We start from the raw sequence: 72,089 nt of genomic DNA, 5'->3' as shown, positions 1-72,089 counted from the left end.
GATCAACTTAGCTCTTCCTTCCTTCATTTTCCTATCATCATTGTGCTTCTCTAAGATGTCCTGAATACTATGGATGGAGCTGACTAAGGACATTTCTAGATTGTATTCAAGAAGTACCCTTTAGAAAAATTGTACAACATTAATGACTATGGAGCAATCTATTAGAGTCATTGAGTCAGATAGGGAGGATTAAAGATTAGCCTTATTTGGCACGTGTACAGTGAAATGTGTCATTCGCATCAAGGATGTACCAGCAACCCAGAAGTTGAAGAGGCATAGAAACAATCTCTTCATCCCACTGAGCCCATAGATCCATGACTGCATGGAAACTGGCCTTTTGCCTCAACGTATCCATGCTGGCCATGGTGATGGTTCCAGGCTAGCCCTATTTACTCGTGTTTGGCCCATATGTCCCTAAACTCCTCCTATCCATATTTATCTGGTATGGGGGTGGGGGGTGGGCTACTGCACAAAATCAAAATAAGTTGCAAAGAGTTTTAAACTTAGTCAGCTGCTTCATGGACACTAATATAGCCTCCATAGTATCCAAGGCATCTTCAAGGAATGAACCAATCCGATTCCTAAATGGACTTTGAACACATGAACACCACCTCACTTCTTTTTTACATATTATTTCTGTTTTTGCACTATTTCTAATTTAATTATTTAATATGCATATATATACTTACTGTAATTGATTTACTTATTTATTTTTTTCTATATTATCATGTATTGCATTGCACTGCTGCCGCTGTTAACAAATTTCACAACATATGCCAGTGATAATAAACCTGATTCTGATTCAAAAAGGCAGCATCTATTATTAAGGACCCCTACTACCCAGATCATGCCTCATTCTCATCGCTACCATTAGGTAGGAACCTGAAGGCACGCACTCAGCGATTCAGCAACAGCTCTTCCCCTCTGCCATCTAATTTCTGGTGTTGCACCCCACTACTTTTTTATTTCAATTTTACACTACTTATTTAACTATTTATTTACTGTAGTTCACAGTGTTTTCTCTATTATTATACATTCCATTGTACTGCTGCTCTAAAGACAACTAATTTCACGAGATAGGCCAGTGATATTAAACCTGATTCTTATTCTGATCCAAACATTTTTATTTAATTTCAATTATTTGTCCATCCTCTAAACCATTTTATTTAACCAACATTCCTGCTAATTTCCCTCCCCCCATGCACTTCCCCACATTCTAACTCGAATCTACCCAACAGAGATAAGTTACAGAGGGCAATTGGCCAATAAGAGGAAACCTGAGCACTCAGAGGAAACCTGCACAGTTACCTGCAAACTCCACACAGTCAGCGCCAGACATCAAGATTGCACATGCATCATTGGGCTGTGAGAAAGCAGCTCTATTATTTATGCCTCTGGCTCACCCATATTGCAAATCAAAAAATTATTTTAATTCTCCACAGAATGTTTCCAAAGTAAACAACACTCCTTCTGCCTTTGAAAGTGGAAAGCTTTGTAGATGTTCAAAGTAAATTTTATTATCAAAGTACAGAAATGTCACCATAAAACCCTGAGATTCATTTTCTTGTGGGCATACTCAGTAAATCTATAGAAGAGTAACTGAAGCAGGATCAATGAAGACTAACCGGAGTGCAGAAGACAACAAACTGTGCAAATGCAAATATAAATCAATTCCAATAAATACCGAGAACATGAGATAATGAGATAAAGACTCCTTAAAGTAAGATCATTGGTTGTAGGAACATCTCAATGATGGGGCAAGTGAGTGTAGTTATCCCCTTGTATTCAAGAGCCTGATGGTTGAGGGGCAGTAACTGTTCTTGAAGCTGGTGGTGTGAGCAGATGCATTTAGAATTTTGGAAATGATCCACAACCGTTGCCAGACAGCTTGCTTTTTAAAGTGGGTAATCAGAACAGGTAAATTATGTTATTCTAATATTATATAATGATACTGGCATTTAATAGGCTTTTAGATGGATACACAGAGATGCAGAGATTGGAGGGATATGGGAATCCTGTGTAGGTAGAAGAGATGTAATTTAATTAGACATTGTGTTCAGTATGGCCATCATAGAGCCAAAGGGTGAGTTCCTGTGCTGATCCGTTCAATGTACTATATTCTGTGTTCCTTTCTCCTACATCTCGGCATAAAAGTACTGCTGCTGGTATTTTGTTTTTAGTGAAGTGGGTGAAAGAAAAATCCCCATACCCAGTTCCTGAATTGCTTGGAAGAACTTGCTTCCCTATTGACTGCTTATTTCCTGTGTGCCAGTGTCTGCAATACTGTTATCTCTGTGCTGTGTATCAGTCCAAACCAATTTTAATTTCCTCTGAAATCCACAGTTCAGCACATTCATGAAAGATTTCTTTAATGATTGTTTGAAAGTGGTGTTCATTTCAGATGTTTACAGTCTTTATAAATTCATACCAAAGAATAATTTAAAGAAATATATATCAAAAAAGCCACTCAGTCTCCATCCAATGCTATTGTGTTAATCTGCCTCTTAGTAGCAGACTATACTTGGTAGCATGGTGGTTTACGTATAAGCGACTCGGGGTTCAATTCCCGCCACTGCCTGTAAGGAGTCTGTATGTTCTCCCTGAGAATGCATGGGTTTCTTCTGCATGCGCCAGTTTTCTTCTAGTTAGTAGGTTAATTAGTCATTGTAAATTGTCCTATGATTAGGTTAGGATTAAGTTGGGTGTTGCTGGCAGCTATTCCATGCTGTATCTCAATTAATTAAAAAAAATTAATAAGTAGATTGCACTGTAAAAAAAGATGATGCATATCATGTGCCTGGTCCAACAGTTACAAATTGCTCCATAAATCTGTACTCCCAAGTTCTTTCCAGATTGCAGAGTCCAACTGTGTTGATTACCCTCAGGCAATTTCACCCAGTGTAACTTCATCTGAAACTGCAGTTGTTTGAATTCTTAAAGGTAAGCCGTTCATTGTCCCCAGATGTTGAATATGCTGACATATAGGTACTTTGATAATCAATTTACTTTGAACTTTGAACTTTGTAGAGGGAGTGGGTTTGATGTGTCTCTCTGAATAACTTTCATGTTCTTTCTTTGTTTCGTGACTATCTGGAGAATACAAATTTCAGAGTTGCATACGGATACATGCTTTTGATCAGAATCTGGTTTATTATCACTGATATATACTGTATCAGTGACAGTACTGTGCAAAAGTCTTAAGCACCCTACATTTTTTATACGGTTTCAGAAAGTATGGTCTCCATAGAGCCCTGATCTCAACTTCTTCTAGGTTGCCTTGGATTACCTGGAGAGATAGAAGCAAGTGAGAAAGTTAGTCTGCAGAGGAACCGTGGCACGTTCGCCATAATGCTTGGAACAACCTACCAGCGATTTTTTTTATAAAACTATACGTCAGTGTACCTAAGTTTTTAAGACAAAGGGTGGTCACACCAAACATTGATTTGATTTAGTTTTTTACAGTTTACTATTCTTTACAATTTTTTTGATACTTAGAAACTTTTCATTATTTTTGAAAGCATCTTTGCTTTGCAGAATTTTTTACATGTGCCTAAGACTTGCAAAACACTGTATATCGTGAAAATTCGGTGTTTTGTGGCAGCAATACAGTGCAAAACCTAAAATATATTGTAAATTACAATAAGAAATATATATATATAAATTAAATAAGTCGTGCAAAAAGAGAGCAAAAATAGTGAGGTAGTGTTCATAGCTTCATTGTCCGATTGTCTTAGGAAGCTCTTCCTAAAATTTTCAATGTGTGTCATTCTCAGGTTTGGGAAACAACAAAAAGACAAGTTAATGATTAGGCACTAAAATGTCAAAAAAAAAAATCAAACAAAATAACTGAATATCTCAAATAAACATTATAATGCTGGAAATATTCAGCAGGTGTAAGGAAAAAGTTAAATGTGATTCCTCCTTGGTATATACAGTAAAATAAAATAGAAGTCAGTAAGACAAAATGATTTTAGTGTGGAGTGGGATTGTTTGAGGAAGCACAGGAGACCCAGTCTACAACAATGTTTTGAGAAAGTTAAGGGAGTACAAGTCTACGGCCATAACAGTGGAAATTGGTGAAAAACATGCTTTTCTGGGGAAGGCGATGCATTGTGCAAGAGCAGGTACCAAAAGCATGCAAAAGGGGTTTTCAGGGGTATAAAAGGAGAATTCTGTCCTAGGCTAGGTCACAGCTGGTGACTAGTTCTAAGATGGGCGACAGTACATCAAAGAGAGTCAGAGTATGTCAAATTGGAGTTAGATTTCAATTTAGAGAGAGAGAGAGGGGAGAAGTTGCGTGGAAGCATTCCACAGACTAGCTCATTTAGAGGGTCAGTATTATTTTGATTTCTGTACTGCTACTGCTTACTGCTGTAGAGATTTGGTTTTCCTTTTGTATTGAATTTGTGCTAGTTCTAATAGTGTTTTCTTGGAGCCTTGATAACATGTGTTGTCAACTTTTCATAGTCATAGTCATACTTTATTGATCCCGGGGGAAATTGGTTTTGTTACAGTTGCACCATAAATAATAAATAGTAATAGAACCATAAATAGTTAAATAGTAATATGTAAATTATGCCAGTAAATTATGAAATAAGTCCAGGACCAGCCTATTGGCTCAGGATGTCTGACCCTCCAAGGGAGGAGTTGTAAAGTTTGATGGCCACAGGCAGGAATGACTTCCTATGACGCTCTGTGCTGCATCTTGGTGCAATGAGTCTCTGGCTGAATGTACTCCTGTGCCCAACCAGTACATTATGTAGTGGATGGGAGACATTGACCAAGATGGCATGCAACTTAGACAGCATCCTTTGTTTGCGAATACATATGCGAAAGCCCTGAGCTGAACCAGGAAAGAACACGTAATTAATTTTAAAATAATTTTTATTTACAGCAGGTTCGGCAGCACTTATTGAAAGAGAAACAGAGCAAGTACTCCAGGCCAAAAAACTGTAATTCTGATTAGACTTTCCGTAAATGCTATCTGACCTGATGAATGTTTCTAACATTTTCTGTTTTTACCCAAAGCCAGTGTGGCTCCAGGTACCTTTGAAGATGAAGTGGAGAGGAGGGAGTTTTTCACTCAAGTACGACTGCAGTACCAGGGAAAGTTGAAACACTCACACATGCAGCCAACCTGACAGATGTTAGCTGAGTATGAATGTTGGAAGTTTTGCAGTTGGTTGAATGTTTGCCAAAAGGAGACATAGGTGGCCGTGCCATTGAGTAGGTCGACTTGCTACTGGGAGAGGGAGAAGCCTCTCAGATGGCAGTGACTTAGAGTTCAATTCATTGAGTTTAGGGAGCACAGGACACTCTGGTTCACATCCTAAAGGTTCCAGGTGTATAAGTGTTTTATTTTGTGCTGATGAATGAAATGCAGCTTCTGTGAAGAAATGGCAGATGAGACAACTGTTGCCATTGTGAAATTGAGCTTTTCGTCCCTCACTTGTACAGGTTCCTCACTGAAGTGTACTCCCACTTCCATTTTGTTGAGTCTCAGCGCTGTTTGATGGATTCCACTTGAAGATACCAGTGAAGACAGGCTTGAAGATGAATTGATTAAGCTGCATTCCTCAATGCTTTTCAATCCACTCTTCACCACTTTCTCAAAAATAGTCTGAGCTATATTTTTTGAATAATAATCAATTAGTGAATCAGCTATTGGATCTGAAAATTAGGGGCTTATTGAGCTTTGTCAGTTCTCTGAATTCCTGGTGTGTTACCTGATGTAATAAATTTTAGATGAAAGGTTGAAGATTAGGGATTAGCTTTATTTGTTACATGTATATTGAACCTTCAACACATGCAGTGAAATTCCTGGTTTGCGTCAATGACCAACAGAGCCCAAGGAAGCCGACAAGTGTTGCCATGCTTTCTATGCCAACATATAGTGCCCACAACTTGCTAACCTGTACGTCTTTAGAATGTGGGAGGAAATACATCCAGAGAAAACCCACTGGATCACAGTGAGAAGATATAAACCCCTTACAGACAGTGGTGGGAATTGAACCTGGGGCACTAGTGATGTGATACGTTACACTTACTGTGACGCAACTCTGCTGCCCGTGTCACGGAATCTCCTTGATCCAAAGCAGAACTGCATGTCCTGCTATATTCTCTAGCTATCTCTATATAGGGATCCTTTTTTTGTTCAGATACTCCCATAACTGGACTCTATTCATCTCAAGGCCCCCACTCTCTGTTTCTGAATTAATATCTGCTTCTCAGGGAATGCCAGGGTATGCAATGTGTTCAGTAGAACAATAATAAGTTGCTAGTTAAGTAATCGAGCATCTTTAGTAAATGATTGTGGAAAAGTTAGCTCAATTCTTACCATGACAGCTGTTGAATATAATCTCATTTTATTTAAAAAAATTCGAATAAAGTAATAATTCCAACAATGACCAAGTTACTTACTAGTGCGGTTGGTAAATGAGTGGTTCAATGTGTGACTCTAAATTACGTTAGTTTGGCCATTACCTGTAATCAAAGTTGGACAAGCAAGCCGCTTAGTTCAACAGTTCAATTCTATTGCAGTGCTAGCGGTCACCAATTTGGGTTGAATTCCCACCGCCCCCTGTAAGGAGTTTGTACGTTCTCCCGGTGACTGTGTGGGTTTCCTCCGGGTGCTTTGATTTCCTCTCACATTCCAAAGATGTACAGGTTAGGGTTAGTGAGCTGTGGGAATGTAATATTGATGCTGGAAGTGTGGCTGTCCAGTACAATCCTCGTTAATTCGATTTGATGCAAATGACGCATTTCAGTGCATGTTTCGATGTATGTTACAATAAAGCTAATCTTTTTTTATGTAGGGAATAGAATCTGGTCACTAGAAGATAACAGCATTAATTTTGATTGCTTGTTTGTCCTGTGAACAAATGCACTAAACACCCTGCAGTTCTCATTCTTATAGACGTTGATTTTTCATTCCCTGACTATAAGAGCTTTCCTCTTTGGCAGCGTCCATGGACTCAACTCCTCTAGCTTTTTTCCAACTGGAAATTTACCTTTTCTCACTTTGTTATATGAGCTGCTGTCTGTGACATGAAAACGTCCATCTAAATATGAGTTACTGTCATTACAAAGTTGTTAATTCATTTCTTTCCACATCACTAACAATTCTTCTATAAGAAACAAGGACAAATGGACTAGTTGGTATTAATCCAATCTTGGAATTCTAGTTCTCTCAGATTATGACATCATATGAACTGAATTATATTATTCTCTAATTCATTTCATGCTACCAATTATCATTCGCTAGAGAATGTTTTTTTTTAATTAAATCCATTGGAAGCATAGAAACATTTTTATGCTATTATGACTACCATGGCAGTTACTCTAGTGAAATATTGTCAATTTTATTAAAGAGACTACCGGGGTGAAGGTAGAAGGAGTCAATTTTCGAAAACCTAGCACATTTATTTTTCAACATAGTCCCCTCCTACATTTACACACTTAGTTCAGCGGTCGTGGAGCATACGGATCTTGGACCTCCAGAAAGTGTCCACAGCAGGGGTGATTGATAAGTTTGTGGTCTAAGGTAGAAGGAGATGAGTTATACGGCTCTTGTTACATGCACATGTAGTTCAATTCTTTGAGTGATTATGCAGAAAGTTTGAAGTTAATAACCCATCAGTGGTGATTGATAAGTTTGTGGCCTAAGGTAGAAGGAGATGAGTTATTAACTCCAAACTTTCTGCATACTCACTCAGAGTTGAACTGCTTAGGCCACGAACTCATCAATCACCCCTGCTGTGGACACTTTCTGGAGGTCCAAGATCAGTATGCTCCACGACCGTTGGACTAAGTGTGTAAATGTAGGAAGGGACTATGTTAAAAAATAAATGTGCTAGGTTTTCTAAAATCGACTCCTTCTACCTTAGACCACGAACTTATCAATCACCCCTCGTATAACAGAATACGCTTAGAAAATAGAAACTCCATGTCAGGATCACATGGCACATCAAAGGAGTTGTTCAGTTAGTCCCATTCCTCCACGCCATCAAGGCAAAGTGAATGTTTCCTTTTCAAGTACTTATCCAACTTCTGTTAAAAGATAATATTGATTTCTCCTCCACCATCCTTTTAGGGAATGGACCGCAGACTACAATGTACACTCACAGAAGAATTTCAGAATGAGAATCAGGTTTAACATCACTAGCATGTCATGAAATTTGTTGTCTTTGCGGCAGTAGTACGATGCAATACATATTAATGGGAAAAAGTGAATTACAGTTAAGTATACATATATGTTAAATAGTTAAATAAAATAAGTACTCCAAAAATAAAATTTAAAAAGTAGTGAGGTAGTGTCATGGGTTCAATGCCCATTCAGAAATCAGATGGCAGAGTGGGAGAAGCTGTTCCTGAATCACTGAGTGTGTGACCTTCTGGCTTCTGTACCTCTTTCCTGATGGTAGCAACGAGAACAAAGCATGACCTAGGTGATGGGTGTCCTCAATGATAGATGCCACCTTTTTGAGGCTTCACTCTTTAAAGATGTCCTGGATACTACAGAGGCTAGTGCCCATGATGGAACTGACTAAGTTTACATCTCTCTGCAGCTTATTTCGATCTTGCGCAGTAGCAACCCCACCCCCCATACCAGATGGTGATGCAGCTAGTAGAAAAACCTCAATTTAACCTCATCTTCACTCACTCTTTTCTCTATCACTTTGTCACCTCCTTCTTATTAGTGATTCTACAACCAACAGAAATGTTTTCTTGTCATTTACTCCAATCCAACTGCTTCTTGATTCTGAAGGCTTCTGTTAAATCTGCACTTAACCCTCGTTGTTCTTAGGAGAATATCACCAGCTTCCACATTCTTTCATGACTTGCTGTAATCAATTGGCAATAGATTCAACAACGGTGTGGTCTTTTTCAAAAATCAACCACCTCAGTACAAAGATGGAAATACGCTTCATGTTTTCTGATCTCCAGGGCTGAGTTATACTTTGTGATAAGCTGCTTTCACCAGTGAATAGGCCTGGAAAAGGGTTGCAGAGGGAGAATTAGAATTGGCCTCATCTCTCAGCTGGGGAGAATTGACATTGATTTGGTTCCAACACCAGTTCACTTACTGTTGGTTGTTACCTGTACCCCTCTGCCTGTTCTGTACAGTTCCCTGTGCTTGTCTAAAGAAGGCCTCCACTTTCTTAGATATTTGTATAGATTTGATGTGTTACCAAAAACTTTGACAGACTTCTATAGATGCATAGTGGTGAATGTCCTCACTGGTTGCATCAAAGTCACTTATGGGAACACCAATAACCAGAAATGGAAACGGCTACAGAAAATGGTGAAAACGGACCAGTCAATCGCATGCAAAACATTTCACTTTATTCATCGCAACACACACAAAATGCTGGAGGAACTCAGCAGGTCAGGCAGCATCTATCGAAAAGAGTACACAGTCGATGTTTCAGGCTGAGACTTTTTCCATAGATGCTGTTTGACCTGCTGAATTCCTCCATCATTTTGTGTGTGTTGCTTTGGATTTCTAGCATCTGCAGACTTGCTCGTGTTTGTCCTTTATTCATCAAAGACCCCCATCATTCAGGCCATATCCTCTTCTTGCTACTACCATCAGGCAGGACGTACAGAAACATTATGTCCCATACCACCCGTCGCAGGAACTATTATTATCCAACAACCATCATGAAGCCGGTGGTGCGTGGCTGTATGAGCAGCTGGTGCACATCACAAATCCTGGTTATGCGACCACTGACACCAGGCAGACAACCTCTGAAGAGTATTGATAATGGCTGAGGTCACCCATCTTGTAAGGACACTGCCCAGAAGAAGGCAATGGCAAACCAATTCGGTAGAAAAAGCTTGCCAAGAGCAATCATGGTCAAAGACCATAATCGCCCACATCATATGACATGGAACATAATAATGATGATGATGAGCATACAGGACAAATGAACATGAAATAAATATTTATTGTAACGTATCTGCCTTCTAAGATCATTGACAGTAATTTTTAGCCTTTGAGACCAAAGACTTTTTGAGGGAGCACAGTGGTCAGCACAACGCTTTACAATACCAGCGACTCGGGTGCAGTTCTCGTCGCTGCCTGTAAAGTGTTTGTACATTCTCATGACCACATGTGTTTCCTCCGGGTGCTCCAGCTTCCTCCTATGGTCCAAAGACGAACCAATTGGTAGATTAATTGATTATTGTAAATTGTCCCTTGATTAGTCTAAGGTTAAATTGGGGGATTGCTGGGCAGTGCGGCTTGAAGCTCTAGCAGGGTCTACACATTACATCTCAGTAGACAGATAGGTAAGTAGATAGACAGACAGGCAGACAGATAGACTGACAGACAGCCAGACTTTTTAGGGAGCCTGGGATATTGCATGTAGTCCTACGTTTTACATGGATCGAGCATACAAGGAGAGGTTACGATGTGTTATAGATTTAAGTAGGAAACAGACTCCTGAAAGGCTGTCAAAGGAGGTCATATAGGCAAGGCTGCCCCAGACTAGCATATCGAACATATGATTAGGGGGAAGTTGTGTCTCATTACCTACTGCAATTTTCAAATTCCAATGTGGATTCAATTATTACGGAAGTGAGCAGTCAAGATGATTTATTCAATCAAGCTAGGTATTTAAGCTTTTATTACAGTCAGCTATTTACAAGGGTGGTACTTGCACCACATTAAGACCCTTTAATGCCAAAGGATGTGTGATGGATTGCGCATTCCCGGGGCTCCTCAGAGAAAATGAATAAGTTAAGAAGGAAGCGCTTCCCAAAAATGTGTAATCAGTGACAGTCCACTCTACATTAGCCTGCATGGCATTGGATCTTGGTGTTTTACTTGACGTGTTTCAGGCTTGTGTCATCTGACAGATGATTAGCCATATCACCGTGAAGCTGTCAGGCTCCACCACAGGAATCTGGAGCATATCTTCTCCAGCATTCTCCGGGAGCTCTGTGCTTTGTTATAAAATGCCTCTTCTTGTTTAGTTTACACCAGCCATCAAAACTGCAGGCAACATCTGTTAATCTGAACTCACTTTCTATTAAGTTCTCCCCATTAAGGCACCTCTATTGAAGGTCACTGTGAGAAGGCCATTAATGCGAGTGTGAGTGAGAAAGAGTGAGAGAGGGAGAGAGAGTAAGCAAACGAGAGAGCATGAAAGAGAGAGAGCATGCCAGAGAGAGAGTTAAAGGAGAGAGAATGAAAGAGACAGAAGAGAGAATGAGCAAGCAAGAGCACGTGAGAAAAAGAGAGAGAACATGCCCGAGAGGCAGTAAAAGAAGAGAGAGAGAGAGAAAGAGAGAGTGAGAGATAGAATGAGCAAGCAGGACAGTGCAAGAAAAGAGAGAGAGAGCATGCCAGACCGAGAGACAGTAAAAGAAGAGAGAGAGAGTAAGTGTGAAAGAGAGGGAGAGAGAGAAAATTCTGAAAAAAATGCGTTAAAGAATGCGAATGTGTTAAGGGTGCTTGTTATTATTCTGGAGAATGCGAATGATATCAAGATTCCCAGCTCCCCTCAGTGGCTACTCTGCATTATTCCAAAAAGGAAGTATTGAATATGTCTGTGGTTATCCTGTTATTGAAAGAGTTCAGTAAGCTGGAAGAAGTGCTAAGAACTCTTATTGGAATATTGCCAGCACTCGAGGGCCTGTGTTATAGGGAAAGGGTGTGCAGGCTAGAGCTTCATTCTTTGGTAAGCAGGAGAATGAGGAGTGATCTTATTGAGGTGAATGCACACAGTCTTTTTCCCTCAGAAAAGGAATCCAAAACCTAGAGAGAATAGGATAGGTATGAGGGGAGAGACTTGAAAAGGACCTGAAGGATAACTTCTTCATCCAGATGGTGGTATGAGAAGAAGTGGTTGAAGCTAGTGCAATCACATTTGAAAGACATTTGCACTGGTTCATGGATAGGAAAGGTTTAGGCCAAACGCAGGCAAATTACGTTAACTTTGATAGACATCATGGTCAGCATGGATGAGATGGGCCAAAGGGCCTATTTCTATGCTGTATTACCTTATATGACTCTAAATGAAAGGACCTCATGGAACTTGTGGCAGTCCTAGATGAAGCCCCTCGGTGCATTCCTGTTAACCCAGGTCATCATAGAAGGAACACACATCAAAATTCAGCATCCTTCAATGAATTGCATGAATTTATCATTTAAGGTTAGCTCAAGGCTGAAATCTTTGAAAAAGGAAATTTCTTGCTCCATAGTTCATCAAAAATTACAAAACACTAAAGAAATGCCAATTCCTTTAAGATAAGTCATGTAAAATAATTAACCACTGTGGGTCAATTGATTTGCTTCAGCATGTGAACTGAAATTTTTGAGTCCATAGGTAATGCTAAAGTTATGTAAGATTATCGAAATTAAGATCTATTTTTATGTGGGTGATAAATAGATGAAGATCAGTCTAAGGGATATTCAGCATTCCAGCGACAATTTCACTTAACATTTTCCAAGAAAACTGGTCATTGTGATCTTTCTAAGATTCTATACTGTATATCTGTTACTATCCTATTCCAAAGATATTTACTCCAGTGAAACATCTAAACTCAACTTCTCATCATTTTTTGTTTAGAGCCATAGATGTAGTGTATATGGATTTCAGCAAGGCATTTGATAAGGTACCCCATGCCAAGCTTATTAAGAAAGTAAGGAGGGATGGGATCCAAGGGTACATTGTTTTGTGGATCCAGAACTGGTTTGCCCACAGAAGGCAAAGAGTGGTTGTAGACAGATCATATTCTGCATGGAGGTCGGTGATCAGTGGTGTGCCTCAGGGATCTGTTCTGGGACCCCCTACTCTTCATGATTTTAATAAATGACCTGGATGAGGAAGCGGAGGGATGGGTTAGTAAATTTGCTGATGACACAAAGGTTGGGGGGTGTTGTGGATAGTGTGGAGGGCTGTCAGAGTTTACAGCGGGACATTGATAGGATGCAAAACTGGGCTGACGAGTGGCAGATGGAGCTCAACCCAGATAAGTACGAGGTGGTGCATTTTGGTAGGTCAAATATGATGGCAGGATATAGTGTCAATGGTGAGACACTTGGCAGTGTGGAGGATCAGAGGCATCTTGGGGTCCGAGTCCATAGGACACTCAAAGCTGCTGTGCATATTGACAGCGTTGTAAAGAAGCGTTGAAGAGCCAAGAGGTAATGTTAGAGCTATATAGGACCCTGGTCAGGCCCCACTTGGAATTCTCTGCTCAGTTCTGGTCGCCTCACTGCAGGAAGGATGTGGAAACCATAGAAAGGGGGCAGAGGAGATTTACAATGATGTTGCCCAAATTGGGGGTGGGGGGGGCATGCGTTATGAGAAAAGATTGAGTGAACTCGGACTTTTCCCCTTGGAACGACGGAGGATGAGAGGTGACCTGATAGATGGTGTATAAGATGATGAGAGGCATTGATCATGTGGATAGTCAGAGGCTTTTTCCCAGGGCTGGAATGGCTAGCACGAGAGGGCACAGTTTTTAAGGTGCTTGGAAGTATGTACAGAGATGTTAGGGTTAAGTTTTTTATGCAGAGAGTGGTGAGTGCATGGAATGGGCTGCCGGAGACAGTGGTGGAGATGGAAACAATAGGGTCTTTTAAGAGACACCTGGATAGGTACATGGAGCTTAGAAAAATGGTGGGCTATGGGTAACCCTAGTTAATTTCCAAAGTAAGGACATGTCTGGCACAGCTTTGTGGGCTGAAGGGCCTGTATTGTGCTGTAGGTTTTCTATGATCTATGTTCTATGTTTATTTTTACCCGAATTTACAGTCATCCAATAATGTACAATCAATGCGAAATGCAGGTCAGGCAGTATCTATGGAGAGGAATAAAGAGCTGATGTTACAAGCCTTTTACCTCTTCTCCTTCCAGGGTCCACTCCCCTCTTTTATCAGATTTCTTCCTCTCCAGCCCTTTACCTTTCCCGCCTTCCTGGCTTCACCTATCACCTTCTATCTTGTCTTCCTTTCGTTCCCCCAACTTTTTATTCTGGAATTTTCCCCCTTCTTTCCACATCCTGATGAAGGGTCTTGACCGGTGAAAACCAGTGTGTCAAGAGCTTTATCCAACACCTTGTCTACCTGTGACTCCAATTTCAGGGAACCATGTACTTGTAACTGCAAGGTTCATCTGTTCTGCAGCACCTTCCCAAGGTTCTACCATTAACTGAGGAAGTCCTACCTGAGAACAGACTACTGTAGCACCCACATGGGCATGCAGTTCACCAAGGAAGGCATTAATTGAAAGGAAAAACTGGTCACCAAGCCTTCAATAGACACTGTTGTACGAGTCTGGTTATACAGAAGGTGCAGAAAAGTGTACTTTAATCTTTCGCCTCAAAAATTGATAGAAACAAACTCAATGAGTAACTTTCAAATTGGTTTTCTCTTAATAAGGACAGAACTTGCAGAGCAACTGGAACAGGAAATATATAGGACCAATTAACAGCTCCCTCAGAGAAATGAAAGAGGAACGACAGGCTGAATAGCTTTCCTGTTTTATATAATTACCTGTTTCTTGCTTGCTCATGGTTTTGCCCTGCTAGTGAAGTGATCTATAATGTTTTCTAATGCTAAAGGTTTTGTGTACATAAATTAATTGTGTGTGTGTATTTCTTGGTGACCTTTATCTGTATTAATCGGTGACGATCTTTCATTAATATCATAGTTCTGGAGCAGGCTTGTGCAGTACTAAAGACAAATCACCATCAGTATTCGCATTGGTTGATATCATAATCATGCAGTGGTGAGTGGAAAAGGTGAAAGCAAGAATAAACGTTCCAGGGCTAGTGAAGGGGAATTAGGTAAAGTTAAAACTGCCCACTCTTGACTACAGACTTTCTCTGCAAATTACATGTTTGTGGATATCAGTTTAAACAGATAAGGTTACCACACTGAAATTATCTCACTGCTTATGATGTTATTAAAGAAAGGTCACGTGGATGAGATAGTGGAAGGTCATTGATGCTCCTGAAGTTTAAGTCTATTGTGAGCCGAAGACTCCAGCCTTCAGAAAATTGCAGCAATTCTGTAAGGAGCACGCCACTGAGTAGGAAGAAAAAGTCACACTTGACAGCACATGACTTTCATGAGTGCATGAAGGGATGGACAGGCAAAAGTATTGAAGGGCTTATCAGAACTTCTCAGATTAAAGACAGATGCAAGAACATGATCACCCATGGCACATAATGATATTGTCTGGGTAGGACATTAATGTGGTAAGTAAGCCATACATCTCAGAGCAAACCACCTTCTCTCAGGGTCTCAGGTACTCCTTCCAAGTGAGGCGACACTTCACCTGCCAATCTGCTGAGGTCATCTATTGTGTCCGGTGCTCCCGATGTGGCTTCCTCCACAATGGTGATTCCCACTGTAAATTAGGGGACTGCTTTGTCGAGAACCTTTGCTCCGTCCCGCCACAAGCAGGACTTCCCAGTGGTCAAACATTTAAATTCAGATTCTCATTCCTGTTCCGTCATGTTGGCCCATGGCCTCTTTCTGTACCAAGATGAGGCCACCCTCAGGGTGAAGGAACAACACCATTTATTCATCTGGGCAACCTCCAACCTGATGGCAAGAATAACAATTTCACCTTCCGATATACAAAAAAACCTCCCCCATTCCCACTTCTTTTTTTCCCCACTCTGACCTTTTACCTTTTCTCTCCTGCTTATTATTTCCCACCATGTCCCCTCCTCTTTCCCTTTCTCCTGTGGTCCACTCTTCTCTCCTACCAGATTCCTTCTTCTCTAGCCTTGACCTTTCCCACCCACCTGACTTCACTTGTCACATTCCAGCTAGTCTCTTTTCCCTTCCACAACCTTCTTATTCTGGCATTAATCCCCTTCCTTCTCAGTCCTGAAGAAGGGTCTCAGCCTGAAACATTGACTATCTATTCATTTCCATAGATGCTGCCTGACCTGCTGAGTTTTTCCAGCATTTTGTGTCTGTAGCAATGACCGTTAGCTTTTCAAAATTTTGCCCTCTGGTCCTCCTAGACGCTTTCTCTCTACCTCATGTTTTTATTGCATCATTGCGATATCTTCAAGTAAAGACCTCCACAAGAGATTTGATAGGCCCATCGCTTCCTCTGGCAAATCCTGCAAACATGTTTTATAGGATGCCTGGCAATGGTTATTGATCTTTCAGATGTTCTATCTAGAAGTCTCTTAAATCTTTCTAATACATCTGCCTCTATCAGTGCTGGCAGTGTGTCCAGTTGTGACAAAAAAACTACTTCTGACATCCTGCTAGATGCTTTTCTCCAATCAAATTAAAAATACACCCTCACGTAGTAGTTATTTCCACCCAGGGGAAAAAGGCACAGGCTGCCATTCTCTCATAAACACAAAATAGTCTGCAGATGCTGTGATCAAAGCAACACTTTCAGTACGCTGGATGAACTCAGCAGGTCGGGCAGCATCAGTTAGAAACGATGAGTCGACGTTTCGGGCCGGAACCCTTCGTCAGGACTGAAGAATGAAAGAGGGGGAAGGATTTGAAGAATGCTTGTAGCTTCAGTTGAAAGACCAGTAACTTGAAAGACAAAGGGGTGGGGGAGGGGAAGCATTGATGTCATAGCCCTTGAAAACAATGGGTAGTAGAAGAAGGAGGCAGAATATAATATAATATGTAATATAATATAAAATATAATACTGTCTAGGTAGTCTCCAGCCCCTTGGTATAAACATAGAATTCTCCAACTTCCAGTAATTCACTCCCCCTCCCTTCCTCTATCCCTATTTCACTCTGCCCCCTCCCCCAGCTCCCTCATGGTTCCGCCTCCTTCTTCTACCACCCATTGCTTTCAAGGGCCACGACGTCAATGCTTCCTCTCCCCCACCCCTTCGTCTTTCAACTGAAGCTACAAGCATTTTTCAAATCCTTCCCCATCTTTCATTCTTCAGTCCTGACGAAGGGTTCCGGCCCGAAGCGTCGACTCATCGTTTCTAACTGATGCTGCCCGACCTGCTGAGTTCATCCAGCGTACTGAAAGCGTTGCGCCGTTCATTCTCGCTATGTCTTTCATCTAATTCACAATTCAAGATTGTTTAATGTCATTGACAGTACACAAGCATAAAAGAGAAGAAAATAATTGTTACTCCAATGCAGCCAAAAAATGACCACAATGAGGTAAAGAGCACACTATTGAAAAGAATAATAATTAATATAAATACAGAAGATAGCTTACATACATAAACCTATCGTACGACCATAAAGTGACACTCGGCACAGGAGTGAATGACAGGAAATGATAAAGTAGTGGTGGTTGGGGGCGTGGAGAGGAGGGTTTGTGGGTGGAAGTTTTGATCAGCTTTACTGCTTGGGAAAAGTAACTGTTTCTGAGTTTGGTGGTCCTCGTATGGATGCTCTGTGGCTTCCTCCCTGTTGGGAGTTGGACAAACGGTCCATAAACAAGGTGAGTTGGATCTTTCTTTTATACACCTCTGTCAAGTCACCTCTCAACTGCCTTCGCTTCAAAGAGAAGAGCCCTAGCTTGCTAAATCTTTTAAGCAGGAAATTGAAGTTCACACCAATTATCAGATCAGTCATGGATGGTGGAATGGGTTCAGGGGCCCATTGTTCTGTTCCTGCTCCCACTTCATCATCTTATACATTGTTTGCCTCCCGGTATCAACAACTGTGGCAAACATTTTTTGCGACAAACCTTTAAAAAGCTTTGAAATGTCCTATCTAAGTAATATCTTCAAAGGTAATTTAGTTAATATAATTAATAAGATTATAATGTTTCAATGCTAACTTTGGAAAACCTCCTTTTCTTCCATTCCATCTAGTGCCCTAACAAGTTCATGGATCCACTTTACCCTGAGTATTGCAGGCAATATACCTACATCCACAGAAAAGCCAATGTTCAGCAGAGGATACATTTTGTAATTTTAGAGTAAATGCCCACATAGCACCAAACCTGAGCAGATGAAATTAACAGTTCCAGGTATTTGTATCAAAGATTTAAGAGTGTCTTTATATCCAGGTCATATAACCTGGAAATGTACAAGCATTCACAAAATACAGATAGTGCAATATGTGAAACTGCACAGCATTCAGTGATTAGGTAACAGCATATGGAACAGTTCCTTAAACATGATATAGTTGGGGATAAGCTCCCACTACCTATTAAATGCTCCTAATGGCATGCGTCTCAAACAGCCTCTGACAACCAAATCCAGCTGCTGGCCTTCACGTGTGACTTAGCTGCTAAGCCCAGTAAGCCGCTTCTACTGACAGGAGAAGGGGCAAAGGTGGGTTACTTGCACCTTAAAACCAGTCGCTTCTGGCAGATGGGGCTCATCAGCCATGGTAGGCAGCTCAACCAGGAGAAGGAAAGCGCTGATCTCAAACCTCCGCTGCCTTGTGGATCTCCTCAATCCCAATCTCAGAAGGAGTATGCAGGACAACAGCCAAGACAAACTGAGGGTTCCTCAAACATGAAAGTTGGATGTTTCACTCCTGGACAAACGGTCCTGGCAAGGGACTAAAGACGTGATCAAAAGTGGGAGCACAAAGTTCCCAGTACCTAAGAAAGGCCAATAGAAAGTCTTGAAAGTCTACCATCCAGTGACCCTGACGTCACACATCATGAAGACCCTAGAGTGGCTGGTCCTGGCTCTCCTCCGACCCCTGGTCAGATCAGCCCTCGATCCCCTGCAGTTTGCCTACCAGGAGCACATTGGAGTCGACGATGCTGTCATCTACCTGCTGAACAGAGCCTTCTCCCATTTGGATAGGCAGGGTAGCACTGTGAGGATCATGTTTTTTGATTTCTCAAGTGCCTTCAATACCATACAGCCCTCTTTACTGGGGGAAATCTCTGCTCAATGGAGGATGGCACTTCCATTGTATCCTGGATAATGAACTCCCTGACTGGCAGACCACAGTTTTGGCAGCTTCGGAGCTGTAGGTCAGACATGTTTATAAGCAGCACCAGGACCCCACAGGGGACTGTATTGGTTCTCTTCCTGTTTACTCTGTATACTTCAGACTTTAGATACAACACTGAGTCATGTCATCCGCAGAAATTCTCTGATGACTCGGCAATAGTTGGGTGTATAAAGTGAGGGCAGGAGGATGAATACAGGCCCCTGGTGGAGGACTTTGTCAAATGGTCCAAGCTGGATCATCTGCAGCTCAACATCAGTATGACAAAGGAGGTGATGATGGACTTTAAGAACACCAAGCCTGCACTACTTCCTGTTACTATTGATATTGAGGATGTGGATGTAGTGAGGACCTACAAGTACCTGGGGGTGCACCTGGATGACAGACTTGAGTGGAGCACCAACACAGAGGTATGTACAAGAAAGGCCAGAGTCACCTTTACTTCCTGAGCAGACTGAGGCCTGTTGGAGTATGCAGGCCTCTCCTTCACGTGTTCTACCAGTCTGTTTTTGCCAGCACTATCTTCTATGCAGTGATGTGCTGGGACAATAGCATCAACACAGGCGATGCCAACAGGCTCAGTAAACTGATTAGAACGGATTGCTCTGTTATAGGAGTCAAACTGGACACACTGGAGGCTGTGGTAGAACAAAAGACCCTCCAGAAAATCCTGGCAATTCTGGACAATGTTTCTCACCTTCTCCCCTTGCCAGGGGAGAACTTTCAGTAATAGACTAAGATAACTCCGCTGCTCCAAAGAGCACTATATGAGGTCATTCTTATCCTCGTCTATCAGGGTCTGTCATGAGCCAACCTATATTTGGGGAAGTAATGACCCCCTCCTGTTAGACTGTTACCACCATCACTTCTTATCTGGACAGTGTAAATGTGCACCCATTGCTGTATAATATTATGGTAATTCTTGCACTGCCATCTTATCACTGTCAGCTTGGAGACCTTGTAAATCTTGTAATTCTTGACTTGTAAATCTTGTACATCTTATTTTTAAGGTAACTTATACTTTTATTCTTTCTTACTTCCCTTCTAATACTTGTATATCTGTACACTTGTAATACTACTATGACACTGTATTCCTTTGGGATCAATAAAATATCTGACTTGGTCCAACCAAGCAGAGTCCACTACCAAGAAAGCCCACCAGTGCCTTTATTTCCTGAGAAAACTAAAGAAATTTGGCCTGTCCCCTAAAACCCTCACTAAGTTTTATAGATGCACCGTAGAAAGCATTCTTCTAGGGTGCATCACAACCTAGTATGGAAGTTGTCCTGTCCAAGACCGAAAGGAGCTGCAGAAGACTGTGAACACAGCGCAGCACATCACACAAACCAACCTTCCGTCCTTGGACTCACTTTACACCGCACGCTGTCGGAGCAGTGCTGCCAGGATAATCAAGGACACGACCCATCCAGCCAACACACTTTTCATCCCTCTTCCCTCCGGGAGAAGTCTCAGGAGCTTGAAGACTCGTACGGCCAGATTTGGGAACAACTTCTTTCTATCTATGATAAGACTGCTGAACGGATCCTTACCTGGATCTGGGCCGTACCCTCCAAACATCCGGACCTGCCTCTCAGTTTTTTGCACTACCTTACTTTCCATTTTTCTATTTTCTATTTATGATTTATAATTTAAATTTTTAATATTTACTATCAATTTGTAATCCAGGGAACGGGAAGCGCAGAATCAAATATTGCTGTGATGATTGTACACTCTAGTATCAATTGTTTGGCGACAATAAAGTATAAAGTAAAAGTATATCAATCTACCTAAGGCCAAAACTGGACCACTGTCCCACACAGTCTAAGTTGTGTCTGATATCACCTAGAGGCAACACATCGATTAGGTGAGAAGAGCAGAGTCAATTGTTAGAGAAGAAAGTTGTCCAGAGCTGTCAGAACCACTTCCTGCACGTCCATAGTTAACTCCTACAACCACCGCAAAGGAAGAACCCGAGGTTGTTTCACAGCCATAAATCTCAACTGCCAAGCGAGTGATCCCCTTGTCAGGAAAGCCATTATCCCACATAAGTAAGAAAGCCTCTACAGTGATTAAATCTTTTAGCCTGAATGGGACAATCTAAAATTTACTATGCTATGGATGTTTATATGGTAGTTATATTAGATAGTATATTGTATATATAAGCATGTGGCCAAGTGGTTAAGGCATTGGACTACCGATCTGAGGGTCATGAGTTCGAGCCCCAGCTGAGGCAGCGTGTTGTGTCCTTGAACCACACTTAACCACACAGTGCTCTGCGACAACATTGGTGCCAAGCTGTATCAGCCCTTGGACAACATCGGTGTTGTGGAGAGGGGAGACTTGCAGCATGGGCAACTGCTGGTCTTCCATTCAACCTTGCCCAGGCCTGCGCCCTGGAGAGCAAAGACTTTCCAGGCCCAGATCCATGATCTCGCAAGACTAACGGATGCCTTAAATATATAGTATATGTGCAAGTTGAGATGCATTATATATTGAGTTGGAGTTTACAGCTAAGCAGGGAGGAGTGTTGAGTATTTCTAAATATTTTGTTTAATTAAGCTTCTTTGTTTGTTTAAATAATTCAATACGTACAAGTACATGAATAGCATACGTCACGGAGCCACCACATAATAAGTGGATGTCTCACTCAGAGTAAAACTAAGAACTTAACACGAGATATCCTGGCTCCATGATTTTCTTTCAAGAACATTTTATGTTTTGGAGATACAAAACATAACAGAGGCATACCCACTTATGGGAAAGACTTCTGGAGTAAAGCCCGGGGAAAAATCTGGATCTGGAGTCCTACCTTGAGCTCAACGCTGACCGGCACCTCCTGCCACACGCTGGTGCCAAACTCTATCAGTCTCTGCCATTCCTTTGGATTCATCAGCTGTGTTGAGAGAAGGAGCCGGCTACACAAGATCATAAGAGCACAAGCATAATTAGGCCAATTGGCCCATCAAGTCTACTCTGCTATTTCATCATGGCCAATCCATTTCCCTCTCAACCCCATTCTTCTGCTTTCCCCTTTAACCTTTCATGCCCTCCACCTTAAATACTGCCGGGGACCTGGCCTCCACAGGTCATTGGGCAAGTGTAGTGGTTAGCACAGCACTTTGCAGTACTGACAACCCAGGTTCAACTCTCATTGCTGCTTGTAAAGAGTTTGCACATTCTCCCCGTGTTCACCTGGGTTTACTCCTTGTGCTCTGCTTTCCTCCCATAGTCCAAAGATGTACTGGTTGGTATATTAATAGGTCATTGTAAACTATAGTGTGAGTAGGCTAGAATTAACTTGGGGAATTCCTGGGAAGCGTCGCTTGAAGGGCCAGAAGGGCCTATTTCGCACTATATCTCAATAAATAAATGGATATCATACTGCCTTGGCTTGCATACTGGCTTATGTATCATGTAGACAGCTGGGATGCAACATTCATGGTCAACCTAGACCAATGGAGGGCCACAACATTGAACAGGGAGGCTCAGCTTTAGAGCGGAAAGCAGATCTCAGTAGCAGCAAAGGCTTTCAAGCAACGATTCATTTTAGAATCCAACTGTTATCTATGATTATTATGTGCAAGCATATGCAGTACATTCCGAAAATTGCTAAGCTTAACTGGCGCAAACACGAGGAATTCTGCAGATGCTGGAAATTCAAGCTACACACATCAAAGTTGCTGGTGAACGCAGCAGGCCAGGCAGCATCTCTAGGAAGAGGTACAGTGGACGTTTCAGGCCGACACCCTTCGTCAGGACTAACTGAAGGAAGAGCTAGTAAGAGATTTCAAAGTGGGAGGGGGAGGGGGAGATCCAAAATGATAGGAGAAGACAGGAGGGGGAGGGATGGAGCCAAGAGCTGGACAGTTGATTGGCAAAAGGGATATGAGAGGATCATGGGACAGGAGGCCCAGGGAAAAGGAAAAGGGGGAGGGGGGGAAAACCCAGAGGATGGCCAAGGGGTATAGTCAGAAGGACAGAGGGTGAAAAAGGAGAGAGAAAGAAAGAATGTGTGTATATAAATAAATAACAGATGGGATACGAGGGGGAGGTGGGGCATTAGTGGAAGTTAGAGAAGTCAATGTTCATGCCATCAGGTTGGAAATACCCAGACAGAATATAAGGTGTTGTCCCTCCCCACTGATTTCCCTCCTGGCACTTATCCTTGTAAGCGGAACAAGTGCTACACATGCCCTTACACTTCCTCCCTTACCACCATTCAGGGCCCCAGATAGTTCTTCCAGGTGAGGCGACACTTCACCTGTGAGTCGGCTGGGGTGATATACTGCGTCCGGTGCTCCCGATGTGGCCTTCTATATATTGGCGAGACCCGACGCAGACTGGGAGATCGTTTCGCTGAACACCTACGCTCTGTCCGCCGGAGAAAGCAGGATCTCCCAGTGGCCACACATTTTAATTCCACATCCCATTCCCATTCTGACATGTCTATCCACGGCCTCCTCTACTGTAAAGATGAAGCCACACTCAGGTTGGAGGAACAACACCTTATATTCCGTCTGGGTAACCTCCAACCTGATGGCATGAACATTGACTTCTCTAACTTCCATTAATGCCCCACCTCCCCCTCGTACCCCATCTGTTATTGATTTATATACACACATTCTTTCTCTCTCTCTCCTTTTTCTCCCTCTGTCCTTCTGACTATACCCTTTGCCCATCCTCTGGGTTTTTCCCCCCCTTCCCCTTTTCCTTCTCCCTGGGCCTCCTGTCCCATGATCCTCTCATATCCCTTTTGCCAATCACCTGTCCAGGTCTTGGCTCCATCCCTCCCCCTCCTGTCTTCTCCTATCATTTTGGATCTCCCCCTCCCCCTTCCACTTTCAAATCTCTTACTAACTCTTCCTTCAGTTAGTCCTGACGAAGGGTCTCAGCCCAAAACATCGACTGTACCTCTTCCTAGAGATGCTGCCTGGCCTGCTGCGTTCACCAGCAACTTTGATGTGTGTAAGCTTAACTGGGTTCTGTTAGTTTTGTAGTTTAGCATTCCTGGACATCTTCCCTCCGTGCATTCTCTGTAAATGTGAATAAGTGTAACATTTTGCTGTCAATCTACTTTAAGCTATCCAGTTCACTCATTACCTCTGAACTTCCTGACCATGACCTGAGCTCCCTGCTGATTTATCAACTCTTTCATTTAAAAATTTCACCCTTGTTTTCAAATCCCCCATGATCTTGACCCTTCCTAACTCTGTAATCTTTACCAGGATTTCAAACTGTGAGATCTCTGTTTCTCTGATTTTGCCACATTTTGTCTCTCCACCATTGAGAGTCTTCAGCTAACTCAGTCCTAGGCTCTGAAATTTCCTCACTTAATCCCTTCACATCTTTTTCTTCCTTTATACACTCGATAAAACCTACTTTGAATGAACTACTAGTTGGCCTAAGTGTTACACCTCCTCCCTCCCTCCATTCAGAGCCCCAAACAGTCCTTCCAAGTGAGGTAACACTTATGCAAATCTGCTGGAGTTGTCCACTGTGTCCGGTGCTCCTGTAGCAGCCTATTCTACATGATGAGACCTGTTGTAAATTGAAGGGCCGCATCGTAGAGCATCTGTGCAGCACCCGCCACAAGCAGGACTTCCCAGTGGCCAAACATTTTAATTCCAATTCCCATTACCGTTCTTATGTGTCAGTCCGTGGCCTCCTCTTGTGCCAAGATGAGGCCACCCTCATGGTGGAGGAGCAACATCTTTATGATTTGTCAGGATACCCTCCAACCTGACATGAATATCGATTTTTTTTCTGGTAAATGCATTTCCACCACCATCCCCTTCCTTTATTCCTCACTCTGACCGTTTACTTCTTCTCATCTGCCTATCACTTCCCCCTGGGTCCCTTTCTCCTTTGGTCCACTCTCCTCTCCCATCAGATTCCTTCTTTTCCAACCCTTGACCTTTCCCACTCACATGGCTTCACCTTCCATCTAACCTCTTTCCCCTCCCCCCACCTCCTTAATCTGGCGTCTTCCCCCTTCCTTCTCAGTCCTGAAGGAGGGTCTGGGCCCGAAACTTCGACTGTTTATTCATTTCCATAGGTGCTGCCTGACCTGCTGAGTTCCTTCAGCACCTTGTGTATGTTGTGTTGGATTTCAGCATCTGCAGACTTTCTCATGTTTATGAACTATTAGTCATCTGTCCTGATATCTCTTTTTATGGCTCCATGTGCTCAGATCTCTCCTGAGAAGCATACAGAGACAATAATGTTAAATGCACTCTAAATTGTAGATTGAATTTCACACAAGTTTCACTGAGAGGTAAATGAGCAAATTAATTTAAATTCAGTTTACGTCTGTCATATATTTATTTGGAAAGTGGTTGAAAAGCTTTTTAAAGCAACACACACAAAATGCTGTAGGAACTCAACAGGCCAGGCAGCATCTATGGAAAAGAGTGAACAGTTGACATTTCGGCCTGAGACCCTGAAGGGTCAACTGTATACTGTTTTCCACAGAGGCTGCCTGGCCTGCTGAGTTCCTCCAGCATTTTGTGTGTGTTGCTTGGATTTCTAGCATCTGCAGATATTCTTGTGTTTGAAAAGCTTATTAATTTTTTAGACAATAATTATCAATCTGAGGAGAGAAGCACGTCAAATAAAACCAATGTGCAGCCAACGTTAAGTAAACCAAAAGCATTATAAGTGGGGAACTAGAGCGAATGAGATTATAGCAACGAATCTGAATACTCAAATTAATTTCCTTTGTCATTTTAATGAACAGTGTTTACTTCATACAGGTTAATAACTTAGTTAACATAATAGGCAAAGAACTGAGCCATTAAATCATTACAACAGGCAGACGTCTAATATCATGAGACAAGCTGACATTGGCAGATCCCATGAGAAATGGAAATAGGAGTTTTATAATTTGAAATTGCAAGAGAAAAGCAATAACAGCAAACATGAATTTGTAAGGATCAAGGATCAACTTTATTAGGGATCAGTTTTATTTACCATAAACATGTACAGGTAGTGGACTGTTTATTAAGTACCTCCTTGTATCTAATGAATTGTCACTGAGTTCACTGTCCACTTCTCACGGGTCCACTGAGAAGACTTACGGTCCTCTGCTACTGTGGCCCATCCAGTTCAAAGTTCAGTGTGTTGTGCACTCAGGGAAGCTCTTCTCCACACCGCTCTTATAACTCGTGGTCATTTGAGTTACTGTCACCTTCCCGTCAGCTTGAACCAAACTGACCATTCTCTGAATACTCTCAGTAACAAATTGTTTACACCCACAAAACTGCCATTCACTAGATGTTTTTTTTTGCCTTTCATACCCATACACGTGGCCAAGTGGTTAAGGCATTGGACTAGCTACCTGAAGGTCGTGAGTTCGAGCCCCGGCTGAGGGAACGTGTTGTGTCCTTGAGCAAGTACTTAATCACACATTGCTCTGCGACGACACTGGTGCCAAGCTGTATGGGTCCTAATGTCCTTCCCTTGGATAATATTGGTGTTGTGGAGAGGGGAGGTGGGCAACTGCTGGTCTTTCATACAACCTTGCCCGGGCGCAGATCCATGCTCTCACAAGACTAAAGGATGCATCTCGCAAGACTAACGGATGCTAAAGAAGAAGACTCATACCATTTTCTGTAAACTCTAGAATGTGTGATATCCAAGGAGATCAGCAGTTTCTGAGATATCTATACCATACCACCTGGTGCCAGCAATAATTTCACAATCAAAAGCAAGAGAAAATCTGCAGATGCTGGAAATCCAAGCAACTCAGGCAATGCCAGACAACATCTATGGAAAATAATACAGTCAATGTTTCGGGCCGTGACTGTTTGGAAGTCAATTAGATCACACTTCCTTCCCTTCTGATGTTTGGTCTGAACAACAACTGAACCTCTTGACCTGGGGTTCCCAGACTGGTTTCCAAGAGCTACTAGCTTAATGGTAGTGGTCCATAGCTTAAAAAAACCCCCAGCTCTTAACTACATCCGATGCTATTATCCATCCAGTTGCTGCCACACGTTTGGCTGATTAGATATTTGCATTAATGAGCAGGTGTACAGGTGTACCTAATAAAGTGGCCACTGAGTGCACATGAATTAGGAAGTTGCTGTGGTGTGTTGGTGTGATAGGCAACAAAAAACAATATTCAACAATTATGAGAACTACATAAAAAATGAAGTTAACGATTAAAGTACGCATAGGGAATGAAATGTGCATAAATACATAAAAAACACCAAGTATTTACAATGTAAACAGGCATTACAAAAATTGGTTTAAAGTGTTTAGAGTACAGTGCAGTGACAAAGGATAGAGGTGGGTGAGGCTAACTAGAATGGTTGATCAAATTAACTGCCTAGGGCAAGAACCTTGCATGATGTCATGAAGTATTTTGTTTTAATAGCCCTATAGCAATTTCCAGAAAGGAGCTTTTGGAAAATGAGGTTTGCAGGGTATTTCCTGCCCATTTCTTTGTCCTGTGCACATACAAGTCCGGTAGTGATGGTAGAGTGCAGCCAATGATCTTTTCTGCTGACCTGACAGTATGTAAATGCACAGAGATTTAACATTTCTACACTTGAATACAATACATTTGGGTGGCGGAGCTGGAGATAAGTCTCTACCAAAGTAGGTGTGAGGCGTGCCTTCCCTCTGCTAGCCTGCAGGACACCCTTGGGTGAGGTGTAGCAGCTGCTTAGCACCCCCTCCCCCAATCCAGGTCACATGAAGCCATGGGAGCCGGTGGTGGATGGTCGTATGAGCAGCTGGTGCATATCACAAGTCCTGGTTACGCGACCATTGACGCCAGGCAGACAATCTCTGAAGAGTATTGATAATGGCTGGGGTCACCCGTCTTGTAAAGACACTGCCCAGAAGGCAATGACAAACCACTTCTGTAGAAAAATTTGCCAAGGACAATCATGGTCAAAGACTATGATCGCCCACGTCACATGACACAGCACATAATGAATGAATGAAAGCTGATGAATATTTCTGAATCCAGCTATGTGTGCTTTATTCAGTGGATTTACGGTCTTATTGTCTCACACAATACAAATACACATAAACAATTGTTTGCTATCATGGCTGTAAAATTATTCTCCTTGTTCTTTTTTGTATTTTGGTCACCTTTTTTCCACAATTAATTTTCACATTGCCAATGAAAGCAACATGTGTCATCTTCTTCTATGGTAGTTGCACCCTCCTACCACTGGGGGAGCTGCTGTACCACAGCTTTTATATCCACTGGCATCACAGTATATAAGACACTGCCCAGAAAAAGGCAATGGCAAACCAGTTCTGTAGAAAAAAGTGCCCGGAATAATCATGGTCATGAGATCATGATCATCCATGTCATAGGACATGGAATATAAAGACGACAATAATACTCTACATACTTGGTGTTCACTGCTGTGTCTATATTAATTACAGTACATTTGCGATTGATTGAGGAATAATTAAGTTGCCTTTAGAGAGTAATAAGTTGCATTTATATGGCAATTTTATACGGGGAAACATTGTCATATTTCTTAATGAGATTTTAAATTAGAGAAACCGAGCCAGGAATTGAAAGGGATGAACAGAAGTTTGTTTGAAAAGGCAAAGATTTAAGTAATGTATTCAAGGTGACAGGTGAAACAGAGGTAAGAGAAAACAACATAAGACCTAAAAGCAAGAATAGGCCCCATGCCCCTTCTCTTTTTGGGATCTGCTCCCACCATCTGCTACCCGGCACTCAGCAAGCACAGCCTCCTAGTATTTACTCTATTCACTCTTTTCTGAGATTTATTGGTTTCAATGACACAAGGAATTCTGCAGATACTGGAAATCCAAAGCAACACATACAAAGTGCTGGAGAAACTCAGCAGGCCAAGCAGTACGTATAGAAAAGAGCAAACCATCGATGTTTTGGACCGAGACCCTTCATCGGGACTGGAATGAAGGGGAGAAGTCAGAATAAGAAGATGGGAGAAGAGGAGGAAGAACTACGAGGTGTCAGGTAATAGGTGGAACTGGGAAGGGGAGCAAAGTAAAGAGCTGGAAAGTTTATTGGTAAAAGAGACAAAAGACTGGAGAAGGGGGAATCTGATATGAGAGGACAATGTTGAAAGGCATGGACAGAGTGGATGTGGCAAAGTTGTTTCCCATGATGGGGGAGTCTAGTGCGAGAGGGCATGACTGAAGGATTGAAGGGTGCCCATTCAGAACAGAAATGTGAAGAAATTATTTTAGTCAGAAGGTGGTGAATCTATGGAATTTGTTGCCACGGGCAGCAGTGGAGGCCAAGTCATTGGGTGTATTTAAGGCAGAGACTGATAGGTATCTGAGTAGCCAGGGCATCAAAGGTTATGGTGAGAAGGTGGGGGAGTGGGACTAAATGGGAGAATGGATCAGTTCATGATAAAATGGCGGAGCAGACTCGATGGGCCGAATGGCTGACTTCTGCTCCTTTGTCTTACGGTCTTATGGTCTAATGGACAGAGCACCATGCAAGAAAAAGAAGGAGGAAGATCACGAGAGGTAGGTGATGGGTAGGTAAGGAGATAAGGTGAGAGAAGGAAACAGGAATTGGGGAAGAAGTGGTGGGGTGGCAATTACTGGAAGTTTGAGACACCAATGTTCATGTCCTCAGGTTGGAGGCTACCCAGACGGAATATAAGATGTTGAAAGGTATCAATGAGATCACGTTTCTCATTCTGCAAGAAAGAACAGACCAATGTTACTTAATCTTTTCACATCAGGCAACACCTCATCCCAGGATTCGGTCTGTTCAAGCTACTCTACATTAATTTATAAGCAAAGGTAATAAAGTGATCTAATTTCCATATACTTCTTCAAATTGAATCTCAACAAAGCTCTGTATAATCTTAGCCTCTAGCTCCAACACTGAGTCAAAATGCCTTCAGATGTAAACTTTTAATGCTGATGCAACTGGTCTCCATTAGCTCCCACGTACTGCAGTTGCAACACATTATCTGCCCTTATCAAATCTTGCTTAATGTATTCAATGAACTAAAGTTTCCTTTAATTTGAGTTTTAATAATTAATTCACCTACTGATAGTCTACATACCATTTAGTCTGCCCTTCGTCTGTAGAAAGCTAACACACAAATGCAGAGAGCAGGGAATGAAATATTCATGTTTATTGCCTGGAGCTCCCACAAATCACAACTATCCATGGCACATAAAAACACCTTCTTCCCACGCTGAACAAATTCCTGAATTTGCCACACTGCTGAAGCCTGCACAGTGTGATGACGGTTGCAGTCTGTCACAAGCGTGGGCTGGAGAGAGTGGGGACATGCAGGTACACAGAATGCAAGTGTAACTGGAGTGATGGTGGCAGGTGGGCAATTCTATAGGCTGCAGGAGTTTACAGACACAGCTTGGAGCAAAGTCATGAAGTTGAAGATATGGATTTTTCTATGCAGTCTCAGGTATAAAAAATGGCAGCGCATTAATGTACCGAGCCAATGTGAGACAGGAAAAAGCACGTAGGTTCTGAGGGTGAGAATGAAAAGTGGAAAGGATGACATCAGTAAGATCAAAGACAGATTTGGTAAAAGGGTTTCGGCAGGTCAAATCAGCTTCTTATTTATCATAAACATAAGAAATTCTGCAGATGCTGGAAATCGAAAGTAACACACACAAAATGCTGGAGAAACTCAGCAGGTCAGGCCGTATATATATTGAATTAAATAAACAGTTGATGTTTTGGGCCAAAGCTCTTCTTTGAGACTTTCTTTACGTTAAAGTGGGCATGAAATTTCAATGGTGATACCACTGCTGTCTTCGAGGAGTTTGTATGTTCTCCCTGAGACCGCGTGCTCCAGTTTCCTCCCACAGTCCAAAGATGTGTGGGTTAGTAGGTGAATTGGTCACAGGTGTTTAACTGGGCAGCATGGGCATGTTGGGCGGGAAATGCCTGTTACCGCGCTGTGTACCTTCGCGTACTGAACTGGCTTTCAGGTGGCATACCTTCTCACCTCACTCCCTCTCCTCTCCACATGCCACCCTCTGTGCCTTTCTGCATTCAGACAGCCAGCTTGTAGGAGGAGGACAAGAAAGGTGTGAAAGCTGCTGAGTTCCTCCAGCATTTTGTGTGTCTTCCTTCTTTTTTATCTATCTATTAACTTACTTGTGTGGATTTATGTGTCTATGTATATGTTTGCAGATATCTATAATTTGTTTTCGTTTAGTCAGACGGAACAGTAACAGGCCCTTCTGGTACAGTGAGCATACTCGAACCTATTACACCCATGTGACCAATTAACCTAATAACCCATGCGTCTTTGGAACGTGGGACGGAACCGGAGCACCCGGAGGAAACACACACACACACAGTCACGAGGAGAACGTACCAACTCTTTACTGACAGCACCAGAATCGAACCCAGGGCTGTGGTGCTGTAATAATGTTGTGCTCACCGCGACACTACCGCATCACCTCTTTTGCTGGATCTTAGAAATGTGATCAGTTGGAAACTATTGGGATTATCAATACTTCATTCCCCGATGCATCCTGAGGACTGGCTGGAATTGGGAAGTTAGGAGTCAATGATAAGGAAAAGGAGTTTATGCTGGTGACTGAAAACAATGACTTCATCCTTTCAAATCATTGGTTGATGGAATTAGACTTATCTATAATTTGTTGCTAAGAAGATAAATAGAATCAACTCAAATATGGTCAAAGAAATTGATGAAGAAGCAAAAAATCAGCTGGGGCAATGAACTGAGGAAACAATTTGCTTAAAGATAGAATAAATCTTCTGCCCAAATTTGGCAAATAGTGTGGGGTGATATTTCTGTGTTTCTGTTACACGACAGTGTTCTCCATGAAATCAAAGTTCAAAGATCAAAGCAAATTTATTATCAGCGTACATATGTGTCACAGTATACTACCCTGAGATTCATTTTCTTGTGGGCATTTACAGTAGGACAAAGAAATACAATGCGATCAATGAAACACTGCACGCAAGCAAAGATGGACAGACAACCAATGTTCAAAAGAAGACAGTGTACAAATAAATAAATGACTGCACAACAAATCACCGCTGAGCAGGGTGTGAACTGCATTGTGCTTGGATGCTGTGATCACCTTAGCATAGCGCAACGGTTAGCTCAACACTATCACAGAATGGGGCTTCGGAGTTTGGAGTTCAACCCCTGCATCCTCTGCGAGGAGTTTGTACGTCCTTCCCATGCATTGCGTGGGTTTTCTCTGGGTGCTTTGCCCATGAAATCAGCCGGAACTAGCAAAACTTGCAAGATGCAACTGTTTACCGTTCTCTGTTGCGGAAGGGAGTCCCTAATGTTCTCTTCTCAGAGGTAGGTAACTACATTTCCATCTGAGTTCAACTGAAGGGTCTTATCCAGAAACGTTGACCCTCCATTCACCCTCACAGATGCCGAGTTCCTCCAGAAGCTCGATTTTGCTTCAGATTTCCCAAGTGTGGACAGAGTCCGTGGTTTCCAAGATGGACTGAGCTATGTCAACAATTCACTGCAACTTCTTGCTGTCTTGCCATACCAAATTGTAATACACCTTATACAGAAATTCAATTTTAAACACACTTACTTTCTCTCTTTTCCATTTCTGAATTATTAAATATGTTTCTATCTCCAAAGACACCACTTGACCTGCAGAGTATTTCAGAAATACTTTTTACTCTTACTTTCAAAGTTCAAAGTAAATTTTATTGTTGAAATACATATATGTCACCATATACAACCTTGAGATTCATTTTCTTGGGTGCATACTCAACAAATATATAGATTATTAAATATAACAGAATCAGTGAAAGACTGTCCAACTAGGGTCTTCAACTGGAGTACAGAAGACAACAACACCCAGGTATAGTCATTGTGCCTTCACTGTGAGGAAGTTATATACGGACTAGGTGAGATTAGGAGTTTGGCATGGACTAGAAGGGCCGAGATGACCTGTTTCCATGCTGTAATTGCTATATAGTTAACCCTCCACCAAGCCATTAGAATCCAAAGACATGGCTACTAGATAGACTTGGTGTAGTGAGCAAATCTTTATCTTGAAGCACACTACCTTTAATTTTTACAGAATATTGAACTGACATCTCTGCCTTCACCCCTTTCTCGTCCTCCTTCTACAAATGCAGAAAGGCACAGAGATAGGAAAGTGATGAGGAGAGGGAGTGCATTGGGGGAGTCTGCCATCTGAAAGCTGAGTTTGATACTCAAAGGAGAACTTTTTTTAGATACAGCATAGTAACGGGCCCTTCTGACTCAACAAGCCTGCCCTGCCCAATTGCTCTGATGTGACCAATTAATCTACTAAATTGTTAAGCCTTTGGAATGTGGGAGGAAATCAGAGCACCTGAAAGAAACCCACATGATCTTGGGGAGAACATACAAATTTCTTAAAGACATCAGTGGAATCATCATTGAAATTTTATGTCCATTTTGCTATAAAACTTCATGAAAGGCATTCCACTGGAGTGTCAGATTGGATTTTCCTTATAGGCAGCCTTACAAATTCCTTCCAAACAGCAGCAGGAGTTGAACCTGAGTTGCTGGTGCTGTAATAGCATTACACTAACCATAATGCTATTATTATCTTTCATCATTTTCAGGATAATAAGAGGATGAACTACAATCTCAACAGCTCAGTCAACAGACGATGAAATCAGAATGGATAGGTACTTCACACACACACGAGGAATTCTGCAGATGCTGGAAATTCAAGCAACACACACCAAAGTTGCTGGTGAATGCAGCAGGCCAGGCAGCATCTCTAGGAAGAGGTACAGTCGACGTTTCGGGCCGAGACCCTTCGTCAGGACTAACTGAAAGAAGAGCTAGTAAGATTTTCGAAAATGGGATGGGGAGGGGGAGATCCAAAATGATAGGAGAAGACAGGAGGGGAGGGGATGGAGCCAAGAGCTGGACAGGTGATTGGCAAAGGGGATATGAGAGGATCATGGGACAGGAGGTCCGGGGAGAAGGATATGGGGGGGGGGGAACCCAGAGGATGGGCAAGGTTGTTCCTCCAACCTGAGTGTGGCTTCATCTTTACAGCAGAGGAGGCCATGGATAGACATATCAGAATGGGAATGGGATGTGGAATTAAAATGTATGGCCACTGGATCTCCCACTGACCACTGGAAAACAGAATCTCCCAGTTTAAATTAGACATTCTGATATGTCTTTCCACGGCCTCCTCTACTGTAAAGATGAAGCCACACTCAGGTTGGAGGAACAACACCTTATATTCCGTCTGGGTAGCCTCCAACCTGATGGCATGAACATTGACTTCTCTAACTTCCGCTAATGCCCCACCTCCTGCTCGTACCCCATCCGTTATTTATTTATATATACACATTCTTTCTCTCTCTCTCCTTTTTCTCCCTCTGTCCCTCTGACTATACCCCTTGCTCATCCTCTGAGTTCCCCCCCCCCCCCCCCCACTTTTCCTTCTCCCTCGGCCTCCTGTCCCATGATCCTCTCATATCCCTTTTGCCAATCACCTGTCCAGCTCTTGGCTCCATTCCTCCCCCTCCTGTCTTCTCCTATCATTTTGGATCTCCCCCTCCCCCTCCCACTTTCGAATCTCTTACTAACTCTTCCTTCAGTTAGTCCTGACAAAGGGTCTCGGCCCGAAACGTCGACTGTACCTCTTCCTAGAGATGCTGCCTGGCCTGCTGCATTCACCAGCAACTTTGATGTGTGTTGCATGGATAGGTACTTGTTGGCCAGCACAGACACATTGGACCAAAAGACCCACTTCCCTGCCATTAGGACACTGTGCATCAGCCCATTTACTGATAGGCCAGAATCTCCAAACTCTACTAAAGCAAGGGGGCATAATTGAAAGGTGATTGTAGGAAAATATAGGGGGCGATGTCATAGGAAGGATTTTTACACAGAGTGTAGTAGCTGCGTGGAACGGGTTGCCAGGGGCGGTGGTAGGGGCAGATATATTAAAGGCATTGAAGAGACTTATAGAATGACATCAATGAAAGAAAAATGGAAGGTTATGTGGGAGGGAGGAGTTAGATTGATCTTAGAGTAGATTAAAGGGTCGGCTCAACACTGCGGGCCAAAGGGCATGTACTGTGGTGGGGGGTTCTAAGTTCCATGTTAGACCATAAGACCATAAGACCATAAGACATAGGAGCAGAATTAGGTCATTCAGCCCATTGAGTCTGCTGTGCCATTCTGTCATGGCTGATCCCAGATCCCACTCAACTGCATATAGCTGCCTTCTCGCTGTATCAGTTGATGCCCTGACGGATCAGGAAACGATCAACTTCCGCCTTAAATATACGCACGGACTTGGCTTCCACCGCAGTCTGTGGCAGAGCATTCCACAGATTTACTACTCTCCGGCTAAAATAATTCCTCGTTATTGCAGTTCCAAAGGGTCACCCCTCAATTCTGAGGCTGTGCCCTCTAATTCTGGATACCCCCACCATAAGAAATATCCTCTCCACATCCACCATATCTAGACCTTGCAACATTCGGTAGGTTTCAATGAGATCCCCCGCATTCTTTTAAATTCCGGTGAGTACAGGCCCAAAGCTGCCAAATGGTCCTCATATGTTAACCCCTTCATTCCCAGAATCATCCTTGTGAATCTCCTCTGGACTCTCTTCAATGACAAAACATCCTTTCTGAGATATGGGACCCAAAACTGTTGACAGTACTCTACGTGCAGCCTGACTAGTGTCTTATAAGGTCTCAGCATTATCTCCTTGCTTTTCTATTCTATTCCCCTTAAAATAAATGCCAACATTGCATTTATCTTCTTTACCACAGACTCAACCTGTAACTTAGCCTTCTGGGAGTCTTGCACAAGGACTCCTAAGTCCCTCTGCACATTATGTTCTTCGACATAATTCCACGGGATCTTTAATTTATCCCTCAGATGGAAGTTTGCATTCTCATCCCAACTCTTTGCAAGGCTTCTGTATTTCTGCTGAATATGTTTTTGTTTAAGGCTTGGATATAAAATCTTGGTCTAGTTATATTGATTTTTTTTTTGCTTAGACTGACTGCACATGACAATACCGGAGAATCTGGCTCAAGGGGACAAATGAGCCTGAGGATTAGTGACATACACTACCTGCGACCAGAAACAATTTCTAGTAATAATAATTGTTTGTCATTAATGTTGTAGCCGAGTATGTCTGCTGTCCAATTCCACCTCGTCATTTCATTAGCATTTGTTACTTCGGTGAAACAATAGAGGCAACAATATCTAACTTGTAGTATTTTTGTTTTACTGGAGGTGATCTCAGCTTGTGAATGTGCACTTGTCACCGTCATCGCTGCCCTTGGGAAGGAGGCTTTCTTGAGACATGGCAGGCTTATAGAAGAAGGTATTTGCACTATGATGGTGCAATGGGTGCATAGGAACCTTATTGCCTGGAAGCTCCCCACCAAGTTTCAACATTCAAGTTTATTTTTCATGAGTATATCAAAACATACAGTGAGATGTGCCATTTGTGTTAATAACCAACACACCTGAGGGCAGCCTACAAGTCTTTTGCACACCAGTTGGTGTGATCATTCATTGATTCTATTTTATGAGTATGCCCAAAAGAAAATGAATCTCAGGTGATATGGTGATAACAAATTTACTTAGAACTTTGAAGTGTTACCATATATTCCAATGCCAACAATGGTCGTCAGAAAAACACAGAACACAACAAGTAACAAAGCAAGAATGGCAAAAGAAGCCCCACTCCTCCCTCCCACCCATGACATACACAGTCCTTCAAACCCAGATCAGGCCCCTGGCCTCCACCCTCCAGCGGACCCAGACTTGCAGATATTGGCCTTCAACCTCACTAGTAGACTCACAGAGATTCACAGATTTGGCTCCAGCCAAGGGGACTTCTGGAGTTCCGATTCGACCCTCGGGCCTTGATCGTCGGCATCGATCCCAGGATATACTGATTACCCATCACAGATGTCACACACTTGGAAATATAGGATGACAAATTTCCTTAATGAGCCAATTGGGTTCTTAGTAACAATCCAGTATTTTGGACCGTAAGACCAAAAGACCATAAGGTAAAGGAGCAGAATTAGGCCATTTGGTCGATTGAGTCTGCTCCACCATTCCATCATGACTGATTCAGTTTTCCTCTCAGCCCCTGTCTCCTGCCTTCTCCCTGTATCCCTTCATGCCCTGACCAATCAAGAATCTATTAACCTTTGCCTTAAATTATGGATCACATTATTGTTTTTCTTGAAAGGACCATATCCTAATGAACAGAACTTACTACAGAGCTATTTTAAGAGTGGTGAATGTGTTAGTTGTTTCCACCCCACTTTGTGGATTTATAGTAGACGGAGGAGGGAAAAAGAGACAATGTTCGGGCTGGGTGGGGTCTTTCATTATACTGGCTGCTTTACTGAGGCAGTGAGAAGTGCAGACAGAGTCCATGACGGGTAGATTGGTTTCCATGATGTGCTGAGCTGTATTCACAACTCTGCAGTTTTTGGCGGACCTGGTCAGACCAAGTTCAAAGTTCAATGTACATTTATAACCATCTACAACAGTTGCTATACCAAGCTACGATGCATCTATGGTGCATCCATAAAAATTGGAAAGGGTCGACGGGGAAATGCTGAATTTCTTTCATCTCCTGAGCGAGTAGAAAGGGTTATGAGCTCTCTTGCTCCTGGTGTCAAATATATGTTGTTTGGTAGATTAAGTGCTAGTGTAAATTGCCACTAGTGTAGTGGTTAGAGGTAGAATCGGGGGAAATTGATAGGAATATGAGGTATTACAAGGATTTTCTCTTTAGTAATGATGATCAGAGAGGCCCAGAGAGAACCTGTATTTACTGAAGTGACTTTATTGTCCCAACTGAAGAGAAAGTGAATTTACACAGCCAAGTACCTGTGTGCAAACCTACTAAGCTTCCCTGACCCTTCATGAGCAATCAAAGAAGAGAAAAGGTAATGTGTTCCTTGTGGTCCTGATGTAATCTCCATTTGTCTGTGGTTCTCCAAATCCACAATGGTTGGTCTCTGCAGAGTTGCTACTCCTTTGTATTTGAAGCTCTTAACTCTTATAGTGTTCCTCATCAGTTCAAATTATACAGTTCTCTCCGATTGGCTCACGATCACCTGACCTACCTGGGTCACCTTCTTATTGGTTCTGGTCCAGGGCTACAATCACCATTGTTCTATGGTCTCTGTGCTCAGTCTTGTCTCTTTGTTCTTTTCAACTCTGACTGGTTCAAACCATGTAACCCAGACACTGAGTCTAAAAGGATTACAAATTGCTTCTCCTGCAAGCCTACCACTTTACACAATAAATAGCTACTCATCTAAGAATGGTCTCAGGTTTAGCAGGTCATCAGCTGAAACTCCTTGCATCCACATCCAATTGCTCTGATTAAGTTACCTCACAGCAAGAATCAGTTCATCAAACAGTTCACAAAACTGGGGGCTGCAAGGACCATCTCACAAAATGGCTGCCTCCATTCCTGTTCACTGATTTTCATTTTTCCTGGCCAACAGAGGATTAGTGTAGAATAGGACTTGTTGGTCAGTGCATTTGTGCTGGGTCAAATAGCCTGCTTCCATGTATATATCTTTCAATGACTCCATGACCCTAATATCACACAAAATGGCTGCAGATAGCACCTTTCCAAAAATCTAAAATTCCCTACCATTTTTGGAAAACAGGCCCAGCAAATTTTGCTTGCCCTTCATTTTCTCACTGATCAATGCTTCACCCATGTTACTGTAAGATCAGTTTGACATAATACCTTAGCACGTTTGTGGTCATCGACCTGTACTGGCGAACAGGAAAGACGCACCCGTTAAAAAAAACGCAGTACTTTTCTTGTAAATTATGTATTGCCACTTCTTACCCAGGCTGCGGACTCTGCAAATTTATTTTATCATCAGTATTATCACTGTGGGGTGACTCAGTGTGTTTGTACATCCTTACTGTAATCACATTTAATCAGACTCTTTGTTGTCTGCAATCTTACAAAATGGAATAATTCCCATTCACATTTCACATGAGTCACACTGCGGTTGTTGTGTTCAATTTGCTGTCTGATCCAACAAAGAAACTGAACACTCCCGAGCTCCCACATCACACTCAAACCGCCAGCAGGGAACAGTGATGTAAGTGGCACTCTGAGGGGTCTGAGGAAGTGAGTAGGCCTCACAGCCTGAGTACCTCCCAGGTGTTCTCGCTTGCTGTTGACAGACCTTGTTTACTGCTATGGATACAGATATTTTCCCCTTAACCAGTAATTATGAGATCACATTATTACAATATTGAAGTACTTCACAATGAATGTTATTTATAGTTTCAAATTATAGCATGAACATCTCTTTCTAGAGGTCACCTCTAAGCAGAAGGCACTGAAACCCTTAAGAAGCCCATCATCTCCAGAAAACCCTGTTGTGTCTTTGGCACAATGCATCGAAGACATCTTTAAAAAAAAGGCAATGCTTCAAGAAGGTGGCGTTCATTATTAAGAACCGCCATCACCCAGGACATGCTCTCTTCTCATTACTACCATCTGGGAGGAGGTACAGGAGCCTGAAGGCACATACTGAATGTCTTAGGAAGAGCTTTCCCTCCTCCTCCATCAGAGCCTTCGACTACCCACTGCCTGGACCTGTAAATGGCCACCTTGGGCAGGCCCAGGAGCAAACCAACCAGGAGATCTATACCCCAACCATGCCCCCCCCCACCAAGTGTCCTAACCCCCCAGCACCGGGTGATGAGTGCAGCATGGTGACAGAGAGATCCTCCTGACACTGGAATAGCCTCAGTGAGCTTCTCCTGACGAACGCGAACCTGCCACATAGAGATGGAGAATACTGCAACCTGTCCAAACAATGGAACTCAAGCCCAGTCTGATTGCATCAACCAGCGGAACTCACCAGGAATCAACTCCATTTCTGGAATTGATTTTTGACAGAAGAAAATGCATTGCCAAGAAGTTTAACTGACTAATTCGCTTCTGAGAAAATAACAGTAAAACACTTCTCTCTGCTCCCACTGACCAGACCTGGAGCGTGGGCTGTTCTAATTAAGATCCTTTTCCTTTCAAAGAAACTAAGTTTTCAGAAATTAAACTTGTTTGGCAGGATCACATTTAACTTTATGGCTTCTGGATCTCATTTGCAGCTGCTGATTAAAGAAACATAAGGGGAGTTCACAAGCACTCTTTACATAATAGTTACTATCATTAAGGTACAAACGAGCTGAGAGCAAAGTGTGATACATGGGTGAGTGCATCCACCAATATGCTGGGGGTACTCAGCAGCTCAGGCAGCATCTATAGAGAGGAATAAACAGTTGGACTGAAACGTCGATGGTTTATCCCTCTCACCAAGGACTCGGCCTGAAATATCGAGTGCTTAGATGCTGCCTGGCCTGCTGAGTTACTCCTATGTGTCATAGAATCATAGAAAAGTGCGGCACGGAAACAGGCCCTTTGGCCCATCTAGTCCATGTCAAACCATTAAACTGCCAACTCGCAAATTTCTACAGACGTACCGTGGAGAGCATTCTAACCGGCTGCATCACCGTCTGGTATGGACAGCGGGGTGGGGGCGGGTGGTATTTGTGGGAAGGAACGGCTAGTGCACAGGATTGAAGTAAGCTGCAGAGAATTGTAAAGTTAGCCAGCTCCATCATGGGCACTAGCCTCTGTAGTATCTTCAAGGACCAGTGCCCCTCATTAAGGACCTCCTCCACCCACGACATGCCCTCTTCACATTGCTACCATCAGGAAGGAGGTACAGAAGCCTGAAGGCGCAAACTCAGCGATTCAGGAACAATTTCATCCCCTCTACCATTCAATTTATAAATGGACATTGAACTCACTACTTTTTTTAAATCTTGTTTTTTTTGCAATACTTATTTAATGTAACTATTTAATATATATACTGTAATTCACAGTTTTCTTGTTCTCTTTCTTATCCTGCCTTGCATTTTATAGCTGCTGTAAGGTTAACAAATTACACAACGTATGCCGATGTGGGGAGAGGGGCCCTCGGTGCCCTCTCTTTTTCTGTGGCGCTGGCAGTGGCAGGGTCAACACAGCTACATTGGCACTGCGAGGGTCAGTACAGTGCAGTGCCCTCTGTTGGATGGCACCACAACTTCCAATCAGGAGCAGGGGCGGACGCATCAATGCCACGAGGGTCGACACAGTCCAGCTCCCTCTGCACGTGTTAGTCCCCTGGCCAATGATATTAAATATGATTCTGATTCCCATCGACCTGCACTGGAATCATAGCCCTCCATAAACCTACCAGCCATGTACCTGTCCAACCTTCTCTTAAACATTGCTACTCTAGACAACGTTCAGCAGTTTTGGTAGATTAATTAGTCACTGTAAGTTGTCCCTGGTGCAAAGGTAAGTGGTCCAATCTGGGATGCATTGATGAGAATGAGCCAATTAGTGTAGGTTTGGTGTGAAAGGGGACTTGATGGTCAGCACTGATCCAATGGGCCAAAGGGCCTGTTTTCATGCTACATTAACTGTACGACTCTAAATGCAAAAACTAAATCCAAATACTGTACTGTAAGAAATATAAATCAAATCTCTCCTTCAGAACAAACTTGGAACTATTCCAAACTTGCTACGCTCTGGCCCCAACCTGTGGCTCAAGCCGCTATCTATATCCTGGAGTTATAAAATAATGGTAGCAATATAATGGATGAATTAAAATGAGATTCAATCTTCAGGGGAAAAAAGCTGTACTCTATTTAACTTTCACTTATACCATGTAGGAACCCAATCATTGGGTGTAGGTCATTTTGATTCTGTCCAATTGAAACTACATGGGGATGGACAATAGATGAATTTTCTTGAGGTTAGCACATTGTAAAGGTGTATGGGTGTCACTTAATGCACAGTTCAGGGCAGATCTGTTTTGTCGCGTAACTTTCTGATTAGTTGCATATTCTTGGAGCCATCCTGCAACACTAATAAAAAGGCGTATAAGGTTTTCTCAACAACTGTTAACTATCCCCTAGAAATCCCCTATCAAATGGGGGCTTAGATTAGTGAGAAACAAATGGCTTCAGAAAAGGAAATATCACTTACTTCACACAAGATTTCAAAAAGAAAATAAGTACAGTGGATAAATTAAAGCCCAATGATATGACCATAAGACCATAAGATATAGGAGCAGAATTACTTGGTCAGAATTGATAATTTAGAGATGCAGCACAGAATAGGCTCTTCCAGCCCTTCAAGCCACGCCACCCAGCAACACCCAAGAACTCCAACTAAACCCTAACCCTCATCATGGCATTATTACAATGACTAGTTAACCAACCTGATACGCCCCTGGACTGTGGGAGGTAACTGGAGCATCTGGAGAAAATCCATGCATTCCACGTGGAGGACGTCCAGACATCCTATAGGGGACGCTGGGATTGCACCCTCAGCTTCAGACGACTCAAGCTGTAATTGTGTTGTGCTAACTGCTATGCTACCGTGGTGCCCATATAATGCTAATTAATTGCTTTGACTTAAATTAATAAAGTCTCTCCATAAATAGATCCATGATCACTAAACTTACCACAAACCAATATTCAGCAATTTTATTTGCAGTATGACATCAGTGGCACTCTTGAAGAAAATTCACACACATATGTACAATTGTTTATGCACCCCCGCACACTTGCTTATTGCAGTCTTCATTCAAGATCTAATTTTGTTACATGAATACCTTCTGGTTTCTATAGAGGGGATGAAAATGAGTCAGAAGGGTGATTCATAAATTATGTTGCTTTTCATGAAACATGTACTTTCAGCTAAAAATAAACAATTATAGGAAATGAAGGCTATTGCAGGGACTTTTTCCACAAACATTTGTCTATCTTAAACATCCGAACAACTAGAAGCTTCTGTTGTATACTTGTCTGCCTTCTGGTGGAATGAAATGGTTGATATTGTTTTATGTTATTGTTCAAAGCCACAGATACTTCCAAACTAGACCTGACAGGACTCAGGACCAAACCCCAATCTGTACTGAGTTAACTGATAAAGTTGAGATTGCGCCAGTGAACAATGCTACCAATGGTGATGTCCAGCTGACCGTTCACACAACTACTTTTTTACCTCGTCTTCTTTAAAATCTGATTTCACTACTAAACTGCAAGTTTTTGGAGCCTGTGATTTACATTTTGTTGGTGTGCTTTGGGGACGATTGAAATCTAGAGTGGAGTGTGCATGAGTCCGTGATCAACTTCATTGCTTTTCTTCAATTCAGGCATCGAGGGTGTGAGTCCATAATTGACTGCATTGCTATTTTGACAATACTGGACTCCAAGAACTTCGGGTACGGCAGGTCTACTACATTGGAGTAGCCAGCCGGGGTGTCAAAGAGGCCGGACAGTGTGTCAGAGAAGGTGCTGGCCAGTGGGTCAGAGGAGCAGCCTGCAGTATAACTGTGGATGATTGTCTTGGACATTTCTCTTGGGATCGCAAGACCCTGTTGGACAATGATAATGTAAGATGCTACAGGCCTGTTTCCCTTGTTTGGTGGTGGGACAGGTAATGTGGAAGCTACGTGGCCTTGGTTATAGCGAGGATTAGGCCTCAAGCATGGGTTTGCTTGCTGCTGCAGTCCAGGTGAGGAAACGCCAGATGCGATGTAGCATGGCATCCGTGCTCGATTGGAATCTGTCCGCTCCTGTCGGTGCTGCCCTCTAGTGTTCAATCAGTGGAATAACAGGCCAATTTCTGGAACTGTACCATCAATTTGTGGGACATGTTGCTCAGGGTCTTGCAGTATATATGTGTTTTTTTGCATGAATATTTTTTGCTTGCTATTTTGAAGGTGCTGTATATGTTTTGCACGTTGGCCCCAGAGGAACGCTGTTTTATTCAGCTGTATCCATGTATGATAATTAAACTTGATTTAGTTTTGATTTACTCCTGTCTCTGCATGGGGAGTCTGCCAATCATCCACACCTGACTTGTGTCCTTTGCAGCGCTCATTGTGGCAGAGTCTGCCGATCCTCTACACCTGAGTTGAGTCATTGTCTGCGCTCTCCTTAACAAAGTTTGCCATTCCTTTGCACCTGGCTCCAGTCAAGCCAGTGTCCTGCCATGACATGCAAACCTGCTGAATGTCTGGCAGGTAGACTCACAGGATTATGGTAAACAAAGCAAAATAGACACAGTTCCTAAATTATCAGGCTTATCAGCCACCTTCCCCTTTGTTTGGTTTTTGGAACAAATTTTAATAATCCTCGTTTTAATTAATGAGAAGGAAATTACTCCAGACAAGAAAGTATCCTTTCCTTCATACGATAATGCAGTATGAACAAAAATCAGTACGAACTCTTGTATGAAATAAGTGATATTTCCTTGTCTGAAGTCCTGAAATTACCTACAGAATTTTTTTTTAAATGCCCTGATATAAAAATAGCATCTTTGTAACAGTGTCATGTACACTGCCCTAGTGATTAATTTATGAGGACCAGCGGTCTTAATATCAATTCCCGTGGGAACACAACAGCACTTCTTCTGCCGGTCTGAGAAGCAATTGATCAGTCATTGGTTGCTTTCTGTCCGCTTGCCAGTTTTGTATCTAGTGTATGCACCTGCTGTCCCTTTCAAAATTCAAAGTAGATTTGTTATCAAAGTGCATGTATGTCATCATATACGACACCCAGATTCATTTCCTTGTGGGCATTCACAGTAAATACAAAGAAACACGATAGGATCAATGAAAAAATGCACACAACAGGACAGATGACCAGTGTGCAAAAAGACAACAAGCTGCATAAATACAGAAGAATGAACAAAAGAATATTAAATAAATAAGCAATAAATACTGAGAACATGAGATGAAGAGTCCTTGATGGTGAGTCCCTAGGTTATGGGAACAGATCAGTGTTGAAGTTGAGTGAAGGTGAGTGAAGTTACCCCATCTGGTTCAAGAGCCTGATAGCTGAGGGATAGTAAAGGTTCCTGAAGCTGGTGGCGTGGGTCCTGAGGTTCTTGTACCTCCTTCCTGATGGCAGCAGCGAGAAGAGAGCGTGGACTAGATGCTGGGGCTCTTTGATAACGGATGACAATTTTCCGCGACAGTGCTCTGTGTAGGTGTGATCCGAGGTGGGGAGGGCTTTACCCGTGTTTGACTGGACTACATCCACTACCTTTTGTAGGCTTTTCCGTTCAAGGGCCTTGGTGTTTCCACACTTGGCCATGATGCAACCAGTTAGCGTACTCTCCACTCTGCACTTGTAACCGCATGCTCTTCAATTTTGCCAACAAGTCCATTAAATGGAGGTTCATCCAGTATCTTCCAAAAGGGAGTTGGCAAGCTCACCATCTTCAGCATTCGAGGAAGAAACATTAAGTGATAATCATCCAAAGCGGAGCATCTGGAACAAAAGTAATTGGTAATTACCATAATATGGATTAATAAATAAAATCCAGACAGATTTGTTAATTATATTTGACTAGTCTGATTGATTTCTTTGGAGAATGAGTGGTGTAGATGGTATGTTTATTACTGCACTTATGGGTTTCCAAAAGGCATTTAATACACACAGTTTATCCATATTCAAGCAATTTCCAAGTCCATGTTACCCACCATATTCATTCCCTCATTCATAAACATGGTGCCAGAGGTTTTTGTAGACCTGGGTGACTTCTTCCAGTTCATCCGCGAAACAGCTTCAGTCTCCTGGTCTCATGTCTCTTTTTTTTCCATTACAAGGTGCCTGAGGTCCTGACAGAGTCCATGATCTACAAATACACTCAAACTACGTTCCTCATGGGCAGTGGGTTCTCGCTCTTTGGAATTCGCCGAGCAGCCTGCTCTTCAGTATTTCCCGAGCAGCTTGGATGATGTCTTGCGGCATTGCAGATGACCCAATTCCTCGCCAGTGTCACGGGAGATCAAAACAGCGAGCTGGTGGGTGCTGCTGGCAGAGGCCTCTGTGCTCGAGCGATCTCTCCCTCTCTTGTGACGGTGAGAGAGAGTCTGTACGCTGCAGATTATAACACCCAAACAGCGAGCTGTTGGCCTCTCCTCTTGCTGTGGCAGGAATGATATCTCTCTCTTCCTCGTTAGTGAGAGAGAGGGCCTGTTGAGATACTGAGGTGTTAGGACATACAATCGTTTTTGATGGTCTCTGGGGCTTGCTATTGCTTCATGGTGGGTGGTGGCTGGGGGCTGATGCTGTTCCTGGAGCAAGGAAGGAGGCGGTTAACGCTTTTGCTGCTGCTTGTGCTTGGGAGGGGGGGGGAGGGAGCTTTGGGTTTTTCAGTCTTTGAGTTTTTTTCTCTCTGTTTCGTGGATGTCTGTGAAGAGTAAGAATTTCAGGCACACACACACATATACACACACACACACACACACACACACACACACACACACACACACACACACACACACACACACATATACACACACGCACACAAAATCCATCACCATTATGTCCAATATTCCGTTCCTTCTAAGCAGGGTTAGTATCCTTTGTAATCTAGCACCCCTCTGGAACTTCATAGATGGTCTTCAGTGCCAACATCAGTCCCCAGTCAACACCTGTGAAGCAAATTATCCTAACATATTATAATAATATACTGTAAGACATAAAACATTATAGATATTGAAATCTGAAACAATATTTAAGGCGCTGGAGAAAATCAACCCATCAGGCAGCATCTATGGAAGGAAATGGACAGTCAATATTTTGCGTTCAAACCCTTCATCAGAACTGAAAAGAGAGACTACGAGTGTAAAAAGGTGGGGGGGAAAGGGTTAAATGAAGAGAATCACATCTGGAAGAATCACATTGTTGTGTGGAGAAATGTATTACAATAAATTATTTGTTGCATTTCCAATGTTTAAACTGTAAGTCAAGTCAAGTTTTTTGCCTTTTAACTATATATATGTATGTAACATATATAACCATATAATGTAGGTATATAGATACGAGACAACGTTTCTCTGAACCAGGATGTAGAGCACAGTAGTACACATAAACAGATAACGCATTATAACATGAATGTAAGGATAAAATCTACAGATGAATCACACATTAATAACAAACTAATGGGCATTAATATTTAAATATTGTAAGGAACGGAACAGATTAAACAGTGACACTTTGAATACAATACGACAGGGAGTTCGGAAGCCTAATGACCTGAGGGAGGAAACTGTTTCCCATCCTGACCATTCTTGTTTTTATGCATCGGACTCTCCTGCCTGATGATGGAAAGTCAGAGGATGCTGGATGGATGGGTGGGATCCTTGATAATACTAAGGGCCCTGTGTATGCAGCGCTCCTGATAAATGTAACCACACTTGGAAAGTACATCATCGGCTAAAAAATGACTTGAAATGTTCTGAAAAAATATGTTTTATAGTTGCAGATCTTCCCTCTGATTTTACAGAGATCTGGAGGAACCTATATATCAAAAGATAATGGGGAGATTTGGCCCTCAGCCTGCTAATTCCAACTTTATCTCTCTCATCAATCTGGAGCTCAAACTAGAGCATAAAATTGAAAATGCACAGGACCACACGTTAATTGTTTATCCAAATATTTTCTGAACAGTGGGTAGAGCACTTAAAAAGAATAATTGCCTCAAAATAGCAACCACAATTATCTTCATGAACTGAAAGTTCAAACAGACTAACAGTGAACTACACGGTTTATAAATACATGCATTAGACAGCAACTACCTGTCAGTCTTGGTGTGACTCCAGTGCATTTATTTTGTCTGAAATCCCCTCTTTATTCAAATGCTGTCCATAAGAAAAGCTCATTAATTTCCTGCTGGTCTCTCTGTCTCGTTTATGACGTTGTGAAACACTGCTGACATGTACAAAGGCTTTTGCATTTGCATTAACCTGTCTAATTTGTCAGGTAATTTAAGACCATATTTGCTCAAAGATGGGAAAAAAAAGTCCTTCTCCTAATGACAGTAATCTTTAGCAATGTTGCATATCACACAGGGCTGATCAGTCGGCCTTTGAGAGTGAGCAGTTGAATGACAAATAGCTTCCTCAAAATTACCCAGAAATGACAGGTAAACATATATTTTTAATGTTTTCCCTGATAGCGCACAGTTTGGATTTGTTATTTTTTTTCATGTTCGTGTTATGCGTAATCTCTGCGAGAGACCGCTTCAAGGCAGAGGGGACAATGAAGGGAAGTTATGAAACCTTCACATTTCCTGGAATGAAATAACTGTGGCTAAGGTTTACGTGCACGTCTTAGAATATTCAAACCAGAGAAAGCAAAAGGACTTTGAAGGTCAGAGCTGTCATTTAGAAAAGAAAATGCAGAACGCAACTTGAAATTGTATCTGTCACTTGTCTCCTATCTGCCGCCTATCGACATTACCCGTGAATCCTACACAGATTGTACATCTACATCAATAATAAAGTCGGTAAAATGAAATCTGTGGGTAGCAGTATCCTGTGAGAGGACACAGCCGAGAGGAAGGCGGAGGTGGAGAAGAACGGTTTGAAGTACAACAGCTTTGTTACTTCTGGCAGCTGCCTCTCAGCCTGACTTTCTAGTGCCGTTTTATCTCAGCCACCTTAACCCTTATCCCTGCACTCAGTCAGACCCTATCTTTTGGTCATGGTCGCCACTTATGCAGCTCAATCTCTTCTTAAACGTCTCCCCTTTGCAGACTCTGAGATGTAAGTTGTTCTGTTCATTAGCTAACCTGCTGACACAGTCCTTATTTAATTAATGTAAATGAAGCATCACATTCACAAACACATCATTCATCCTTTTGGCTTAGATTGCATTAGGTGGGTGAGTCTCTAAACAGCATTTCCTTTATAGTTCTAGTTATTTTGTTTATGGTTTACAGACAAAAACTTAGCTTTAAACAAAATAGCTTTCATTAATTTCTGGTTTAGGATGGCACTATTGAAGATGGGCGATAGCTTATAGGCTGTTGATAAAGCAAGAAATACAATTAAATATTTCGTTAATAACTCTTCTTTGTCCTCAGGAAAATTCTGGTAAAAAATCACAGCAAACTATGAAGAGGTGAGCGAAGGCATGCTCTGACGGCTCCGGGCTTTGTGTCTGTGAGTTTGGTTTTGCTCCGCCATGTGATGAACTGAGGCTGAAGTTGGGAGCTTCATGTCAATGGACTCACTTTAGTTTGGAACACTTCTGCCATCTGCATAATTTGTGTTTAGTTTTCTCTCTCTGCACTTTGGGTGTTTGTTGGTCTTTTTTTTAATGGGTTCTTTCAGGTTTCTTGCTTTGTGGCTGCCTGTAAGGAGATGAATCACAAGGTATTTATACATACTTTGACAATAAATGTACCTTGAACTCTGATTAAAAAATGGAAAAGCTTTGTAACAACAATGTATGGACTCACTGTTCAGGACTCTATAACTCATGTTCTCGGTATTGATTAATTATTTATTATTTTTATTATTTGTATTTGTACAGTTTGTCCATCTTTGTGTGTAGTTGTTCATCGATTCTGTTGTATTTCTTTGCTTTATGGCCAGAACATGAATCTCGGGGTTGTATATGCTGACACATGTGCACTTTGATAATAAATTTACTTTTAACTTCGAACTTTTGAACTTCTGTTTCATGATCTCAGCTAATTACGTACATTTAAAATGTAGCCACCATTATAATGCTGGAACAGCCAATTTTGCACGCAGTGAGCTCCCACATGTAACAATGTAAAGTTAATAACACATATTGAAATTTAACCTCCTGTATATTCACTAAATACTGCCATGACAACTGTGTTTGCAAAAATTAGTTCCAGTGTTTTCAATGGAAAGAAATGTCAGGAGAGGGGTTTGGCACACCTTCTTTGAAATAAGTTATAAAGTCCTCAAATCAAACAGCATGGAACAGGTCTTTCAGCTCATCTGTTCTGTGCTGACCAAGATACTCGTCCTATTTGCCCACTTTTAGCCCTCATCCCTCTAAAACCTTTCTTATCCAAGTGTCTGTCCAAGTGTCTGTCCAATTGTCTCTAAAATGTTGTCTATGTAATATGTGCCTCAATCACTTCCTCTGTCAACTCATTCCATGTACTGATTGCCCTCGAGGTGAAAAATTTGCCCTCTAGTTCCTCTTAAACATCCCTCAACTCACCTTAAGCCTGTGTCTTCCAGTTCCTGATTCCACTTTGCTGAATATTTTGCAGATTTCTAATTGGGAGTTAGTGTGGTATGCAGCATTCGGTAAGGGCAACCAGCACACTATGTTTTGGAGCATTAACTAATTGTGCTTACCATGAAAGCAGAAGGCAATGTGCTCCAGTGAGAAAGAAGGTTGGCTGAGGAATTAGAAATGACTAAGACACTGAAGAGAATTCCCTTAAAATTCCTTATATCAATGTCCTGATAGCTTTTACATTCTTCTATTGTGTGATGGATATTCAGTTTCTAGAGCCCAAAAGGTTTATTACTAACCTCAGCTTTCCAGCACATCAGCATGATCTTTCCAAAGGGTCAGACCTGTCTGTGATGAAGTTAAATTTATAACCAATATTCTTTGCTCAGCTTCTTGTAAACAAGAATCAGTCTTAACGTAAATTGCAAGCAACAATCAGACCGAGTGAAAAGGACAGCTTTGCAAATAAACAACACTGTTTATGGAGCACAGGCTGCTAGCACACAGCATTGGGACTGGCTGCTCAATTGCAAAGTGCGGTGACCATGAGACATTCTAGATTGCATCAACTAAATGTAAAACAATGGGATTATGTCAATTGGCCTACACAAACCAGGCAACTATGGCGAGGTTATTTGCATCATTGTGATAGAGGTCGTGGAAGGTTCCAGAGCAGACTTATTTTGTCGCTGAGCACATCATAAATGAACACAGGTATGATTGATCGATAGTTGGTATATTGGTGTACTCAGAGAGCCGGCCCTCACAATATTAATTTTGGATGTCGGGGATCTATGTCCCCAGAAGCTTTTAGACCATCTGTGTAAATTTCTTTGTCCTAGCAAAGGTATCTGAAAAACGTCACATGCAAATGATATCAAATAGTAACAAAATAGTACAAACGTTATAAAGCATTGGATATTCCCCACCACTCAGGACATGCCCTCTTCTCACTGTTACCATCTGGAAGGAGGTACAGGAGCCTGAAGGCACACACTCAGCGATTCAGGAACAGTGTCTTTCCCTCTGCCATCCGATTTCTGAATGGACACTGAACCCATGAACACTACCTCACTATTCCTTTATTTCTGTTTTTTTGCATTACTTATTTTTAACTTAACTATTAATAGGTATATATCTGCTTAATTTAACCACTTTTTCTCTATATTTATTTATCATGTATTTAATTGTACTGCTGCCATAAAGTTAAGAAATTTCATGACATATGCTGGTGATATTAAACCTGATTCCGATTCTGATTGTTAGGAATGATAAGGAGGATGTCAGAAAGACAGGATGACAGAAAGAAAAAATAAAATACATTCCTCAAACTTTGATTTTTCCAATGGATGACATGTTCATCTGCAATTCGTTGGTATGCTCTTTTAGTTCTTAAAAATTGTACCTGCATTTGGAAATCCTTTGTAGTTAGTAAACCTTTAGAGATTCGGAGATCTTTTATAAATCAGAAATCCTTTGTGAGCTCTAAGTGCCTGTTAAGAACTATTGTTCTAAATTTAAACATCTATCATTAAAAATAGAACATAGAACACAGAACAGTACAATACAGGAACAGGCCACAATGTTATGCTGAACCAGATAAAGAGTAAATCAAAAAAAACCAATCCCTGCTGCCCCTACCTACACAATGTCAATATCCCTCCATCTTCCTCATATTCATCTACCTGTCTTAATGTCTCTTTAAAGCTTCTAGTGTCTGTGCTTCGATCACCATACCAGGCAGTGTATTCTAGATTTCCACCATTCTCTATCTGAAAAAACATACCCCTCACATCACCTTTGAACCTATCCCTTTTCATCTTCAATGCATGTCCTCTGGTATTAGACATTTCTACCCTGGGAAAGAGATACCTCCTGTCCACTCTATCTATGCCTCTCATAAACTGATAAACCTCTATCAGATCTCCCCTCAGCCTCCACCACTCCAGAAAAAACTGCTCAAGTTTGTTCAGCCTCTCATGATAGCACATGCCTTCTAAACTAGACAGCATCCTGGTAAACCTCTTCTGCACCCTCTCCAAAACATGAACATCCTTCCTATAGTGGGGTGACCAGAACTGTATGCAATACTTCAGATGGGGCCTAACTAAAATAATCTGTGTTCAAACTACTCTGTTAGCTGGAAGTATCTCCTCCTTGGTAGGATGGGGGTGGGGTGGGGAGGGAACAACCACTCAAATAGTGGGTATTGGCAGCTAGATCTTGCCAAAGGGACTAAACAGGGAAGTAACCCAGTCTTTGAAGAGTAGGTGGATACAATATAACCTCCCTATACTGAGTGTAGCTGGAGATAAATTTCTTGGATTGGGCTTAAAATTTTCTTTTGAGTTTAGGGTTTTGCAGACAGGGGGACCAAATACCATCACATTAAACAAGGTGTTTAATGTATCAGAAACACTTAATAGGCATCATGCAGTGTAACCAGACAAAGAAACTAGCATGTGCAGACAATATATCCTGGTTCCCTGCCTCACAGTGCGAGAGATCCTGGTCTCAATCATGACCTTGAGTGCTGTCCATGTGGAGTCTGCATGTTCTAAGCACGATTTCACAAATTTCCTCTTAGTGCTCTAGTTTCCTTCCCCATCCTAAAGATGTTTGCAGGTTAATTGGCTGATGGAAATTGTCCCAAATGTGTCAGTGAGTGGTTGAATTGTGGATGGGGGAGTTGATGAAAACACGGGGAGAGTAAAAAATAAAAGACTTAGGAACATAGTCCAGGGATAAGCAATTTTGACCAAAGAACTGGACTGAAAAGGGTGGTGTCATTGGAGAAAAGAAGGCCGAGGAGATTTGGTCATGATGAAGAATGTGACTGGTCAGATGGGAGGATCTCACATAAATGGGTTGAGGACCATGTCACAGATTTGAACTTCTAGGTTAAAGATATAAGGAATCCATGAGGGAAAAGAAGTATCTTTGACACAGAGAATGGTTATGATCCAGAAATTAATTCACATAATTTAATTGATACACAGTCAGTCAGAGTTGAAATAGCAATCAGGAAGGCATTGAAGAAACCATATTTATCTGGACCATAGGGAAAGAACTGAAGGCTGAGACTAACAAGATTAAACTGCTTGGAGCCTCCACTGGTTAAAAGGACCCATATCCTCCTTGTGTGCAGTTCTGGGATTCTGGACAGGAGGTTTCACAAGCAGAAAGTCAATATTGGAAGGTCACATGGATATTTTTCATGGTGGAAAGATCTGTCAATGTGAGGAGCACTTTCGAAAATCTATTGCAAGTGAGCACAGCAAAAAATTACATTTTTGTGAACATAAACTCCTAATATTCAAGTGTCTCTGGATGGTGAGGAAGTGTGTGCAGCACAAAGCCAAACTAACAATCAGGCTCTTGTAGTATCAGCCCTATTATCCACTGCCAGTGAATAATGGAGTACGAAATCAAATGTCATCCTTTGCTCAGTCTGGACAGCTGGAGTTCAGCTTCACACCCGTTAAGAACAGAATGAATCAGATTACACTACCACACTGGTTGTTAGGGCATTGAACTTGAGTGTCCGGGATCTAGAATAGCAGTGGACTCATTGTCAAGATTATATTTGTTACCCAGTGTAATGCAAACATGAAAGTGGCACAAAGTCAATAACTTGAAGCTGTAACAGACTCACTCTGTGTTATACAAGAGATCCTGCAGATGCTGGAAACCTTGAGCAATATACACACACAAATGCTGGAGGAACTCAGCAAACCAGGCAGCATCTACAGAATGGATAAATAGTCAATGTTTTGGGCTGAAACCCTTCATCCATGACTGAAAAAGAAGGGGGCATAAATCAGAAAAAAAAGTTGGGAGATGCTTTGCTTAGATTTGCTTTCACAGTTATTTATTATGAGTCAAAACTGTGATCGCTTCAGGTGCTTACTAACAGGATGGTTAAAGATCTTGATTGATCGAGTTTCCATCTCTCTCCAATATATCATCTTTCTACAGTCCCGTCAGAAATTATTGGACAACAAATAGAAGGGATAAGAGGCTGGAAGGTGAACCATTGTGGAGGGTCCAGAAGAGGTTCACGAGAATATTTCTGGGAATGAAAGGGTTAACAATGTGTTTGCTGGCTCTGGGCCTGTACTGGAGCATAGAATACAAAGGAGGATCTCACAGAAACCTGTCAAATATTGAAAGATCGAGATAGAGTGGATGTGGAGAGAATGTTTGCTATAGTGGGGGAGTCGAGGACCAGAGGGCCACAGCCTTAGAATAGATGGCCCACCTTTGTGATTTAGAGGGGAGGAGAAATTTTAGTCTTTCTAGTATTGTTTGACATTTGAGTACAGAAGTTGAAATGCTGCATTACTATACTGTGTTAAGCCAGATTTATTGGAACACAGGATTTCTAATTTATCCATGGACAGGTCAGTAGGAGCACTCTGTGTTCCAGCAACAAGATAGGCCAGCTGTACGTCTGCCTTGCCCCTGGTGGAAGCCTGCATTTCAACAAGCAAAACTACTAAAATATAAAATTGGAATTCCCCCGAGATATCTCAACGTCACTTAAATTATTTCAGTTTGTGCTGTTTCGACACAGGTCTCGCACGTGTTGTGCATTTAATATTTCAGTAATGTTTAAGTAATTTTGTAAATATATAGTTTGATTAAGCATTCTTGTTTGTTTAAATAATTCATTATGGGTTATATGTAAAAATATGTTAATTGCATACGTCATCATGCCACCACATAATATGTATATGTCCCACTTAAAGTAAACTCAGTTAGACCCGTATTCCTGGACTCCCATGTCTTCTTTTGAATTAATTTAATGTTCTGAAGTTACAAAACATAACAGCATGTCTTTGGAATGTAGGAGGAAACCGGAGCATCCGGAACAAACTCATGGGGTCATGGGGACAACATACAAGCTCCTTACAAACAGCAACAGGAATCGTACACCGATCTTACTGCCGGTGCTGTAAAGTGTTACACTAACAACTACACTACCGCATCGCTCCTCTGGGATCATTTTCCACTGAGTCCAATGAACAACGATTCAAAACAACAATCCTGTCTGACTTGCTTTTCGCAAATACTTGCCGACCACGGGATTGAGGGTTAATAAAATTTGAACAAAACTGTCAATTATTCTGCTAACTATTGTGGAATATTTCAATAGTTTGCAAATATAAAAGACTAATTAAAATGCTTAGAGATATAAGAATATCTTAGCGAATGATATGTTCCCAAGAGTAACCAAAAAAGATTGATCGTCATCATCATTTGATGTTTGATAAATCAAACATAACAAACAGCAGCTCTGGAAAGAAAACAACTTGCGAATATGAAGCACTTTGTTGACTTTAGTAATCAAACACAACACTTGACTAATTTGTCCAGCTCATGATCTGTATAGGGTCAACCCAAGGATGACCATGTACTGCTAAAGGAAGTGATGGATCTGATAAATCTGCCCAGTATTTGTTCCCCATGTTTAATGGGCTCCCTTGCTTAATTAGAGCCTTCCATTTGACCATGAGGGAAGTGACCTTTCTGAGTCAGATATGTTGGGTAAGTCTTATGTTGACTGCTATGCATTTCTCTGAGGTCATTCCACACATGGAATGAACCCAGATTTGGCACGTTGTTCACTGTGAGGAGTGAACTGTATGAAAAGAAATCTGTCACATTTCAAACACTTATTCCTCTAAAAGACCTTGGTGTTGGCTGAGCTGATATGGACTAGAGTATGTATAGAATTAAATGTATTGTCTGTATATGTTTAAGCACTGCAATATTCTACATATAAATGTATGTGTGCATATACTGTAGAATGTTTTCTTTACAATCTTTTAAAGGTCCCAGCTTTTTAATGCTAATGTTTAGAAATCTTCAGCTGTTCCAAAAATACCAGGCAAAGGGCAAAGCTGAGTACACAGAAAACCCTTATGCCTTCCGTGTTATAAAGTCTGCAAAAAACAACCCCATTTTGCCCCAGATCTATGCAGCAGTGCAATTCCTTTTGCAGATTAATAATTGCACATAAGGGGAAGATAATCAGCGTAGTACAAAAAGCTGCATTTTACGTATTTACAAAGATCTGCAGAGGCTGGAAATCCAAGTTACACACACAAAATGGCAGAGGAACTCAGCAGGCCAGACAGCAACTGTGGAAAAGAGTACAGCCGACCCTTCAGCAGGACTCATGAGGTCCTTAATTACAGGACTATTTACAATGACCTATTAACCTTCTAACCAGTATGTCTTTGGAACGTAGAGGGTAACTACAGCACCTGAAGGAAATCTACGTGTTCACAAGGAGAACAAACAAACTCCTTACAGACGGCATTGGAAATGAACCCCTAACTCCGACCTTCTGAGCTTTAATAGCTATTCAGCCCATTACGTCTTCTCTGCCATTCTATGCCCCTCAACCCCATTCTCCTGCTTCTCCCCATAACCTTTGACACCCTTACTAATCAAGAACCTAACAAATTTTTTTGGACTCTACGCTATTGTAGCAACCCTTTTTTTATCTTTGTAGAATGATGAAGAGTTAGCGAGTTGGATCCTTAAAGTTTAAGTTAAAATTATCTGGTTATGAGCATAGATTCCTTGTACCACACACCTTTTAGGACTTTGGGAGCACAGCAGATAGTGCTGCTGGTTCACAGCTCCGGGACCCAGGTTCAATCCCGACCTTCGCTGCAACATGGAGTTCACATGTTCTCCCTTTGACAACAACCACTTACCCAGAATGCTCGGATTTCCTCCCACTTCCTGCCAATGCGCAGGTAAGTTAATGAGTCACTGTAAGTCACCATTTGGTGCAGGTATGTGGCAAGTGATAAGTATGTGAAAGAGAGTAAATTGCATTGCCACAGGGAAAATGTGGATCTGGGGAATGGGACCGATAGGATTGCTCTGCTGGGAACTTGCAGTGACTTGTTGGGTTGAACAGTCCCTTTCCATGTCACTGGAAGTAAGGATTATTGTGTGACTAAGAGGTCAATTTAATTCACAGAGAACAGTCTGTGCAGTATTTGAAGATACACTTTACAAACAAAATGAATACAGAACATAGCACAATATAGTACAGGAACAGGTCCTTCGGCCCATAATACTGTACTGAATCAAATGGCTGACTCAACTAATTCCTTCTGTGTACACAATGTCTATATCCTTCCATTGTCCGCACATACATGTGCCCATCTAAACATATCTTAAAAATTCCTAAAGTGCCTATCTCTACCGCCACTCCAGGCAGTTCATTCCAGGCACCCACCACTCTCTGTGTAAAAAAAAACCCTGCCCCTCCTATCTCCTTTAAACTTATCCCATCTCACCTTAAATGCATTTGAAATTTCAGCCTTGGGGAAAAAGATACAGTCTGTCTATTTTATCTGTGCCCCTCATACTCTTACTCACCTCTATCAGATCTCCCCTCAGCCTCTGCCATCCCAGCGAAAAGAAGCCAAGCTTGGTCCAACCTCCAACTATAACGCATGCTGTCTAATCCAGGCAGAATCCTAGTAAACCTTCTCTCCAAAGCCTCGACATCCTTCCTATAAGGGGAACTAGAACTGTATGCAATACTCCAAATGTGGAGTAATTAATCTGAAATAGATTTTCAGTAGTTCTGAAGACAAAAGCCATTCAGCCCATTAAGTCTGCTGCTGCATTCTATCATGATTGATTTATTAACCTCTCAACCCCTTTCTCCTGCTTTCTCCCCATAACTGTTGACACCCTAATGGATCAAGAACCTATCAACCTCTGCTTTAAATATACCCAATGATTTGTCCTCCACAGTTGTCTGAGGCAATGAATTCTACTGATTCACCACCCTATGACTAATCAATTACATTGTGGAATTCAGAGTCTCCCATGATACACTCACGTGGCTTATTATTATTTTCTAGGTAATTTCATAAAGGTAATACAAATGGAATCAGTCATGTAAACCTGAAGGGCTGATTTCCCTACACAAGTAAAGACATGGCATATCCAGAATGATCAATGTGTTATGCATTCACTGAGAAGGCATGGTGGAATTTTCCATGGTCTGCTTTTTTATATAATTAGACACTACAGATTCCTGGGTGATGTAACCGGCACACTAGAAGTATAACACCTGTTTGGACCAATTTCAACAGATGTACTGTTGAGTGTATCCTGACCGGTTGCTTCGTAGTTTAATAAAGCAGCTTAAATGCACAAGAATGTTGGAAGCTGTATTGGATTCAGCCTAATAAATCATGGGTACACCAGTCCCCACCAAATTCTACAGGAGGTACTAGCTCAAGAAGACAAAGTTCAACCTTCAAAGTAAATTTGTTACCAACGTACATACATGTCCCTGAAATTCATTTTCTTGCAGGCATACTCAATAAATCCATAATAGAATAATAACCATAACAGAATCAATGAATGTTTGCTCTGGCTTGGGCGTTCAACCAGTTTGCAAAAGCCAACAAACTGTGCAAGCACAAAAAAAGCCAATAATAAAAAAATAAATAAATAATAAGTATCAAGAACATGAGATGAAGAGTCCTTGAAAGTGAGTCCGTAGGCTGTGGGAGCATTTCACTGATGGGGCAAATCGTTGAAGATTCCCTCCATCCAGCTCAGGCCACCTTCTCACAGGTACCGCTCAGCAGGAGGTACAGAAGCATGAAGTCCCACACCACCAGGTTCAAAACCATTTGCTTCCCTTAAAAGATTTGGTTCTTGAACCAACCTGCAGAGCTCTTGTCCCTCACTACCTTAGCAAAGGAACCTCAGTACAGCAACACTTTGACCACTTTAAAATGGACAAAGCTGTTCTTGTTGTGTTCTTTCTTCTAAAGGTTGCATCATTTTGTGTCTAATTAATGAAGTTTTCTTGTGCATCTGATGCGATCTGCCTTTGATGCTGCTGCAAGTAAGTACCTCCTTGCACCTGTGCATGCATGTACTGTGCATATTATAACAAATTCAACTTTGAATTTGAAATTGTCCCGTGATTAGGCTAAGTTTAAACTGGGGCATTGCTGGGCGGTGTGCCTCGAAGGGCTGGACGGGCCACTGCCACACTGTATATCAATGAATAAATAATCATTCTTTCTATTCTGTCATTTATTATTGAACATGATACATCTGATTGTTAAATAAATCACAGACAGAATTTCAACAAGGACGTGATGAACAGTCCAACCAGGTTGATTTAGAGTGCTGATTCCAGTTGGATTCAATCTGCTGCCATCTCACCTCAGCTATCGCTATCTGGTTTGGTCAAACATCCTCTCACACGATACAGAAACTGCAGCGAACTGTCAAGTCAGCAGAAAAGGCTACTAGTTGCAGTCTACCATCTCTGCAGGACCTGTGCGTGTCCGGGACATAGAAGTGGGCAGGAAAAATCATTACAGTTACTACCCACCCTGCAAAAATCCTTTTCTAAAATCTCCCTTCTGGAATGTGCTATAGGGCTATTAAAACAAAAACCTCATGCCACCTTAAAAGTTTCTGCACCCAGACAGTTAGTCTGATCCACCATTCTAGTTAGCGCCCCCCCCCCCGCTATCACCTGTCACTACTGTGCACTGTAAATACTTTCAACCACTTTTTTTATGATGTTTATATTATAAATACATGCTGGTATCTGTGTATTTATGCACATTTTATTCCATTTGCATACCTTAACCTCTAACTTTATTTTCATATAACTCTTTGTTCTTTATAATTGTTGAATGTTGATGTTTGTTACATGTCGTGCTCTGACCAACACACTCCAGTAAATTCCTAATACACGTAAATGTATACGGCGAATAAAGTTGATCCTTGACCCTTACTCAGAGCCCACAACCCCTGTATGGTGACCAGAAGGGGAAAGCAGAGGAATGGTCAAGTCACGGGACCAGCAGGGTATTCCGTCTTAGATCCAGGAACATAATTTTGAATTCCATCATGGCAGCTGGATAACTTAAGTTAAAGAAACTATGTACATCTGGATTATTTTAAAGATTAGTTAATCTAAATAACAATTACCAGGAAGCTTTTGAACTGTCTTAAAATGTCAACAGATTTAATCATGTCCCTTGGGAAACAAAATCTTCTGTCATTGCCTGATCTGAGCTATATGCGAGTCTAAAACCATCAGATGTGTTTGATTCCTGATATCAAGAGGAGTAAAGGATGGCCACTGAGAGCCACATGAGGTTATATTTCATGAATATACAAATTTAAAGAAAAATATGTTCAAGTAGGGCCGCTTGCAGAAAGCTGAGAACTAGTTCTCCACTCCTCAGCCCTCCTCACTGCCAGTGATGAGGTGTGGTGACACCGAAGTGGCAGTTAGGTGGGGTGGGCCTGCGGTTTTACCTTGGAACAGCCTGACAGGCTTTGACAGGGGCAACGCTGGGGTCGAACCTCAGCTACTCTCAAAGCTAGGGTGTGCTTTCATTATATTTCCAAACATTTAAAATGATGAAATCACTGCAAAATCAAAACTGAATTAAAATAAATAAAATACTTTAAGGTATTAGGAAGTAATTTAAAAAGTTCAAAGTAAAAAAGAAAAATTATAATTTACATATCTTAACTTTCCTTAATTCCAGTGCCAGAATCCTCGATCAAGTGAATGGTGAACGTAGACCTTGACCAGGTCACAAGGTAGATTCCCCAATGTCATGGCTGAGAGATGTCGGAATATATAGCCTACACCAATTCTGCCTGCTCTCTTTTAACTAAACGTTTTGTCATAATACCATGATATTTATTGAGAGTTCAGCTAAAAATTCTTAGATATCAAGGCAAAACAAGGACAGAAAGGAAAAATAATTCACTCACTGTATCTTTTAGAGAAAGGCTGGTCTATGTATAAATTCCCTCTGCTGGGAAAAGTGAACATTAACATTGTATGGGTTCCACATCTTGATTGACGAAATCCCACAGGATATTATGCTAAGCAGGCTTTTTGTTCACTCTTTTCCACACAGTTATGATATTCCAATGTTTTCTTTACTCCAGATGACACAGCTAATAAATAAACATTTATTATATTGTTTAAGTTAATGTCATTTAGTGTATTAAGTGATGAAACAAATGTCCTCAGGCTTCAACATGCAAAATAAAAATGGTATATTTAATCTGATGATGGTGCCACTGATGCCTCAGTTTGAACCCAAAGGAGGGCAGCTGTCTCAAAAGGATGAAATCATAGCACCTGCAGACTCGGTCCTTCAAAGGCGCATATATCATGTGTCTATTCTCTCTGTAGATCATATTTTAAAATGTCTTACTGCTCCAAAGAGCTCTCATTGTTTCCTGATAATGGAGAGTATTGTGCATTAATGATTGTTCTATATTGTAGCCTTTGGGAGATTTTCAGATTGAACATCTTAGGTTACGCAGTCTATTTATCATTTGTCCGCAGTTCACATTATAAGAGTGAAAGACATAGGAGCAGAATTAGACCATTTTGGCACATCAAGTCTGCTCAGCCATTCCATCATGGCTGATTTATTATCCCTCTCAACCCCATTCTCCTGCTTCTCCTTGTAACCTTTGACGTCCTTACTAATCCAGAACCTATCAATCTCGGCTTTAAATATACCTAATGGTTTGGCCTTCACCCTCATCTATGGCAATGAATTCCTCAGAATCACCACCCTCTGGCTAAAGAAATTCTTCCTCAATCTCTATTCTAAAGGGTCATCCTTGTAATCTGAGGCTGTGCCCTCTGGTCCTAGCCTCCCCTACTATAGATCCTCTCTCTGTCTATCTTATCTAGACCTTTCAATATCCAATGTATTTCAATGAGATCCCCCAATTAATCTTTTAACTCCAGTGAGTATAGACCCAGAGCCATCAAATGCTCCAAGTGTGGTCTGACCATTGCCTTATAAAGCCTTAGAATTACATCCTTGCTGTTATATTCTAGTTCTCTCAATATGAATGCTGATATTTGTCCTCCACTGCCCCACCCCGATGATATTGAGCCTATCCAGGCCAAAGATTTTGAAGGTGACTCTGTTATTGATCACTTCCAGGTCAGTTCAACATGATGGTGTAATGCTCACCTGCTCATCTCATTTATAGGTGACTTGGTCAAATCAGGTACAATTCTACCATTCAGTCGCTCTGAAAGAGCATAAGCCTAAATCTGACTGCTCAGTGACATTGAGTTAGTGCTGCTACCTCACAGCTCAGTGACCCTAGTTTGATCCCAGTGTTCCTCTGTGACAAAATTGGTTTCCCCACTATCCGAAGATGACCACTGTAAATTAGCCCTAGTGTGGATGTGTGGTAGGTGAATCAATGGAGTTGATAAGCACATAGAAAGAACATCATGGCAGTACAGCGATCACCGAGCCGAGCATGATGTTTTTGTCAGGCGTTGTCTATTGATGGGTTTTCATGTGGCTGCAGAGGTTGATCTAAACCTGTCTCCTTATTCACTGGCTGAGCAGCGCGGGGCTTAATCCAGGATGCTAGGACAGATTCCCCTCACGGAGAACACCTGTGCATGTCTAACGTGGGCAGGTAAATTCATGGGCAGTCACCAAATGGTTCTCGACAGATCGGGGTCAGGGTCCGGTGGCATGGAGTGTAAGACGACTGGGGACCCTTCACTGCTACAGACTTCCTTCGCCCTCACTGCCGTTCTGATGTGTCACCTTCCACCAGCTGCACCTTTGAGGTCTTGGGTGGATTGTTTCCCATCTGGAATCTTGCTCTTGACCTTACCTGCCAAGGGTGACCCCAGCAAGAGCTAAGCTCCAGACGGCATTGCTCTCGGAATCTCAGGAACTCAAAAACCTCTCCACCCTGACAAGGTAATGATCCTCAGAGAAGAACATAGAACATAGAATATCAAACATAGAACATAGAACACAGAATATAGCATATGGAACATAGAACATAGAACATAAAACACTAGGGGAGGAGAAGATGGCAATGTGACACAGCACGCGTGGCCGCTCCAAGTTGATATCGTATTTGTTAAATAGGGGCTGTGCACAATCCTGATTTGATGGAGACGGACGTGAGAAGCACAGAGGAACATCTAGAGAAACTTCTGAAATGCCTGCTTCGCTGCTGCTGCTACTGTGCGATTGAGAATCTCAGGAGGGGAAGGCCCCAAATCCTCGGCTTTTCCTATTGCCTGTTGCCGGGCCGGGGTCGAAGCACTCAGTAGAGATGGTGCTCGGTGCTCGGTGTCGGAGAGCTGGTCGGAGGCTTGAAGTTTTCGGACGGACTCAGAGTCAGACTGTGGTCGGGTGCTTCCAGGGTGCTGCATTGTCAAGTTTGCGGCACTGGAAGCTCATGGCAGGGAGAGTTTCTCCCTTCAACCGTCTGCGTGAGATGATGGGACTTTCGTGAGACTTTGAGACTTTTTTTTACCTTGCCCATGTTCTGTTCTTCATCAAATTACAGTATTGCTTGCACTGTTGTAACTGTATGTTATAATTATGTGGTTTTTGTCAGTTTTTTTAGTCTTGGTTTGTCTTGTGTTTCTGTGATATCATTCTGGAGGAACAAATTGTATCATTTCTTAATGCATGCGTTACTAAATGACAATAAAAGAGGACTGCATGTCCTCATAATCTAATCTAATCTACATCAGAGTTCAGGCCCTTCAGCTGACGATCCCTTTCAAACCGTTTAACTTACCCTGTCCCTTCCCTCTCCGTAGCTCTCCATTTTACTATCATCCAAGCAGGAATTGATGTGAGAGTATGTGAAAGAGAATATACTGCCATGAGAAAATGTAAGACAAATGTAATGCAGCTGCTGGGTATGAACGTTGTGCAATTCAGCAGATGTATTAATTTATTCATATATGTCTCCGCATACTACCTTGAGATTCACATTCTTTCAGGCATTCACAGTAGAACGAAGAAATACTATAGAATGAAAGTTACACGCAAAGACTGACAAACAATCAATCTGTAAAAAGAAGGCAAACTGTGCAAATTTGAAAAAGAACGCGAGTTGTAGAGTCCTTGAATGAGTCCACAGATCATGGAATCAGTTCAGAGTTGAAATGAGTGAAGTTATCCACGCTAGTTCAGGAGCCTGATGGCTGAAGAGTAATAACTGTTCCTGAACCTGGTGGTGTGAGATCTTAGGCTCCTGTACCTTCTTCCTGAGGGTGGCAGGGAGAAGAGAGCATGGCATGGATGGTCGGGGTCCTTGATGATAAACAATGCTTTCTTGTGGCTGCACTTCATGCAGATGTGCTCAGTTGTGGGGAGGGCTTTGCCTGTGAGGTTAGAGAACTTAGTAGGCAGCATCTATGGAGGGTTCTGATGAAGAGTTTCAGTCTGAAACGTCGACTGCTTACTCTCTTCCATAGATGATATCTGATCTGTTGAGTTCCTCCAGCATTTTATGTATTTTGCTTAAGATTTCTACCATCTGCATGATCTCTTTGAAATGTCGGGCATTTCTCTAATGCAGAAGGCACAAACTTTTCACATGGATGGATGTCATGAGAGAGCAAAAAAGACACATATGATAGCAAGATGTATGTCCTGCAATACATTCTATTATTCCTTTCTTAAGTGTTCATTCTTAAGAAACCTTCATTCTTTAGTCTTTCTACTTTTACTTGTTTCTCACTATTTTATCTCTTCTTAATTTAATCCTCCTTCTCCTGTCCTAATTAATAACTTATTCTTTCCTTTGGGATCAGCCCTTCTTAGAGCACGGCAAGTTGGGTGGTGGTCTAGCTGAGGCATTCAAAACTATGAAAAGCTCTGGTAACATTAAAAAAAGGGAGATTTTCATTTCCAGAGGCAGGACCATTGGTAATCAAAAGACACACATTTAAGATCATTGGTAGAGGAAGTATAAGCAATGTGTTTGAAATATTTTTACCCATTGTTATGATCTGAAATGCACTGACTGAAAGGACAGAGAAAGTGGATTGGATAACAACTTTGAAGAGGTAATTGGAAAAAGGACGAAAAGGAAGAAAATATCTTCCCCAGCACACTTTGCACTGGTGCATTCTACACTGCCATCACAGAGAGCATCCTCACATCAGCCATTACTATCTGATTTGATGCAGCATCCACTCACAATATACAAACACTACAGTGAGCTGTCAGGTCATCAGAAAAGGCTGCAGCTTACCATCACTGCAGGACTTTTATGTCTCCGTGACAAAGAAGCTGGCTGGGAAAATCATCAAAATCACTACCTACCCTGCAAACTACCTTTTCCAAAGCTTCCTTCTGGAAATCATGATAGCACTGTTAAAACAAAAAATTCACAGCATCTTATAAGTTTCTTCTCCGAGGCCAGAGTTTCCCAACATTTGTTATACCATGGACTCTTACCATTAACTGCGGAGTTCGTGGAGCCCAGGTTGGGAACCCCTGTGACCTAGGCAGTTAATCTGATCAATCATTTTCATTAGCCCCCACACCCTTCTTTCTATTACTTCACTTGTATTTATGCATTAATGTGTGGGCATGTGGCCAAGTGGTTAAGGCATTGGACTAGCGATCTGAAGGTCGTGAGTTTGAGCCCCAGCCGAGGCAGCGCGTTGTGTCCTTGAACAAGGCACTTAACCACACAGTGCTCTGCGATGACACCTGTGCCAAGCTGTATTGGCCTTTGCCTTTCCCTTGGACAACTTCAGTGTTGTGGAGAGAGGAGACTTGCAGCATGGGCAACCACCAGTCTTCCATAAAACCTTGCCCAGGCCTGTGCCCTGGAGAGTGAAGACTTTCCAGGTGCAGATCTATGGTCTCGCAAGACTAATGGATGCCTTAAGTAAAAAAAATTATACATTTATTCACATTTTATTCCATATCTGTTCTTTAACTTCTAACCTTATTTTTATATAATTCTTTATAATTGTTGAATGTTGATTTTTGTTGCATGTCGTGCTCTGACGAACACACCACAGCAAATTCCTAATACATGTAAATATATATGGTGAATAAAGTCCTTGATTCTTAAAGGGAAAGAGTAAGAGAATGGGACTTAATGGATTATCCCTTTACAGCCACAGTGGGCTGAATGGTTTCATTGTACGCTGTTAACTAGTATGAACCTACAATTCACAGTGTGTTGTCATGGAATTTCGAGCAACAAGTCCATGCCTCTCTCTCTGTTCACTTGTAAACAACATCTTCACTCTTTTACACCCAGTAATTCAATCCAATTACTTTCTCTCCCTCGGTAGTTTTTGTGCGGGCTCTCTCCCCATTGCAGAAAAGACAATTATCTCCAAGCTGAGCTGATGAACTGAGATAAAAATGATCACTTTTATGGAATTGCTTTTTAGATGAGCCAGAGCCCTGAGAGAAATGTATTCAGAAAGCTCCTCTGAGGAACAGGAAGGATGACAAGCATAATTAATATATCTTTGCAAAACTTCAATTTAAAATTTTATAATTTAAATATTTTAAATAAATAATTCTATGAAGAATAAATCCTATTTAGAAGCACAATTGTTCCCCAATGTGTATTTAAAATTAACATTTCCATCCTCCCTCTCTTGTTAGTACTTCTTAATCAAATTAACGTAACAGGGTTTTTGTGGATTAAATTTGAGTTGAATTTGCAGAGATTATCATGGCATAGCCAATGTCTGCATTCATTAACAATTAAAGAATTTTTTTTTTCATTACAAGATGCTCCCAATTAATGTGATGATTTTGGTCAAACACCATTAGAAACATCAAAATATAAGGAAGATGGCAAAGGCCCCAACCCTTTGGATTACCTGCCAAGCTGTCAGCCAGTAAAGAAACATAGAAAAATCATGAGGTAATTCTGTTCCCTTTTATCTCACAAGATTAGATTATGACGACACGCAGTCCTCTTTTATTGTCATTTAGTAATGCATGCATTATGAAATGATACAATATTTCTTCCGGTGTGATATCACAAAACACAGGACAGACCAAGACTGAAAAAAAATAACAAAACCACATAATTATAACATACAGTTCCAACAGTGCAACAATACCATAACTTGAGGAAGAAGTCCATGAGCACAGTAAAAGTTCAAAGTCTCTCAAATGTCCACATCTCACGCAGACAGAAGAAGGAAGAGCAAGAGATCCTCCAAGCGATTATATCCTCAGGCCTGAATGGGGACAATTCAGGCCTGAATGGGGAACAATTTATAATTTACTATACTGTGGATGTCTAGAAGAAGAAGAAAGCCCTTAACTCCGAGTGGAGTCATCGGGACACAATCATGATGGCGTTTTTTTTAGCAAGCTTTCTTATTTTTATGAGACCAAGTTGCTAGCTTGACGCTCAACCCAGCACAGATGGAAAGCGTGCAAGGGAGCCGGCTGGATGTGAACTCGGGAGCCTTCACTCCGAAGTCCGTTGCTGATGCCACTACACCACCAGCCGGTGTTGATGTCGATTCAGTAATTTATTATATATTATACTCTATATAGTATTGTGCAAAAGTCTTTGGCACATAGGCACATATATATAGGTAGGGTGCCTAAGACATTTGCACAGTACAAAGTTCAAAATTCAAAGTAAATTTATTATCAAAGTACATATATGTTACCATATGCAACCCCGAGATTCCATTTCTTGTGGGCACGCTAAGTAAATCCATAATAGAATTTTAGCCATAACAGAATCAATGAAAGACCACACCAACTTGGGTGATCAACCATAGTGCAAAAGACAACAAGCTGTACAAATACAAAATGAAATAAATAATAATAATAATTAAATAAACAATAAATATTGAGAACATGTTAAGAAGAGTTCTTGAAAGTGAATCCATAGGTTGTGGGAATATTTCAGTGATGGGGCAGATGAAGTTGAGTCAGCACACTTCTTCAGTACTTGGGCAGGTATTTCGTATGACACTGTAGCCACGCACCACAAAAGCAGACATTTTTGAAAAGCACTTTTGCTTCTTCATTATTCTGAATTTTGATAATTTCCTTTTGCAAGTTCTCTTCCTGTTCTTCAACCTAGCAAAGAAATGGGTTAATTACCCCAATTAGGGATTTACAAGTCATTCAAATCCTTGAATCAATTCTGAAAATACTTCTTCAGTGATTGCAGGTGTAAGTAGCACTCTTGCATATCACCATCTGTGAAAGAGAGTACCCATACTTTCCATGCATGGTAACTGTGAGGACATACTTCTCCTAATGTTTATATATTTGCTTACATATTTCCATATTATCAATAATCCAGGCTCTTTTCGCCTGCATTAAATTGAAATTCACACCCAGCAGATTCATATTTAGAATGTTCTTTTTATCATCCAAATCAGCTAGGAATGGCACATCTCCATGTGACGTTCAATCTTGTTTCCTAAGCTCTCATCGGCTTTGAGCAAAAATTCAACCACAGTGTCAATAAGATCAAAAAAATGTTTTAACCAGCAGCCATTTGACAACCAACGCACTTCAGTCTGAAAAAGCAAGTGTTCAAACGTTTCATCGTTATCTCGGCATAACTGGTGAAATATTCCGCTATTTAATGACTGAGCTTTAATTTTGTTGTTAGTAGATCAGAATCAGGTTTATTAACACTGGCATGTGTCATGAAATTTGTTAATTTAGCAGCAGCAGTTCAATGCAATACATAATATAGAAGAATAAATAAATAAATTACAGTATATGTGTTTTGAATAGGTTAAAAATCATGCAAAAACAGAAATAATATATGTTAAAATAGTGAGGTAGTGTTCATGGGTTCAATGTCTATTTAGGGATCGGATGGCAAAGGGGAAGAAGCTGTTCCTGAATCACTGACTGTGTGCCTTCAGGCTTCTGTACCTCCCACCTGATAGTAACAGTGAGAAAAGGGAATGCCCTGGGTGCTGGGCGTCCTTAATAATGGACGCTGCTTTTCTGAGACACTGCTCCTTGAAGACATCCTGGTACCTTGTAGGCTAGTACCCAAGATGGAGCTGACTAAATTCATGACCCTCTGCAGGTTCTTTCAGTCCTGTGCAGTAAGCACTCCACCCCATTGCCTCTGATCTGGGCCGACATTTACATGCTGGGTGGCACCTAATTAATTAGCTTGTTTATTTCGGTTTTTTTCTTAAAGATGTGCTAGGTGCGCTCCGGCTACCACTGCACTGCTGCATTCTTCGCGGCCCGGTATCAGTCCACGGCCCGGAGGTTGGGGACAACTGATATATAGTGCTCCATTTGTTGCACAAAAAATCATGTTCCTAATCAGAACACTCTTATCCTCAATATACATTTTGAGCTTGTTGAAGATTGATTCTCCATTGATATTCATTTTTAACTATTTGCAAAAGAGAATCTCTTCATAAACTTTACCATTTTGGGTAAACCATAGATATGACATTAGCAATGGCTTGTTGTCTCGCACAGTTGACTCATCCAGTTGTATCCCAAATTTTGTTTTTCTAGCTCAGTGCACAGTTGATACTCAATGTCTTCACTCATTTCATTAATACGATGAGCTACAGAGTTATTAATCAGAGTAATTGATTTTGAAATACTGGTATCCATTTTGAGAACAGTGGTAAGCATACTGATACAACAGGCATTGTCAATTCTTCATCAATTGTATGAGATTTTCCACACTTTGTTATCATTTTGGAAATATTTTAAGAAGCATTAAGACCACTATTAAGGTCATTTTTTAGCTTTCTTGGCATATGACTCAAGTGTGCAAAGCTTTTCAAATGCTTCTTTCATCTTCTGGAGCTGAGTAATACCATAAGTAGCCTTTTCAGGGTGTTTTTATGGAAGTGCTCCTGCAATCTTGATGATTTCATGGCTTCATTAGACAGTGCGGTATTACAAATAAGACACATGGGGCATCACTGATCTGACAGGAGCAGAATAAAACCATACTCCAGATATGTAAAATTGTATTGACACACTTTCTGTTGTTTCTGCTTCTTAGCAGGATTAGAATTCAAGGCTTCACCACCTTCAGCCTCATAGAGATCATGCTATATGTATTTATCCACCATTAACAGGGCTAAATTAAAATAAAAAATTAACACAAACTGGGAATGCTAGAATCAGATGTTGACGACGGCAGAGAGTTGACAGGATCGGCCAAGTCTCGTGCCTCAAGTTAGGGTGCTGCTTATAACCCTCCCCCCCCAAGAATCTCGATGCCCCCGATGACTTCTATTTCCCCTAATGTCCCCGTTGGGAATCACTGCTTTACACCTATCACTATGTGGCTAAGGACAGCTCATTGTTGGAACCCACAGGCTACACTTTGACTTTCGTAATTGATCTCATTAAACAAAAACAGAACAAGATTAGAATGAGAAATTGAAGCATCAAATGCACTCATTTAAGTGGTTAAATTTCCGTTAACTTCATATGGTGCATGGATATATATATATATATCTTTAATACAAAGTTTGAAAGAAAAAATGAAGGAAAGAATCTTTATTCTTACAGACTTTGGTGTGAATGGAACCGGGGTTACTAGTACTGTAATAACATTACACGATCCACTATGGTACTGTACTGCCACATTCTTAGCTACTTAGCATTTTTAACAAATATCCAAAAATGCTTCACAGGAATGGATCAAATTTATGTTTAACCAATTTATTAGGGAAGGTTTGGTCAAATAGTTAGGTTACTGAAGGACTTACAGCATGGCGGAGTGGAGATACTTCTCTACCAAAGGAGGTCCAAGGCACTCCTTCCTTCTGCTAGCCTATAGGTCACCCTCGAGCAAGATGCACCACTTTCCTGGCCCCCTACCCCTGGATCAGGGTCACATGAAGCCATGGGAGCAAGTTGCATGAGCAGCTGGTGCACATCACAAGTCTTGGTTATGTGACCACTGGCGCCAGGCAGACAATCTCTGAAGAGTGTTAATGATGACTGGGAGGGTGGGGGTTATCCATCTTGTGAAGATACTGCCCAGAAGAAGGCAATGGCAAGCCACTTCTGCAGAAAAGTTTTCCATGGAAACACCATGATCGCCCATGTCATGTGGCATGCTGCGGAAAATTCAAAGGAGTTATAAGAGGATAGAGAGGTAAGGAGAGTTGTGGGGGGGGGGGTGGAGAGGAAGATGCTGGCACATCTGCCCATGGAGTGGTGATCAAACACCTGATATACAGAGATCTTGAAGTATGTTAGGACTGGAAGAGATTTCAGATGTAGGAAAATATAAACTCATGAGGGAATTCAAAATTGGGCCATATCAGTGTCGATCGGTGAGTACAACGGCCATGGGTGATGGAGCCTTAGAACGAGTTCAGACAAAGACAGCTACGTGTTGGATGAGGTGACGTTTACAAATTGTTCTATATTGCTGCAAGAATAACGTGGAAAACTATACAAAATAATCTTTTTCATTTTTGTAAATATCTAATTATTAATATTCATCCAAAGTCTGATTTCTGCTGTTTATCTTTCACAGGCACCCTTATTACTGAGCACTCGAAAATGTGATTTTTTTTTATCAACTTAAATCCAAAAGCAACAGCATAAACTCTATAGCTTTTTTTTTACTTGCCTGTCAGTGAAATAATCCACCCCCATCTCAGGGCAGCTTTCACACTGACATCAGTCTGGAGGAGGCACACTATAAACTGACAGTGGGTTTATCAGCCAACTCACATGAAGCCAGCCCCTGAATGCCAGGTACACAGTGACAGGCAGCATCTGCGTGCTTGTCCTGGGGGTCAGGCTGTGAGCAAACCTTCGTCTAACGGTGAGTGTTTGTCCGATGACAAACTTCTCACATCATTGGAACCTGTAATACCAAGAAACCAGCCTACAGACCATTTTGCAATGTAAATAAAACCTCAGATTGAACAAAGTAACACGATGTACCAATTTAAATTTAGACTGTGACTCACATTTACACAAAGCTATTTGATTTTTTTTTGTTTTTGTAAAGAATACGTGAGGTTATGAGAACCTTTATGAATGAAGCATCCATTAGACAGAAATGAGCTTGTTAGCTAATGTTTTAAAAGGGCTCTGTCTGTGTAGCACAAACCTGATTTACTCTAATGCCAACAGGGCAAGTCTTATGCAACTACCAGGCTATAGTCATACCAGAATATCTGTAGCCAATAAATATTGTTGTTGTGCATTTTATATAATATTTGAGTAATCTTGTATATACATTGTTTGATTAAACATTTCTGTTCATT

Source organism: Mobula birostris, chromosome 26 (genome assembly GCF_030028105.1).
Source record: "Mobula birostris isolate sMobBir1 chromosome 26, sMobBir1.hap1, whole genome shotgun sequence".
Classification (NCBI taxonomy): Eukaryota; Metazoa; Chordata; class Chondrichthyes; order Myliobatiformes; family Myliobatidae; genus Mobula; species Mobula birostris.
This window is presented reverse-complemented; position numbering follows the sequence as displayed.